This window comes from Phalacrocorax carbo, chromosome 24 (genome assembly GCF_963921805.1).
Source record: "Phalacrocorax carbo chromosome 24, bPhaCar2.1, whole genome shotgun sequence".
Taxonomy (NCBI): domain Eukaryota; kingdom Metazoa; phylum Chordata; class Aves; order Suliformes; family Phalacrocoracidae; genus Phalacrocorax; species Phalacrocorax carbo.
Genome location: NC_087536.1, coordinates 7,233,964 through 7,301,049, shown reverse-complemented (window position 1 = coordinate 7,301,049; position 67,086 = coordinate 7,233,964). Strand labels below are relative to the sequence as shown.

Below are 67,086 nucleotides of genomic sequence, written 5' to 3'. Positions count from 1 at the left end.
GGCGAAACCGATCCTGGTGCTGCCAGTGCCACCGAGGGTGCGCAGGGAGCCTTGCTCTCGCAGCCGCCACGCAAGCAGTGCTTTCCCAGCGTTTTGCACAAGGTGTTTTTTTCCCCCAGAAATTTCCTGTCGGACCCCGACAGGGCTGTTCGCCCCATCTAGCCTCACTGAAAGCACAGCATTCAGCGCCATTAAACAAATGCACCGTCCAGCTTTGCAGTCACAGCTGCTCTCTCTGACCACGGCCACGTGTCGGAGGAGCAGCTTCTCTCCCCGCTCTCATCCCTCCATGGTTTCCCCACTGGGGGACAGTCCGGCCACGTGCCCTGCCAGAAGCTGCAGCCCAAAATGCATCGTTCAATAATTACATCAGGAGAAAAGAAGCGATGACCTCCCTCTGCATCTCCTCCTGCCAACGCTCCCGGGGAGTCCCGACGGGACCGTGTATAATTGCAAGCCAATACACCCAGGGTGACTCTTTCCCGGATGCCCATTTTGCTGTGCATGACAGAGCAGGACGTTGGCACTGTTCCTCACGTGCCTTTTAAGGGAAGGAAGGATCACCCCTCAATGCTGCTGGTGTGCTGTTCCTTGTGCTCCCCATCTCTCCAGGCACACAGGCGGCCACAGACCCTAAAGCCCATCCTTGCCCTGCTGCAAACACTGATGGAGCCAGAGCCTGAAAGTGCCAAGCACTTGCTGTAGAGCTTTTGGAGGTGCTATAAGGGAACCAAAACCCGAAGCATTAAAAACCACCAGCTATGGAAATGCAGGCCACAGCAACTGGGTTATACTTAGAATAAATTAAAAAAAAAAAAAAAAAGCAAACAAACAAAGAGAAAACAAGGAGGTTGGAAAAGCAACTTTCCTGCCTCAAAGCAGGGCTGGCCGCTCCACCGGGTAGGGAGAGGGCCGTGTCCAGGCAAGCTCTGGAAGCCTGGGTGGCAGACACCCGCCAGCCTGCTGCAGCGCTTGCCCGCTTAAAGCCCTGTCTGCGCCTGTGCTGGCCAGGCTCAGTGTTACCACACGCACACCGAGGTGTGCGGGGGCAAGATGCAGAGCTTCAGCGCCGGGATCTCAGCACAGCCTCCCTGCGCCCGCCCGCAGCCCTCGCCCATCCCCTGCGTGTGCTTTGCAAAGACTAAACTGTTCCACGGAGCATTTTCATTCTGGGGCATCTCTTGCAGACCTTGTGACTCGCACCAGAGCCTGGATCTGAAGCAGCTCTGTTTTCTATGGGCACAGTCACATGGCAGCTAGTCACACTGCTGCTCTTCCTTTATTCAGAGAGCCTTTCAGTTCTCCTCCTACATTTTTTTTTTCCAATATATTTTGCGGCTGTAGCCTATCCAGGGGTGCGAGCAGCCCCCTGAACTCACAGAGACACCCCCATTAGCAGACGCAGGGGCATGAGGCGATTCCCAGGGCAGAGCATGTCTCTGCTCCAGGCTCTTTGGAGGTTCCAGCAGCACCCAGGGTCCCCAAAACAACCTTCGTGTACCCAGGGGAAGGAGCAGGGCCCACAGCAGGCACAGAATAATCTGCTTTCCAGACGTCTCCCCTCTAGTGGCAGCAGCCAAGCATCCCTCCTGGCTGGCATTAACCCTCACAAGCCTTGATATTTATGTTCTCCAGGACTTTTGACCCTCTCATCCTCCAGCTCTCACAGAGGTCTCTGTTTCAGTAGCATCCTGCAACGGGGGGTTCCACGGCTGGATCCAAGCATACTGAATTTATTTTTTTTTTCTTCTGTTTGAACTCACTCTTCTCAGTTTCGGTACCTGTTGCCTTTTTTCTTGTGTTATGACTAAGGGAAACTCCCAGCAGATTGCTTTGCTGGAGGAGCAGCAGCTGGGCTTTCAGTCAGCAGTTTGCTGGCTTGCCCTGCATTACATTTCTTGCAGTCAAATTCCTACTCTCCTCTCCACGCTCCCGGCCATCCTTCTCTTGACTCCCTCCATCATTCCCTTTTCTTTCCTCCTCATCCTCTTCACTCACTTTTACCGTTCTCCCTTACAAAACTAAGCAGCACCGAGCGCTCCTGGGGGGATATTTCTAGCAGAGCTTTAAGCTGCGTGAACAGCAGCCGCCCCCGACCACAGAGCAAGCCCCACGTCAGTGCTCCCCTCTGCAAACCACGGGCCTGGCAGGATTCACCAGGACCTGGCTGCCCCGAGGAGCCCCGCGCACAGGGCGGCCCCAGACCGCTGCCGGCTGGCGAGTGCCGAGCTGCGCGGGGGCAGCGGGGCCTCCCCGCACCCGGCCGATCGCTCCTTGGTGCTCTCGGTCACCGCAGCAAGCAGAGCGCTGGCGCTGGCTCCGCTCCGCGCCAACGCTTTCGCGTGCGTGAGCATCGTATATTGAAAATAACCAGGAAAGCTGTTTGCCTGCCTGCTGCCTGGCTCTCGGTCCCGCAGTGCCACCAGAGCACTGCCTGCTCTCCGCAAGCCTCGGGAGCTTTGCTCTTATCCCAACATACAGCTGAGCTTCCCACCCAGCAGCTCTGCCAGAGTCCCCCATGTCCTGCATCCTCCCCAGCCACCCCACCCATTTCAGCTCCTCCTTACCTCAACCAGGCACTGCTTTTCTTCTCCTTAGGCTGCAACACCTCCTGGGCCAGGCCCCTACATCAGACCAGCCCCAGGGGGGCTCTGGGGGCAGGAGAACTATGTAAAATCACACTTCAGCAGGTAGTAACAACGGGCACCTGCAGGACACACCCCATCATTAGGGGTTCAAAGGGAAAACCTGGTGGAAAGAGGAAAAGCAAGATCTCCCAGAGGTGCTGGTGACAGCCAGGGGATGAATTATTCACCAGAAATTTTGATCTCTCTGCAACTGCAGACAGGCAGCGCCGCTCGTCTGGGGACAACCCCCCCCATGCAGCGTGTCTGGGGCTCGCTGCAGCGGCCAGGGGGTCCCGATGGATGGTTTCCTCCTGCCAAGGAGCTCAAAGAGCTGCACTGAACAGGCTCAGCCAATATTTCACACCAAATACATTTATAGTCTGTCCAGGCCCATATCTTTACAGCCACAGGAAGAAAGAAACCGCTCCCTGCAGCTGTGAATCTCAAGTTATGACAAAGCAGCCCAAAAGCACCTCTGTCGGGGCAGCGTGCTGGGAGTGGGGCTCGGCCCCAGCCCCCCCCCCCCCCCCATGAGCTCTGCCTGGGAAAGCCTCCCAGGGGAGCTGCGCTCGGGTGAGCTCCCATTCCCACAGGGAGCCCCGGTGGAGGGCAAATCACTCTGTTTCGGGCTGTTCTCTCGTGAGGTTACGGTTTTCCTGTGAAGGAGAAGCAGTGGCTGGACACACGGTTTTCACCTGCAGCGTTTATTTGACTGATGGCGGCTTGGCCTCTCCCGCGCTTTGAGCGAGAGCAAACCCGACGGCTGCCGACCCGCGCGCGTCCCTAGGCTATTGCAGCAAGCAGCTATGCCGGGCCGGCCGCCCCCCGCCCGGGACCCTCACAGCCAGCTCAGCAGCAGCTTCCCGGCCAGCGCGGCGGCCAGCAGGCTGGGGAGGTGCAGCGGCGTGGCCCCCCCGCCGTTCCTGGAGCCCCGCGGCGGCCCGTTGCAGTCGTCGCTGAAGCAGCATTGCAAGGTGGCCCCGCTGGAGCCGCCGCGTCGTGCCTGGTCGCAGAAGGACTTGTAGGAGCAAGATTTAATGACGCTGTCTGCAAGGCAAGGCACACGCAATATGGGGGGTCAGGCACCCCCAGGCACTGGGGCTTCAGTCCTCCCCTGATAAGCTGGGGAAGGAAAGGGGGGAAGCAGAGCCACGTCCCAGCACATTGTTTACAGATGTGGAATAAAAGGGTCTCCCTCCTGCACGTGGGACTGCCCGGGGGGTCGAGCAGCGGTCCGGTGGCCAAGGGATGTCCCCACGGTCACACCAAGTCACCGCAGAGCACGTCGCACAGCCCCGCCGTGAAATGGTGATGACGTATTTATAGCCATGTGTGAAAATACGCCGTGGAGCGAACCCGAGTGGGGGGGAGGTTGGTTTTGGGCGCCATCGCTGTCCGTCTCGCTGGCCACGCTGCTGCCCTGCAGCCGCATGGTTGTGCTGAGGGTGATGAAGCATTTCTGGAGGATGGGAGCAGCATGCCATGGAGAAGGACTTTCCTTATGCCAGGAAAGGGCTGTGAGTTATCTCAGACCAAAAGCCTTTTTCTGAGGACTAAAAACTTGGAAAAAACCAGGTGGCTCATCCCTGCTTTTTGGGGACAAGGGGAAGCCAGCTCCTGGTCTGCCTCACCAGGTCCTCTGCCTCTTCTCGCCCTCTGGTGCCCCCAGCACCTCTGATCCCCCCCAGTCCCTGCAGTCCCCCCCCCCAGCACCCCTGAGCCCCCCAGCCAAGGGACTTACTCGGCGCAGTGATCGTGGCGCAGGCGTCGGCGTACTGGGGGCAGCTGTGGGAGCCCTGCTTGTTGCAGTCGTTCTCGTTGGACGCAACACATTTGTGGCATTTCAGCGCTTTATCTGTGCGAAGATGGGGAGGAGGAGAGCGGCAGCGATGAGCCCCGAGTGCCGTTTGCGCTCTGTGGGTCTCCACGGCCACTGGTGACCCCCCAGCACAGGGAGGCACGGGCGAGGGTTAGCACCGGTCAGAGCCGAGCAGCTCTGCTGGCCAGGAATTGGCAAGGCGAGGGCACGCAGCAGGCTTTGGGATGGGGGTCTCTCCTGTCCACAAAATGCATGCAAAACTTCCAAGTATGACTGAAAATGGTGAGAGCTAAATTGGGCAGATATCTCTTCTGAGTCCTCGCCCTGCAAAAACCTCCTGCAACTGAGATTCCAGTAATTTCCTTTACAGTAAAAATAGGTAGAAATAATATTTTAAAAATACCATCCTAGATCTTTGCCTCCTTGTGGCAAATTTCATTTTAATGAGCATTTTGGGGGGAGAAGGGCAGATTCATCTAACTTTTGGAAGCAGGTTTTGTGCACTTGTGTGCCTTTAAGCTGCAGCGGCTCCCCCCACGCAACATTTTGCACAGAAAGCGGGCGCCAAAGGCGCGTCCCAAGGGAGGTGCCGTGCCAGGCAGCAAAGTGCCAGGCAGGCGTGTGTGTCAGGAAGGACGAGTCCTCTCCAAATTGTCCTCGAAGGAGGCCACGGGCACGTCAGGTAATAACCAGCCCCTCGCCTCCGCCGGCACTCTGTGCGTCAGAGCTGGTAATAGGCATGAGAGCTGTTTGACCCTTTAGGAGAGGAAAGTGCACAACCGCCAGCGGTCCCAGCTCAGTTTAGGAACCAGCTGAGCAAATGTGAAAGCGTTCTCATCATTTTATGACAGTAAGAGACTTTAAATAACAGCACCGATTTAAATATCTGCCAAAAAAGTTCACCTCCCCCAACCCCAAAGATCCCGCTCCCACCTAAAATTATGAATACTTGATTTTGATGGTGATGGTTCAATTACCACTGATGCTGGGAGCAAAATTTGTATCTGCTTTGCTGGCTGAGCAGAGCCCTCTTGTGGCAAGCAGGGCCCAGCTCCAGCTCAGCAGGGTGGATCTTGCAGGAGGCCGGAGCTCCCACCTTCATCTCCTGGGAAAGGAAAAAAACCGATGCCTCGGGGAAACTGGGATTTCATGGGGCCAAATGCCAATAAATGTCTGACGCCAGTTTCGAGGGTGGGATTGCTTGTCTCATGCTTCTCCTCTGCAGCACGGTACAACATCTACCCTCAGCTAAAAACACAGTTGTGGTTCCTCTTCTCCTGGTGCAAAGCTTCTGAAACCATCCCAATGTGACCACACTTCATGGCATTGCCCTGAGCAGCATGACCACCTTCCCACCTTTTAAGATGGGTTTTTGTAATTCTGCCTTTGAGGAACCAAGTTTTAGCTGGGAAACACCACTCTAGCAACGAGAAGCTGCTTTTTCTTGGCTCAGGTACCTCCTTGGCTCCACCAGAGATGAAGACCGGGAGGCTCCACGGTCCGTGCTGGGCACCACACGCCTGTGCTTTGTGCAAGTAGCAGAGGAACGGGCAAGGGGCAGGGTGCTCCTCTGGGTGCTCCTAGGAGGAGAAAGCCACCATCCCCGTCCCCCCCAAAACACCATTTTCCGGCAGGGATGGAGCAGCGTCAGGGGTACGTGCAAGCTCGCGGGCAGGCGGCAGGGACAGGGGCAGCTGGCGAGCGGAAGAGCAGCTACAGTGATTTACCCCGCCTAGAACCGCCTTGAGCTACGGGACACTTACTTTCTCCGGCCAGGGACGTGATGATGGCCAGGGCCAGGAGGGTCTTCAGGGCGGACATTTTCAGCAGTGTGCAGCACGCGGTGCGTAGCCTCTGTTTTGTCTTAAGGTCTTACAGCTAATCTGCTTGGGTGATTGGATCACTGGGCTGAGGATAACACACTTACTGCAGCCCCTGGCTAATGCCATCTTAGCCGGGTAGGACGGGATGCGGGTCCTCAAGGGCATGGGCCAGTCGGGGCATGGGAGCGGGGCAGAGCACCAGCCCAGTGCCGGTGTCGGTGGCTGGACCTGCCCACGCTTGCTGGCCTGGGCTCTGCTCCATGTCCCACCGGCGCCTGCTTTGGGAACCCTCTCCATCTCCAGACACCGTACCTTGGTGGGCTTTCAAAGATCTTGTCCAAGCCCATCTGCTCAATCCAGAGAATAACCATTTTCTTGCTGTTTGCAGAGCTAAGTTGGGGAAAAAGCTTCTAAAGTTTCCAAACCACCCAGAAGAGAAGCGCAAGAGAATGACTGAAAACCCTTATGGGGCTGGGAGCCCAGCAGAGCCATCCCTGCGCTCCCCGAGTCCCCAGCCCTGAGCGGGGCAGGGCGGTCTCCATCCTTCCAGAGGGATTTACCCAAGGACATGAAAGGTATTGGGGTCAGCGTGGGGATTACGCCAAGTCCCACTGCCCAACGTCCCCCTGCTGCCTCGGGCTCTTCCTCCTGGCTGAGCTCACCGGCGGCTGCACCGCGGCTCAGCAGAACCTGCCGGCTCCGTCGCTGCAGCGTGGTCGGAGTCAACGGGGCAGCAAAGTTGTCTTGGGTCTGAATTTCATAGTTTATGAACACGGATTTCACGACCAGATGATAACCATGCTTATTTGAAACCAACTGCGCTATCAACCACATTAATATAACTGTGGCAGAACACGGCTCTTCCTAGAAGATGAAGCCAACTTCTCCAAAAACCCTTCCCTGACCTTACAAACACCAAGAAAGCTTTCAAGAGTGATAAACACAATTTTTATTCGGGCAATGAAACATGAAAAAAAAAATATATTAGTAATCATTATAATAATCTCATTTGTGTGAGTATAACTCTTACAAATATTTACCTGACATATAAAAGGGAAATTATCGTACATATAAAATCGATGGTGACGGCAGTTACGTACGTGGGACAAAGCGGTGGGGGTAGTAGTCAGTGCAGAGAAAGTTCCTGCCTCGGGGGGGGGGCACGCTGGAGGGACGGGTGAAGCGATGGGCGGTTACTCATTGGCACTTCGTTGTCGACAGAGATCTGCTGGCAAACGCACACTCGCAAACAGCAACACTGGGGGCTCGCGGGCAGGCGCCCGCCGCCGTCAGAAAGGGATATTTAAATTCTACTGCAAGAAAAAGACGACAAACACAACCAGGCTGCGATCCCGACGCGCGGCGCTCGGCGGTCTCCCTGCGCTGGGGACGTGTCTCGGGTGGCACAGCGGGGCGGCGTTCGAAGGCCCTTTGCTTTACGGGACGCACGAGGCAGGTGCCGCGCACCCCGCCTGCGGCCGGCTCCCGCTCTGCCCCCGTGCCGTCGGCCAGCGAGGGAGCGGCACCCACGGCGCTGCAGTCCCGCCCGTTCAGTTACAAACACATGCCTTCTATTATATATAACTATAACCATTATATACATATTTATATATGTGTAACTATAACCATATTATAGTTAATCAATCATTCCTTAGGAATCTTCTTTGCCCAGACTGGAAGTGCATGCGGACAGGCACGGGAACGCGGCAGCGCTGGGGTCGGAGAGGCAGCGAAAGTGGGTCCAGGAGACGCCAGGGAGCGGAGACGGGGAGGATGCTGCCAGAGCGGATTATTGCCGCAGGAGCCGCTCTCCGCAGCCAGCCCGGCCCTCCAGGCAGCGCCTCTGTGCCGGAGAGGGAGGGCTGCGGCACCGACCGTGCCGTATGCAGGCTGGGGTTCTGCGTCAGGGCTGAGAGCAGTGAAAAACACTTCTGCAAGGATCTGCCCCCTCTGGAGCCAGAACAACTCCCCTGAAGAGAGACCAAGCTCAAACACTCTCGGGTCAGGCTCCCAGTGAGCCCAACGTGCCAAACTGGTTGCAGTTCTCCTCGGAGCTGACCCCCCGAATGAGCAAACCTGACCGAGGCACGGGTTATCATCCCCCGCCCCGCCGCAGCGAACACAGAAAACTGATTTCGTCCCTTCAGGCAAAGCGGGAAGTAACACGTTCGCACAGGTGCCCTGGGGCATTTATTCCTGGTGTAAAGCCAGCAGGCTGGGCAGCGCGTCCCCCCCGCAGAGCACAGGGCTGCCCACGACCTGCGGACCCTACCCCGGAGCAGCCTCCTGCTGGGGCCTCGGGCGCTGCTACGAGCACGACAAACACCTGTGTGCCGAACCAGAAACTAGCCCCGCGTCGACGTCTACGAGCTCCAGCAACCTGTGCAGCGCTGCTCTGCTGACCGGCCCCCTTCGATTCCTGAACAGCCGCAGAGAAAAACCCAGTTCCCTAAGAAATCCCTGGGTCTCAAGGGTTCTAATTTAACCGCACACCCCCTCAGAAGGTCCAAAGGTGCAGCACCTTCCATGGGTCACTCCCTGCTGTCACCACCACCCTGCCAAAGCCCTGCTAACCACCGCCTAGAAAGGGCCGCTCGCATCCAGGCAGGTAAGCTGTTTTGGAACGGGACACACGTGAGAAGAGGAGGAGAGCGGTGCTAGTCTGCAAAACCCAAACGCTGACGGCATGGAGGGAAGGGGAGTCACGCTCCGGTGGGCTGGGGCTGGCATTTGGACCCCCCAAACAGAAACAGTCCTCGCAGATCATCTGACAGAGGCTCTTCTACCAGCCCGTTAGAGGGATGCAAAGAAAAAAAGAAAAAGGAAGAAAAAAGTTTTTCCTTTCTGCCCGCTGTGCGAAGGGGTGAATATGCAGCACACGGCCGCAGGCGTGCAGCCCAAGCAGAATCAGCCATCGGCTTCCCCACCGCGCAGCTACCAGACTGTTCACTGGCCTAACTGGGAGCACGGTGAACAGGCCCAGACTGCGCGCTAGGGCAGGCTCCTGGCATCTTTGTCTGCTTAAGTGTATAATAAATTCTCTCTATACATAATATAACTAATAAAATATATATCAGGTATATGGCTCTGATTTAAACAGATGTTTGCACTGCATGCTCAACACAGGGAGTTAGAAAATAGAAGGAAAACAGCAATATTCTTTTACAAAAAGATAGCAGCAAAAAGGTTTACGAAAGTCTTGGATAGGCTGGGTAGGAAACAGTCCAAAGAGCAAATATTTCCCTTACGTGATGCTTTACAACTATCTGTTAAAGGTGAGAGTAGAGACTCTTCCATCGCTACAGCTATTGCCCAGTTCCATCAATCTGCCTTCCATAGCACGGACGGTTCTGCGCTGACCCCGGGGGGAGCACCCACGGCACACCCCAGCCCGCGGCACGGGCACGCCACCGGTTACTGCTCGTGGACGCTGCGCGCTGCACCCAGGGCACTGCGGCCAGGGAAACGCGGCGCTGCACAGCAGCAAAACTCACCAGGCAAGGCTGGCTCGTGCAACGGCGGTGCCAGGAGGGCAAGCACGGGATCTACACATGGATTAAAACACACCGTTTGACACCAGAACACCCCGGTTCCCAGCACAGTGCAGAGGCAACCTCAGCAATTCTGCTGGAGCCTGGCGTGTCCAGAAAAGTAAACACCTCTGAAGCAGAGCAGACAGCCTGCCTGCATGGAAAGTCAGATTTTGGGCTGCATCCAGACAGATTTCAAAGTGTGTTTTACTGCTGTCTGGATCTGCCTTTGCTTGTAAAGGCTGGCTTTTATTTGGTTCTCTTAATATTCAAGTGCTGTAAGGGCATTTTTGACCGCAGCACAAGACCCAGAGCAGTACCGTGCTCCTCCTTGCCTTTCTGTACTGGCTGGGGAAAAGAGCCTTAGGTCAGCAGAACCACCAAGTAGTTCAGGATTTGTTTCCTTCCTCGTGCAACATCCAAAGTGGAGAACCAACGTCACTATGGCGTGGGGAGCCAACAGCAAGGGACTTGGCTTGTACATCTTAAAGCAGACTAGAAACCCCACGTTAACAAGCCTCAGGAGGTGCTAGGGCTGCGGGCAGGGCAGCCACGGGGAGGACGGACGGACGGACAAGTCCCAGCTGTCCAGAGCCAACATCTCCCCCGTTTCGCAAACACCTCTTGGTACAGAAGCTTCCTGCACTCCCCTTGGCTGGGCTCTCCTTTGAGAGGACTTAAGTTACTACTGGTTAAGTGGCCGTATCCGTGCTCGTGGGGGAATGAGATGTGTAGCAAGACCGTGCCCGATGGGGAGAAGTGAGTGGAGAGCTTGAGAGCTCATAAATGCTAATAAAGTGCACGAATGCAGAGGCGTCGGCTTCCTTCCTCTGAGGGCGGCACGACCAAGGATGAGGATGCCCTGTGCTGTGTATCACCCATGGACCAGAGACCGGGACCAGCCCCTTGAATACCAAAACCTCCCCCAAACCAATCAATCTACTGGGAGGCTGCTTCAGCCAGGGGCTCCACGCTGGTGGCCCCAAAGCATCTGCAGTGGGTGCCTGGGGTCCCCCAGCCCCTTTGCTGCCTGCCCACCCGTGCACCCACGTGCAAGGTCCCCTTCCCCAGTGCGATAACAGGCAGCTCCAACCCTGGCATCACCCACGTCCCAGGCAGGACCTGTGCAATGGAGCACATGAAGACGGTGACAGAGCACGTAGGGGCACGACTAGAGCCACCCTGGCCGAGGGCGACAGAGGCCGGGGTGTCACCTCCCAGCTGAGAGGTGGCATCCGTGCAGACGCATGGCGCAGCGGCCGCTCGCTGCCGACCCCAGGAAGGACACGCACGCCCAGCCTGATCGTGGGGAACCCGGCCTCAGAGCCCGTGGGAAACAGGGACGGTGCGGGGACCGGCTCTGCACGGGGGGCCTCGGGGTCCGGCAGCCAAGCGGAGCAGGCAGCTGGATGCGTGTGCTTCTCTGCGGGGGGGTTTCCTGGGTAATAAGGCAAGGTGCTTGACGTTACGAGAAAAGCGGCCAAGTGCAGAGTGCTGGACGAGGGGCGGTGAGACTCAGTCGGTTTTTCCCAGCTTCGCTATCAGCTCATCACAGATCTTGGTCAGCTCCTCAATCTCCTGGTTCTGGAAGAAAAGCAGACCTTGAGGACTCCTGCGGCGGCACAGATGGGGGATAACGCCTGGGCCCATCTGCCACCGAGCCCGTGCAGGAAGGGGCAGCCAGCTCCTACACTTGCCCCTGCAAAAGCTCCTCTCTGCATCATCCAGGTGCCGTGGGGACCCCCGGGCTCACCCATCCTCATCCCCAACAGATCCTGGTGCTGCCCTGCTACAGCCCACCACGCTCCGCTCAGCCCACGTGCCTGCTTGTGGGCACACGTGAGCAAGCTCCCCATGCCCCACGCCAGCCCTGAGCCGGCAGCCAAGCCTTCGCCTGGGCAGAGCCTGCATCTCCTTCCTCGTGAGAGGACGCAGCTGCACACAGGATGCTCAGGGCAGCAAAACGGTACCCGGGAAATCCAGAGCAAAGCCAGCTCACAGAGAGGAGGCAGGGCGGGCACGTTACCTTCTGCTGGAGGGCTCTCTCCAGGGACTCCACCTTCATCTGCTCCTTGCGCAGCCCGGCGTGCAGCGCCGCGCTCTCCGCTTTGGCCTTCATGCGCACCTGGGCGATCTCCTCGTTGGCTCTGCCGTGGGGTTTGGAGAGAGGGGGACGGTGGTCACCTCTTTGGGTACAGGCAGGAGCACCGCAGCACAACATTAGACCACGCGGTGTTGGCAGAGCCCAGCTCCTGCCTGCCTGGATGCATCAGAGGTGGTTTTCCCATATGGAAAACCTGCATGAAACGGGATTAATTCAGCTCCTCCAAACTCCTGTATGGAAACTCTCGATTCTCAGAGTGAAGCTAAACCCACTTCATTCAGGGCTACCATGTGTCGGTGAGCTACTGCTCATCAGCTGAGCCTCAGCAGCTGCACGACCCCTTTGCACACCACAAACATGAGCCCTCTGGAACATGGGAGCTTGTTAAGTGACTGTAAATAGACCATGAACCTCAGTTTCTCAATTAAAAAAAACTAAGCAGAGATCAGAGAATCCATTCAGGGATTTGTTCTGGCTTACTTACTGTCACTTAAGCCTGAGGTTGTAAAAGGCAGCTTTTCACATCAATAAGCTCCTGCCTTACAACCTCAGGAAAGCCAAATGGAGGCACTGCCCTACAAGGTCTTTAAGCACCCAGAAAGCTCCCCAGCACGCCGAGTCTCATGCATGACCTTACTTGTCTAATTTTTCCTCTGCATGGACTTTCAGGGCCTGATACCGCTGCTCTTCTTGCTTGACCCGGGTTAAATAATCTTGAGCACACTTCTTCAGAGCTTCTTCATTCTGGAAAGAAAAAAAAAGTGCATCCATCTGCATTGGGGCTGAGCACAGAGACGTTGCTCTGATGGGATGATAGAGCCTGTTCTGGGTGTAAAAGGAAAAGGCTTTAAATAGAATCAGCTTCTCCCTTACGCTGGAGCCCCTTATCCAGCTTGGCAGCATGGAAAAATGGCGTGTAAACTGAGGTGGGGTTTCTCGGGGCGCTTTGCCCTGGCACCTGCTCTTCCCTTGGCCGCAGCTCTGCGCCGGGCACGATGCTCCACTGCCGGCAGCTCAGCAGGAGCGTGCCGGGGAGGGGTGAGGAGAAGGGCCGGCTCCCCAGGGAGCCCAGCTCCCTGCACTGACTTCCCCTGGCATTTGAAAGTCTCTTTGCTCATGTATCAGCAAGCAGGCAGAGGAAAGCAAGCGAGCCTTCCCCCGAGCCAGGGCCGGGGTGTTTGGAGCAGCACCGCGCGGGACGGGAGAGCCGCGGTGCTGCGGCACGGGACAAGGTGGGGCCAACACTGCACGGGAACTCTGCGCCCAGGGAGCAGGGCTGCAGGGAGAAAGAGGAAAACAAAGGTAAGGACCTTCTTAAAGCCTTCTAGGACACCCTTCAGGTTTTCATATCTCCTGAAGAGATCAGACAGGGACCTCTCCACTGAGTTTAGGTCTGCAAGAGCCTGGTCCTTTTCCATTGTGAGCTGCTGCAGGTTCTTCTGAGACGTCATGTTTGTCCTCTGCTCATCCTCTGTGATGGAGAACAAACCGTGGGGACACAGTGACTGAGCGGGGACGGCTGCGGCAGCCAGCTCCCTGCCCCACGTGCCCAGCCAGGTGATGGCACCTTACCTATCATCTGGGCAATGGTCTTCTCATACTCAGCCACGATTTTCCTAGAAGGGAGGGAGGAAAAAAAGCAGGTAAGAGGCAGCAGGTCTTTTTTGCAAACACCTACAGCTCTGCTGCCAACAAACTGCCCCAGGGTAGCCCCTTCCCACGCCACAGAGGCAGCCCAAGCAGCAGCCTGTCTGCAGAGCCCCAGCGCCCATCACCGCTGCGCCTCGCAAGACCTCCCTCCAGCTCTGCCGCCCGGGCCAGCGCACCTAATGGGATTTCACTCCCGCAACAAAGAAAGGGGCAGGCTCAACACAGCACAAGCACAAAGAGTACACGGCTCCTAACGTGTCCCACCCTGACGATGCCGAGCGTATCATCCCATGAGGGCCCCGCTAACCCACCTCCCAACGGGGAGCACGCCCGGCACGGCGCTGCACCGTGCGGGGCAGCAGGCAGGCAAACGTGCGAGGAGAAGGCTTTTACCTCATCTCTAAGACTTCCTGGCGGCTCTCTTCATATTTCTTCTTCCACTCGTTTGCTTCAATCTCCTTTGTGATTATCTAGGTTGCAGCAGACACAGGACCCTTGGGACGCGCTCTGGGTGGTTTCCCTTGCTGCCCCACGCCTGCGGTGCACAGGGGACCAGACTCCCCCCGGGCAGAGCAGAGCGATGCCCCCACTCCATCCCGCAGCAGCAGCCATCGGGGGTCTGGTGAGGGGCAGCCCCGGGGTGGCTGCTGTGCTGGGGTGTGCCCGGGGAGGTTGGGGTCCCCGGCCGTTACCTCCTCCCTGATGAGCGTAAGCACAGCCGTCTTCTCGGATTCACTGAGGCAGATGCTGTCCAGGGGACTCTCGCTCCTGCTCATGCTGGTGAGACCCGTGGGTGACTTGTCCATGCAGCACAGACCGGGGTTGCCCTGGGGGGAATTACCCAGCTGGGATGCTGCGTGGGTTTTCTTTTCACCCTCCTCCTCGTTTATCAGCTGCTGTTCAGGCACTGAACCTCTCTACCGGCACACACTGACAGCTCAGAGGCCGGTATCAGAGACACCCAGCAGAGCCCATTTGGGGATTTTAGTGCACTTTCTGCCCAGTCCCTTGTCGGGAGCTGGGGCTGCGCTGTAGGACACCCACGGGCTGCCCCGGGGCTTGGCATCCCAAAGGGCCCGTTTTGGAAGGAGGGGACCCAGCTGTGAGCAGAGGTGTGCTCACACCTGACAACATCCCTTCACTTCCCCATGGTTGGTTTTAAACTGTCTCCAGCCTGGAAGATGTTTTCTGACTGAGCCACATGCAGAGGGTCTGTGAGGGTCCAGGTCGCCCCTCTCCATCACCTCCTGCACAGGTGCAGATGTCGCTGCAGTGGATGCACCTAACTTGCCGCCAGCAGCTGCAGGGCTATTTGCTGGGCCTTGCTGATCACCCCAAATACACAAGGGAGCTGGTGGGGGGAGCAGGCTTCACCTCCCTGCAGAGCAGGGTCTGGCTGACCCAGCTCTGAGGCTGCTCTTGACCCCCTCCCCGAGGGACAGCCCTACTCATCCCACAGTGCCCCAGCTGCCTGGGAGAGCACCGAAATCGGAGGTGCGCATGCAGGGCTCCCAGCACCCTCCTGTTTCCTTTATAGTGCTCCTACGAGGGACGAGGTGGTGGTACCCCCTCCTCTCATTGCTTTCTACCCCCAGAGCCCAGGGACCAAACTGGGGGGAAGCTCAGCCCCGTGACCCAGGTGCCGAGTCCTGCCTGGATGCCGGCCCCGTCCCTTCCCTCGGGGGTTCCTGCAGTCTGAAAGGCCTCCAGAAAAGCGTTCCTTCAAACTGAGGCTTACACCGCTGCCTGTTCCTCCTTTTATCATCCCAGCCGAAGTGACAGCCCCGTGCAGCCATCTCCTTGGGAACAGGCTGCCAGGCCATAAATAGAGAAGTGCTTCGGAGGAGGCAGCCTGCTTTTGCTGTGTTTTGGAAACGAGAGCACTAAAGCACTTCTCTCCCTGCCTCCTCCCCTGCGCTTTGACTGCTGCCCAGGTTCAAGCGTGACCGAGCCCTTCGCGGGCTCTCCCAGCTCTGCTGCCCGCAGCAGCGGGCGAGTGAGGGCCAGTGGCAGGAGCCACCCCCGGGTGCAGGTTTGGGTCCGGGCAGCCTAACACAGGGGAGGTTCAGCCCCATGTGGTTTTGGCAGCAGCTTCCCACAGCATCTCCCAAAAGCAAGAGCGCACCTGAACACCTGCAAGCACCTCTGCCCACTGCCTGCCCCACAGCAAATCCTCCCACACTGGTTTTGGGATGACCCCGGCTTGTCTCCCTGAGCAGAGCCTGCCCACACTCTCCCCAGCACCAAACAAAAGGTTCACTTTGCCTAATGTCCTTGTGGGGCTTAGCATAGTTAAATCTGTCTCAGAGAAGCTAATTTTGCTGAGGTCGCTAATCTCATTGTCATCTGCTTGCCACCTCGAGCAGCTTTGGCCAGGGGCAGCTGAGCCGGCACAGGGTCCGCCCTGCAGCGGAGGGGTCTCAGGGCCGCTCCAGTGGCTCCTCGGGGCACATCAGGGGTGCCCCTGTGCAGATGTACCACTGCTAGGGTGCCAGGGTCACTGGTGGGTGCAGAGCCGGGGCTGTTTTCGTTAATCCCCCTGCCTCTGCTGTCAGCTGCCTTCCTGAAAGCAGCATCTGAGGATCCCTTGTAGAAGGCACAGGCACCAACCAGCCATCAGAGCCAGCCCTGGACTCCTCCACGTGAGCCCCTGCCCTGCAGCTCATCCCTTCCCCACGATCTCCTCTGCCCTTTCGCTGTCATTCAGCCACTTCTAAACGCAGCATTTGCTCTCATTGCCCTCCCACAGCCTCAGCCCTGGCTCCTCACCAGCCCTGCTCCATCCCCAGCATCTCTCCCTCTCATCCACGAGCAGCAGCACCCACGCAGGAGGGAGCCATCCTCTGCCAGGCTCCTCCTGGCCTGCTGGGAAGTCACTGCTATTTTTATCAAGTCCCTGCGTGGGCTTTTCAAGAATTTTAGCTCCCAAAGAAACTCATTTCAGAGAGGTTTTGGTAGCACTTCTGGGATTAGCAGCAACATTTTCTGCAGCTTCCCCCCACCCCTCTGCACGGCGGGGCTGGCAGCAGCTGCGGCGCAGGAGGATCAGCTCTCCTGCAGCCCCACCGCGCTGCCCAGCCACCCTCAGCCTCCCCACGGCGAGGGAGGAGAAAGCAAGAGGCACTCACAGGGAAGATGCCAGGCCCATCCTTTTCCATCTGCTTGGAAATCTCCTTTTCAAAGCCTAAAGACAAGGAAACACAACCTTTTAGCTACCTGGAAACAAGACCCTGGTGGAACATGCAGATCTACTGGGATGCAGAAGGGTATCCCTGAGTGTCTACATCACCTGAGCTTCCCCTGCCAAAAGGCTTCTTTGCCCCACACCTCCTGCCCTCGGCAGGAGGACACGACCCGCATCCCTGCCCCAGCCCCTGCCCTCGCCGGGAGGACGCGACCCGCACCCCTGCCCCGGCCCCTGCCCTCGCCGGGAGGACGCGTCCCGCACCCCTGCCCCGGCCCCTGCCCTCGCCGGGAGGACGCGTCCCGCATCCCTGCCCCGGCCCCTGCCCTCGCCGGGAGGACGCATCCCGCATCCCTGCCCCGGCCCCTGCCCTCGCCGGGAGGACGCGACCCGCACCCCTGCCCCAGCCCCTGCCCTCGCCGGGAGGACGCATCCCGCATCCCTGCCCCAGCCCCTGCCCTCGCCGGGAGGACGCATCCCGCATCCCTGCCCCGGCCCCTGCCCTCGCCGGGAGGACGCGTCCCGCATCCCTGCCCCAGCCCCTGCCCTCGCCGGGAGGACGCGACCCGCACCCCTGCCCCGGCCCCTGCCCTCGCCGGGAGGACGCCTCCCGCACCCCTGCCAGCCTCCCCTCCTGCACGCCCTGGAGTGGAAACCAACACTCCCCTCTGGTGGCAGTTCAGCCCCGTGCCTGTGTCCCCGCAGCCGCCACCCGCACCAGCCATTCCCAGGGACCTCGGTGGGCCAAGGAGGAGGAATGAAGCCGCACGGGTCATTTTGCACTTTGCGGGCCGGCACGGGCAGGATGCAGCCCTGGGATGGAGCCCAGCTGCTCAGGCCACTCCAAATAGCACAAGCCTCAGCCCACGCCAACTGGGCCCAACGCCCTCCAAGGGAGCTCCCACATTGCCCCGGCTATTCTTAACAGCAGCAGAGAGAAGATAAAAGCCATCTCCTCCCATCTGCTGTGCGAGGGACACCCTGCCATCTCACATAGCATGGGAGATAATTTATAAACCTCACTCAAACAACTGCAGACATGACTGGCTATTCATGTGTTAACTGGGCAAAGAAAAAAAGTATTGCTAGAGCCCAGCTAGGAAAGGAAGGAGGCAACATAATGCTTGTGACTGCAGATTTCCTAATTTCCCCCCATTTATCCCTGTGGCCTGGTCAGCGGCTGCTTGCCACAGCTCACAGCACCATCCCCGCAGCCAGCACCGAGCCTCTGCACCCCCGCCTGGCCCTCTGAGACGAGCAGCAATAAATAAAACCTCCCAGCCTCTCTGCTGACTATCACATTGTTCCTCCCTCTAGAGACAAAGGACTGTTCTCCTCTCCCGAGAGCCTGCAGCTCTGCACAGCTCTCAGGAGAAATGATTAACGGGTACCCACAGAGGGGAGAGCTGCAAACCTCCCGCGAGGTGATCTCTCCTGCTCGCACCTATAACTTTGCTATTGATTAAGTGTCATGTTGCCTGGCTTTTAATTATTTCTTAATGGACGGGTCAGAGAGGGTAATTACATAGGAGACTGACAGCAAAACGCCACCAGGAGCACTAGCGGAGGTCTTCTGTAGCTACACGTAGATCTCCATCAACCACAGCCCTTGTGCTGGGACACCAAGTCCCGGCAGCTCTGCCCCTGGCACAGGCAGGGCACCCTGCAACCCGGGAGGCAGGACGCGAATCGGGAGCATCCCGGCTGCGATTGCTCGGCTCAGCCCTCGCCTCGGCTCGCTGGTGAAACCTGGCGTCAGGAGGGCACCCGCAGCACGGCTGCAGGGAGCCTCGCCAGCCTGAGCCACGTCCTACCGCAGCGCCACGGGGGCCGTGGGCAGAGTGCTCTGTACCGACAGGGTCTAAAGGCAGCCTGGACCACTTTCCATAACAGAAATAGTCCAGATAAGCACTTGGAGGTTTCATTATAATGCGCCTTTAGCCCTGGCAGCGTAAATAACTCTGGAGAAGCTGTGTTGCCTCAACAGCACAACTCATTGCCAGGGGCTGCAGAGATTGCCTGGTGCGGGCACAGGGCATTTCCAGAGCCAGAGGCAGCGGGGACGCGCCTTACCTGCCTCCATGCCATGCTTTGCTGCTGACACAGGAACGTTTGAGCACTCAAAGTACTCCAGGTCATCTTCTGGCTCGCCCTTCTTCTCCAGCCCGGCCGGTTTCTGCGCAGAGGTGGTGGAGGCCAGCTTCTCCTCATCAGTGGCACGTCCATCCCGATTTGCAATATCTGGGATTTCTGAGATCAACGGTCCTTCATCCTGCAGGATCAAGGCATGCGGTTAAGCAGGACTGAGCTAATCCGTGGCGATCAGGCAACCAGGCTGCCTGGACAGTCCGTGGAAAGCACGGGAGGCTTAGCATCCCCCAACAAGCTGCTCCCCACCAGCTCCTTGGCAGAAGGAAACACATGGTGCTGGGGACAGAAGTGATTAACAAGCAAAATCCATTAACCTGACCGCACAGCTCGGTGCTTTGCTCTGGCCCACGCTGGGGTCAGGGCCAACATACTGCACACTCATAGTCCCCAGTGAACCACGGGTAAAACAGAGAGCATTTACTGGCCAGGACACCCCGAGGGACAGGCTCACCCTGGGGATGAGCACCAAGCACAGCTCTCCTCCCTCCCTTCCCACCAGCAAGTGCCCAGGGGGAAGATGTTCTCCCCACAGCTGGGAGCTGCTGCCTTCAGGGAACCGGCACCCCTTTGGTCGGGCATTGCTGCAGGCACACGCCAGCCCAAAGCTCAGCCAGCCCAGCCCTCCCCACGCCGCCATCCGAGCACCCCACGCCCAGCCGGCAGCTCCCGGGGCCGGATCCCGCGTACCTGAGCGCAAACGTCCAGGGCCAGGGACTGCGTCTCGTATTGCTTCACCTTGCAGCCGCTCCTGCAGGGGAGAGAGAAGCGGGCGGCTGAGGCGCGGGCTCGCGGGGGCTGCGTGGGGAGGAGGCGGGGGCGCGTGCGAGACAGCCCAAGCAAGGGGAGGCAGCCCCAGCGCTAGCATTGCACCCCGCCGCGTGCCAGCAGCCCCACTCACCAGTGAAATATCGAGGCAGAGCAAGTTCTGGAACGAACAGAAGGAATAAGCAAACAAAACACACGACTACAGAGCAACTGGGTTTGTCTTTGAGGTGTTTATTCCTGTTGAAGGTTAGGATCAGAGAAAGGACCCCGAGGTGCCGATGGCGAGAGAGGCAATTGCCAAGGAGCTGGCCAAGAAAGATGCCCCTTGCTGTGCCCTCGCCCTGTGCATCCAGCGCAACAGCATCCCAAGGGCTGAGCGCACGCTGATTTTCTGCGGGAAAGAACCATTCGCAGGCCGTCTCACGCCCTGTCCCTGCAGCTGGGGGTTTGTCTGGGACATCTCCGCAGCATCCATGTGTCTCCCACGTGGGTCAGACCCGCACGGCCAGGCCAGAGGGCTGATGCTCAGAGAGCTCTGCTTGGCTTGCAGGCAAGCACCAGGGCAATCCGCTGTGCCTTGAACGCTCCCTCTGCTAGACGCGAATGCTGTCCCAAGGAGAAAGGCCTTGCAGATGGGAGAAGGTTAAGCTCAGGTTGCTCTTGCAGGTGGTCCCGTGGCTGGATGTCCTCCAGCGAGGCAGCTCTCCCTGGGACTTTGTCCTGTGTTCCTCAAAAGGCACCGTCCCGGAGCCTGGCTGCGCAGAGCTGCAGGCACAGCCGCGTCCTGACGCACCGGGCAGCAGCGGCTTGAACCAGCCCGAGGCACAGGAGGGACAGTTGCGGACCAGCCCCAGCAGCGCTGGGTCCCTGTCACCAAAGCCCAAGGGGGCTGCGGGAGCCGGCGATGAGATGATGTGCACCCTGGCACTTGCCTCTGGCATGTGAAGGAGAGCGCGAGCTCTCCTCCTGCACCTCACCACCCTCTCAGTCCATGTTCAGCAATCTCCCCCCAGCCTGAACCCCCCAGAGGACAGGTATTTGCTACGCTGGAGCGCGACAGCCCACTACGGATATGGGGGGAGGGATCTCCGCCTCCAGACTCGGTGCTCCCCGCCGCAGGGACGGGGCAGAGGCTCGAGCAGGATTGCTGTGAGCCGCACCAAGGTCTAAAGAATTATAGATTCATAGAATCATTAAGGTTGGAAAAGAGCTCTAGGATCATCAAGTCCAACCATCAACCCAGCACTACCAGGCTTCCTAAACTTCCCTGAAGTGCCGCATCTACACATCTTTCAAATACCCCTGGGGATGGTGACTCCCCCACCGCTCTGGGCAGCCTGTTCCAATGCCCGACCCCTCTGTCGGTGAAGACATTTTTCCTAACATCCAGTCTAAACCCCCGCTGAGGTTGCCACCACGCACTTCGCTCCAGCCTCCCAGCCCCGGCGCGCGCACGCGCCAGTGGAGCACAGCATGGCACTGGACAGGGGACGTGTATTTGCACGCTAACACGCACACCTGACTCAGACTGAAAAAATTGCTCCTGGCTGCTTTTCTGCCCTAATGCGAGCAGCTAAAGCGCAGCTCACTGTAGAATCATAGAATCGTTAAGGTTGGAAAAGACCCTTAAGATCATCGAGTCCAACCGCTAACCTGTCACTGCCAAGCCCGCCACTAAACCATATCCTCAAGCACCACATCTACCCTTCTTTTAAATACCTCCAGGGATGGAGACTCCACCACCTCTCTGGGCAGCCTGTGCCAGGGCCTGACAACCCTTTTGGTGAAGAAGTTTTTCCTAATGTCCAGCCTAAACTTCCCCTGGCACAACTTGAGGCCGTGTCCTTACACACCTCCCTGCTCTGCGCCGTCTCCTGGGGCCGGTGTTATCGCACCATCTGGTAGCTGATTTGGTCTCCCACACCAACCCCAAGACAACAGCACCGTAATTCAAGGGGATGGGGAAGCGGGGAGAAGACAGCCAAGGCACACGGCCCCGGCTCTGCCCCACGGCCCCGAGGCCTCGCAGAGCCGCCCGTGCCGGCGCCACCCGCGTTTACGGCTGGACAACCCAAACGCGGGCGGTGCCTGCCTGACGCGCGGGCAGACCCGCCAGGCCGCAGGCCCCGCGTTAAGAGACAGACATCCACTGTTGAACATCGCGCTGTAAAAAGGCAGATCAGTTCTCGGCCGAGACACAGATGTCAGTGCTTGAGCCCAGCTCTAATTTTGCTCGTGCATATGGCAGGCGGCGCTAAGCGGACAAGGGCATTGGGACGGATGACACAAGATCAGGAACTAAGCCCAACACGCTCCTTCCTCCAGCTCCCCTCGCACGAGAGCAGAGCCCAGATGAGCCCAGAGGGTCCAGGGGGCTGACAAGCTGCAAGAGACACCGAGCATCGCCGGGACATTAAATGGGGGTGAGCCCGGTCCCTCCTGCGTGCCCTGCCCGCGGGATGGAAGCGCAGGGCAGCAGCAAGCCCTGGGGGTGCACAGCACGGGGCACTCGATATTTCACTGGTGTCCCACCGCGGGGCTGCTCATGCCGGGGCTACAGCAGGGCCCTGCTGCAGCAGCGCAGGTCGCAGGGGAGCGAACGAAGGGTGCTTTACTCAAGCCGTGCTTTCTAACCCATCCAGGATCTCGCAGACCAGCTCCATCGCCCCAGCTCTGGGCACAGGAGGGATGCTTCAGGGTAAAGCCACAAGCAAATCAGCTCTGGCAGCCACCAGAGATCTAAAGAGAGCCCTGTTTGGAGCCATCTGTGATGGCAAAGCTCCCGAGACTGACACATCCCAGAGCCACAGGAGATGCCCCTGACTCCCTCGCCTCCCAGCTGATGTTTTCCACCCCTCTACAGCAGCTGCCTCCCCGGTGGTTTTGCATGGGGGGGGTAAGAGACACATATTCAGGGCTAAAATCTAGCCATCTTTGCAGAGACCTGGACTGCACAGAAACCTGCTTGCCCTCCGTTAGCCGACGCACTGGTTTCGAGGACTTGTACGTCATTAAAAGGCGCTGTGAGTCGGCATGCTGCGAGAGCAAGCACAGGCGCACCCCTGGGGTGCAGCTCTCCTCTCCTCCCTCGCCCCAGGCACTCGCCAGGCTAAGCTGCCCCGGGGATCCGGCCCGAGAGGTGCGGGACACAAATCAGACAGCAGAGAGCACGAGTCAAAGGGCAAGAAGGAGCCTGCATGCCATGGAGACGAGTGGGGCCAGCACACACCCAGAGAGAGAGGACAAAAACCAGCAAAGGAAAAGAAGAAAGATACAGAAGAGAGTACTTACAACAGAAAACAGAGAAATTTCACTTGTTCAGTAGTCCTGATGCACCAAAGCATGGACAGGGAGACAGACAGACAGATGGAGAGAAGAAGAGCATGTGAAAAGACCTGGATATTAACTCTCATCTGGAGAAGCACAGCGAGTTGCCCAGCTCCGCCTTTTTGGAAGGAACACACAGATAAAAGACGCTCTGATTCTGCATTTGCTATTTGCAGAGGCAGGGTGAGATTCAACCACAAATCCCGCTGCCGGGGGAGGCGAGTGCCCGGGGCAGCCCATGCTGCTCCGAGGTGACCCAGAGGGAGCCTGAAAATTCCCCGCTGCTCCCCCTCACCGCCACCTCCTGCTCGCCCGCGGTCACACACGGGAACGCCGACTCTTAAAAAGTCTGTACCAACACTCTGCAAATATTTCCAAAAGAAAAACATCCAGCATACCCTTACTTTTGCCTGCTAGGTTTTATCTGCTCTCTCTGTAAATCCCCACTCTCTAGTTTCGCCACCAGAGAATTTGTACCAGAGCGACGGCTTGTTCTGGTTTTTACCGTCAAATCAGGGACAAAGCCTTGTGCTCCTAAAATTTCCCCTTTTAAGCTGATTTCCTGCTTAACCCTGCAAAGGGTTCCAATTACCCGTGTTAAGTGCAATCACAAATTATAGTGGAAGGACCCAAAATCGGCTGGGTAATTTTCCCCTCGTGCCATACCCCCTCTGCTTCCCTGGCCCGCTCAGAGACCCTGCGGAGGGAGGGCAGGGACAGCCAAGCCCAGCTCAGCAGAGGCTATCTTAAAGGTCAGGCTGAGACTTCAGCACTGCCCAGACACAGGTTTGAGGACATTTGGGATACAACAGGTGAAATACCAAGAAAATAGCAAGGTTTAGCCATTAAACCTGTTCCCAGAGGAGGAGGGTAATGCTGTCTGCGTTCCCAGGAGGCACTGTGAAACGTGACCATTTACATGAGGGTTTTAAATAGCACAGTTCAGGAACTAAATATGCACTTAAATAGTTCAGCAAGGGACAAGCAGCTCCCTCCCGCCTGCACAGATGTGATAAAAGCAACAAACAATCTGCCTGTTCAACCTCTATTCTCTTCCCCTTACAAAGAGGGAAATTCAGTGGCAGCTCACAAAATGTCCCAGCAGCATCTGATTAACCAGGCCTGCCCTCGCAAGCTCCAGAAGACCCGCAACCCCTCGCGTGCGCTTGGCAAGCCCTGCGAGCTCAAGCCTCCGTTACAGGTTTGCTCTGACTCCACAGCCCTGCAGCGCCTGCACCTCGACCCCACGAGCCGGAGCCCCGAGGGGGTTTCTGAAGAAGGTGATCCTGAGAAGTGGGTCCCGATCCAGCCCACCCCACTCTGTCTGGGACCTGGGACAGCGGGACCACTCTGGGACACCCGCCCCTCTCCTCCCATCCGCTCCTGAGCGACCAGGGAGAGGGGAGATGTCGGGACAAGGGGCGATAAAACCGGGGCGGCAGCAGAACCCGAGGTGCAGGCTGGTATTTGGGGCTCGCTCAGAAGGCACAGGGGAAGGAGCACCGCCACCGCCGCTGCTCTGCCCACGCACGGGGGAACGGAGGGGGCTACGAGCCCCCAGCCGGCTGCCCGCGCCGCACGCACCAGCACTCACGTTATCAGGCGCGACTTGGGCTTCTGTGGGGAGTCTCTGCCTTTCATGAGATCGTCCTGCACTTCCAGCGTCTGGGACTCGAGGATTTCATTGAGGCTGTTATCGGCAGTGGGGCAGGAGTTGGCGGTGGTGTTGGCGAGGGTCTTGGTGGGCTTAAACGGATCCAAGGAGTCAAAGTTATTGGGATCAAACTGGTAAGAGCCCTTGGGGAGGGTCGGCGAGTTTTGCAGTGCTGAGCTGCCACCAAAGGGGTTGAGACCTGGGCTGTCCCAGAGCGCGGGACCCCGCCTGGGGGAGCCCTGGGGAGGCAGCGGCTCCGTGGGACCCCTCTCTGCATCCTCGGCTGCTTTCTTGGGCGGGTCTCGGTGTCTCTTCGGCATCAGCTTGCTGGCTGGGATCCTGCTGCCCTTCCTGGGAGCAGCCCTCCTGGCCTCCGCGCTCTCTCCCCCTTCCGCACAATCGACCTCGGGTTTCAGGACTTGCTCTTTGGGCTCCGGGGCTGGGTCCCCCTGCAGCTCGGCGGGGCTGCCGCCGGGATGGGGGAGGCAGTGCGGGGCTGTCGGCGGGGAGCTCTGCAGCCGGCAGCCCCCTGCCGCAAAGGGGTTTACGCTCTCATCATACTGCTCCGGGTCGAACTGGTAGGATGCTTGGGGGACCGGGGTCTCCTCTGTGGTTTCTCCTGTTTTCCTCCCCAGCGAAGGTGTTTTCCCGTTCCCGAGCTGGCCCCAGCTGGGCGAGCACTCCTGGGCCACGGCATCGGCCTTCGGCTCCGCCAGCCCCATGCCAGCATCTGCCAGGTCCTCTCCTGACATGACCCGCTCCCGGGCGGCTCTGCTCGCATCGGGCACCGGGGCCAGCTCTGCAGCGGGCACGGCGGCGCAGCCAGCGTCAGCCCCGCTTCCCAGCGCAGCTGGGGGCTGCGTGTCAGCCGGCGGCTGTGTCAGGGGCGAGTCTTCGGGGGTGGATTCCCCTTTAGGATCCGAGGCGGCTTTGGTGGCTCCGATCTCCGGCTGAGCCTCATCTTTGGGGTGCTTCCCAGGCGAGCTGTCCCGGCGGGCTTCCCCTACCAGCAGGTCACCATGGCCACTAGGCTCTGAAAAGATAAAAGGAGCTGGTTAAACCCCTGCCTCCCGTGCGCCCCTTCCAGAGGGTTTTCTCTCCCCTCCTCACAGCTGCTCCAGGGTCAGAGGGGACCCACTGACCCAAAGCTCAGCCAGAATGACTGCGTAACCCCTGCTTCAAGCACGTTCTGTAAAATTTGAAGCCGTGAACATAGCGGAGAAAACGAACATAAATCGCACGCCGAGGGCGAGCGGGGAGGCGTTGTCCGCACCGCGCCAGCAGACCTACCAACATCTCTGCTTGTGCCTTTCTGCTCCCCACCGCTCGCTCCCACCCAGGGTGGCGGCAGCACCAGAGGGGCTTTGCAAAGCCCAGCGAGGCTCCTGAGGGCCAGACACCAGCCAGACCGACCACAGGGCAGAAACACTCACATCCGAGTGGGAATGGCAGCGACAGGGAGCCACTGCTCACCTGGGTGAAGAGTTAAAAACCACCAAGAGGAATTCAGGGAAGCATGACGTGAGAAAACACCATGAAATGTGACTAAGCAGGCCCCAGGGCAAATGGGAACGGGATGCTGTGCTAATGAATAAGCACGTAACAGGCTGCAGAGGGGATTTGGGGGGGTCAGCTGCCCGCTGGTGGTCTGTTCCAGGGCATCAGAGGTGGATGTGCACCAGGCAGAGGGAAGCTGCTCGATGCAAGCTGCTCCCCAGAGCTCAGCCGCCGCACCCCAAGGTGCGGGCGCGGGTTTGATAGCACTTCTGCTCTCCCCCAGCACCCTGGCCCTTGCTGTCCTGCAGAGCCTCAGCAGCACGACAGGCACCCAACGCAGGCTGCTGCGCGGCACGGACAGTCCTTGCCCGCACCAGGGCACCGCTCCGCCACCGCCGGAGACACGCGGCCGTCGGGAGGGTCCCCTGTAAACCGTGAGCTCCAGACACAGCAGCCGCACGTGGCCGATGCTCACAATCGCCGCGATGGACAAATGGAAGGAGCCAAAGCACCGAGAGAGCAAAAACCCTGCGTGCATTTGGCAATGGGGCAGGAAGGGGGGCAGAGCAGAGCAGTGAGACCCCCCAAAGAGCGTCGAGCCTGGAGGGAAGGGCCTGCCGGGAGCGGGGCGCAGGCCCTGGGAGCCGCTGGGCTCAGCGCCGTGCCTGCCTGCCGGACGCCGCCTGCGCCTCTGCCTGCAGAAATCCTGCCTGTGCATTTATACCAGGCTCACCACACTGCTGTCAGAGTTTCTTAATCACAAATCCTGATCCATGACTTAATCACTATTACTCCAATCCCTTCCCCTAAATCCTTTTACTGTTTAATCTTTTCTTTGCTGTCGGGATGGGGAAGCTCCTTATCTACCGAGGCACGCTGAAAGCTACACCCACCAAGCACCTAGAGCCAGGACCTCGGCACAGGCGTGCGGAGGCCCAAGAGGCAAACACACGGTGTCACCTCCGCTCTGCTCATCTGCACCTCTTCTCCCACATCTCAGCCAGGAGTGACTGCACAGCCTCCCGGGATAAGGCAGAACGGGGTGCTGGGGTGCTCAGCATCCATCAGGGAGCGTGCAGGACCTGCAGCTCTTTTCGGCACCTTTCTGGGGAGACGCAGCCCAGCCAGATCCTCCAAGGGCAGAACAAAACCAGTGCTTGCCCAAGGACCAAACTGGTTTGGAAACCTGGCTGGGGACAGTGGCATGGGCGACGCAGAGCTTGTGCCGTGAAACCTGCCGGTCCCCTCCGCTGCCGCAACCCTGCCCTGGCACACAGGTGGCAGCCGCAGAGGGGAGCCCTTCATTTTGCAGGGAGGAGGTTTGGCCAGGGGATGCCGAGGCCAGGCTCCCGCAGACCCACACACACCCGCAGCCCTGAGCGCGTCTCCCTGGAACCGCTGCTCCTATCGCGGGGCGTTTGCAACCAGCTCACGTTTGCTGGTGACCGAGCGAGTCACAGGCTGGCAGGGGAAGAAAAGTGAATCAGGCAAATATCTGGTCCCCAGGCTAAGCCAGGACATCGAGCCAACAACCCTGACTCAGCTGACGGCTCATGTTTTGCATAATTGATCTCCAGGATGCTAAAAGCCATGAAAATGAATCATGAGGGGCTGTGTGCTCCCTGAGACTGCAAAAAAAGCTCCCTCCAACTGCAGAAAAGCTCCCTCCAACTAGACGTTGCCTTGCTGCCCCAGAAAATGCATCAGTAAACACAAATCCAGTGGAAACGTACTTGGAGTGCAGCCAGGAAACACTCCGAGGCAGCGCCTGGCAGGCCTTTCCATCACTAGGAACCAGGAAAACCTCCTTAACAGACCCCAAAGAAAACTTTATTACACTTGCTGTGTTGCTCAGATGTTTTAAACCTCACTGAGACAGCCCTGAACCAAAGAACAGACTTCAAAGTCAGGGCAAAAGGCACCTTTTAAATGCATTTCACATTCCCACCGGAAGGTTTTGCAGCCGCCGTTCTCACAGACACGAGCCCATCCTGGTTTCTAACCCAAGCAATGAGTAATTACTTCTTGAATACAAAGTAGTCGGCACACAAACCACCTCTCCTCCTTGCTGTGGATGTCTGCAGGGTAGGGAGAGAAGGAGGGATGGTGCATGTGGCCATCACTCAGAACAACCATTTTTTCACAAAAATCGCAAGAACCACCCGCCTAGGTCTTCCAATTTTGTGATTCACTCATTTTTTTGCACCCGAGAGAGCTCAGCTGCTCCGCTCCCCCCTGCCCGCCGCGCAGCCGGCCCGAGAGGCTGAGGAACTGAAATACACTGGGAGGCAGAAGGTGTGGGTGAAGAACAGCTCGGGAGCTCGCCAGCAATTCTGGCAATCTTCTGAAGTAGGATCGTCCTTCCTGCAAGCTCTGGGGTTTTTTTTTCCCCCCTTTCTCTGGCTGCGAGACAGGTATGAATCACTTGTGCGGCTTAACAGCCATGCTCAGCACTGCGCCTGAGCAACAGCCCAAGGGAACCGAGAGGAAGGAATGAGAGCTGAAGGGGTGGCAAGGAGCCGGCCCGCCTCTGCTGCAAGAAGCCCGTCCCTGCCCTTCTCGAACACTCACACAACGCCCCAGAGACCCAATTTTCAAGCCCTACTTAGGCTCAGCTATTCACCTCCCCGGGGGACCACAGCTTCGGGGGCTGAGGCCACCCTGGGACGGGCTCGCGTTGGCACTGAGATCACTCCATACAGAGGACAAAAGCAGGCAAAGCTACGAGGTCAATTAATTCTCTGGAGAGTACTGCCAGGATGAAGAGCACGATGGTTGGTGGGGCAGAGCCCTCACCACAGGCACCTGCCGGGACCACGGGTGCTCCCAGGGCACGATCCAGCGCATCGCCTGCTTCTCGCAGGGGTGGAGAGCAGCCCCTGCCCCTCCTGCGGGCTGATGAGAGCAGGACAAAAACCCCTCTGGTAAAGCCGTCCCAAAGGTGATGGCATCCCAGGCAAACCCACCCCACGTGGGTCCTCCTGCCCAGCAGCCCCAAGCCCCAAGCCCCCCCAGCCCAGCCAGGCGGCTGCAGTTCCTCCCGCTGTGCATTTCCTCTGCCTCCAACGCAGCCTCCCGTCGGCTGCCGAACGACCAGAGTGCGCGTTTCTGTGGGAACGATTACACAGGATGCAGAAACCAGTGACCCGAAGGACCTTGGGGTGCTTGGGAAGAGCCAAGGTCTGCGCTCCAGCCCTGTCGGCTGCCTGGCTCTGCTGGGTACAAGCATCGTGATAACCTCGGTGCAGCACTGCCTACTGCCCAGGGAGCCCTTCCCACCCCTGGCAAGCTGCACGCAGCTCTCCCTGTTCCTCCACAGCCTCTGCATGCATTTACATCCCGAAGCCAGCGCAGCTCCCCGCCACCCCCGTGCAGTCACGTTGGAGAGCCGCCGCGCCGGCTCAGCACGCACACCCTCCGCTCACGTCTCCTGCCAGGGAAACCAGCCTGCAGAAACAGCCAGTGCCTCCCCCAGCCGCCTCACTGCCCTAACCCTCCTTTTGGGCCGAAACTGTGCTGAACGCCCCACGGGAGCCCAGGGGAAGGCAGTCTGGGAGCCAGGCTGCCGTGCACGCTGACCCACTGCACGCGGCTATCCCCCTTGGACCAGCTGTCCTCGCAGCCATCCCAGCAGATGCCTTTCAGCAGCATCCCAAAAAGGTGACCCCGAGCTCTCCCGTGTCACCTCTGGCGCTGTGCCTTGCAAGTGGGGACATTTTAGTCCCAGCATGAAAACGGACACTGCCAGCAGCAAGGCATGCCCAGTGACTCCAGTATCCATCCCAAATAAAGATCCGATAGAAGGCACCCTGGATCCCTGAAAACAGCAGTTGTACCAGCTGTGCGTGGGGAGCAAACCTGCTTCTGGTCCGGCCAGTGTACGTGGAGGGGATGTTGCTAAGCGAAAATGCAGAGTCTGTACTCTCTATAAAGAAAAATGTACAGACAGGACAGTCTGGCACCACGGTAATAGGCACTTTGTGCGCGTGCATTATAATCATTACGCTCGTCCTCCTTAGGCTGAAATTAAACACAAACACCGACTAACTAAACAGCTTTCCTACATGCCATCATCCCTCGCTCCCTTAAATGAATCAGAAAAAACTTGGCAGCAGCAGCGCTGCGACGCAAAGGCTCCGAGCCCTTTTCATCCCACACACAGCAACCAAGTGAAGCAGCAATGATCCTCTGCGCAGCCCTGAATGCCAAACGCCGCCGAGAACAACCCCGCCACTATCTGCAGCCTTTGATTCGGGTCACGCTTTGTGCACAGCGTGAGTCACGCATTTCTCCCTTTCCTGGCTCGCTCGCACACACGCGGCCCGAGCACAGGATATCTGGCCGGTACATTCAGCTGAGGATAACGTAGCTAACGACTTCTTTCCTCTTTTGGCTTTCCGCTTTTGTTTAACAGACGTTGATCTATTTTTAAATCTATTCTGTTAAGAATTAGCATACCGGCAAAGGATGCTGCCGCTAACGCACCGGAAAACACGTGCCCTGCATCAGGGTAACAGAAGTAAAAGCCGACGAGCCTGCTCCCATCACCGACGGTTCCATATTTGTTGCTTCTGCTCAGTGCCTTGCACAGAATATCTCCTTCTGGCAGGTGACTGAAGGTAACTTTAGCAAGAATGGGACAGAATTACAGCCTCCATCATCCGAGACAGCAATAGGAAAACCATTTGAGTGATCCTGAATGGACATAAAGCCCAACCGCAGCCCCCTCCCCAGGGCGTTGGGACCGGCTGAATTTTTGTCCCTGAGAGCAGGGTTTAATGCGTCCAGGCCACCTCTCGGCTGCACGCAGAGTGGCCAGCCCCCGGCATCACAGCTTCTGTCTCACAAGTTTCCTAACGCTATTTATTCCCAAGTAAGGGTGAGACTGCGGCTATAAGACAGCCGAGTGTCTGCTCCTGCTGGTCCCCCCGAGCCTGGGAGAGGCTGTGCCTGCCCGCAGGTCCGGGCTTGCGCAGCTGCCCCCTCGGCGCCCACCCAGGTGCACGCAGCATTGGCAGCAGCTGCTCCCCAACGAGCGCAGGGCAGCAGCTCTCCCCGTACGCGGCAGCTCGGCTGTTTCAGCACTGACAAGCAGCCATTACGCTGGATCGCCTCCTGATCGCAGCATTTATTAACGTGGCTGCTCCCGAGCTGCAGGCAGACGAAAGGGCACACGCAGCTGCAAAGCAGCGTTGTGAAGAGGAGGGCTTAACGTACGGATCACCTAAGGTACAGCGATTCAACGCCCCAGGATGCTTTCTGCACACCACAAACACACAACCGCACCCAGGTCATCCCTTCCCTCCACCATTTCAGAGACATGAAGAGATGCACCTGAAGCCCTGGGCAGGGAAGGGAGGGAGCTGGGCGCACACAGCCGGTTCGGCCCTGCTGTCTCCAACGTCCCGCTCTCCAACAGCCAGCACGGAAAAACAGCCTTTGCCGGAGATCATCCCCTCGGCCCCGCAACGCCGCGACCTTTGTGCGCGGGGCGCCGGGAGCAGCCAGCTCCCTCCTGCTGCGCCGCGCTGGCCCCGAGGAACCGCTCGTCCCAGGGCACGGGCGCGCTTTGGGGACGGTGACGCCCTGGAGTCTGAGGCAACGCGCTTCCCTGAGCAGAAGCTTTGGCAGAGCAGATCCTCATACCTGCTAGGAGAGCCTTTATCTCCCCTCGCCTCCCCCCTAGACATTATCCCCCAAAGTAAAGATGCCTCTATCATCCTTTCTTAAAAGGGGAGGATTATTCCAAGAGCTGCGATTATCAGAAGCATGGAACAAGCACTCTCTCCATCAAGGCAAACAAACCTGTGTTTTCCACGGGGATGGTTGGGCACCCAGATCTATCCCAACTGCAGGAGATGGAGAGCCACAGCACCCTCTTACTGCCAAGGTCACGCAGGACTTGGGCTCCTGCACAGGGAAGACTGAGGGCCTGGTTTGAGCTAAGCATGCTCTGCAGCCCAGCAGAGCCATAAGCCACCAGCCTAGGGCTGCGAGCGTTCAGGAAAAGCACAACATTGCAAGTCCCATTCCAGGGGCCCTGCAGCAGCGAGAGGCGGTTGGGCACGGAAGGGCAGAGGATGCTGAGCAAGGCCTCTCTGAGACCTCCTGGCCCCCCACGCGCTGCCCCGCGCCCCAGAGAGGCGGCCTTCCTGCAGACAGCCCCAGGGGCTCACGGGCATCCTGACATTGCCCAGTCACCCTGCTCTGCTGAGAGAGCAGATGAAAGGGGAGGTCTCCTCCCTGCCCCTGCCGCGATAACCTCCAGCCGTTGTTGCAGAGGTGCTGGAGCTTCAAAGCCTCCTCCTAGCAACAAAAAAACAGACATAAACACCAAGCTCTGCCACAGAGACCAACTGCAATTCCCCTGGAGAGAAGGGTACAACGACAGGGGGTAGCTGGTCCCCCAAAGGCGAAGGGTTAATGGGGAGCTCAGAGGAGCGAGGACAAACCAGCAACAGCACAGGACCCTGCTGGCAAAGGAACCCCCTGCGTTTTCAGCAGATCCCTCACAATTTCTCCAAAAACAGAGTTTAGCAGCATCGAGCTTTTACATCTTTAACAACAGCTACACAGCAAAGACACCTGGCCGCTACCTCCAGAGAAAAGAGGCCCACGCAGTGAAACCTCCACCACCGACGGGCTGGGGGAGGACACAAACCCAGCGCCACCCCAGCTCCTGTGCAGGAGCCGAGGGCGAGCGGCATGCGGGCACTGGCCGGGCAGCTCCCACCAGCCCACCGCAGCGGGCAGCCCCGAGCGCCCTGCAGTCTGCAGGGGAAGTGGCAGAGGGCAGCTTAACTGACAAAGTGATTCAACAACACCCTCAGTTCCTCTCGATCAGCCCATTGCAGCCACCCTGGCCGCAGCGTCCGCATCCCTGGGCGCAGCCTCAGCCCGGCCCGGCAGCTCCCAAAACCCGACGTGCAGAGCTCTGCCTCCCGCGGTCTCTCGCTCTCTCCCCGGCTCTGGGACAGCAGGAGGGTGCGACCAGTGGTTGCAAAACAGCGCAATGATAATTTTGCTCTGTGTAGGCATGAGCCAAGGGTGGCAAATTGACTCTTCTGAGCTTGCAGTGCAGCCCCCTCCCTCCAAAGCGATTCAATAAAAAAATCAACGTTTCACTCAAGCGAAGGAATAGCCCTTTGCAGAGCACACAGCCCTGAGCACTGGCATTTGAACCATCCAGGCCATTAACCACAAAAAATGTGGCAGGCGTTATTCAAAACAAGCGATTTCTCCTCCTTGACCCCACCCTGCCTTTCCGCATCCGGAGCGCAGAGCCAAAAAGCAGAAGGTGCACACTGGTCTTTACCTTGCGCCTCGGCCTCGGGCTCCGGCGGTCCCGGCGGCGGCTCGCAGAACTCCTTTAGCGGCGAGCGGGTCGGTGTTTCTGCTTCAGGGGTCTCAAAATTACCTTCGGAGTCCGAGCTGCCGAGGAGGGGGAAAAGAGTGAGGAATTACCACTTTCAAGGCTAGCTCTGAAATCCTCCGCACTGCCTACACATCCAGCCAGGCCGGCTGCCGGGCTGGGCCGGCCGTGGGCATCCTGCAGCGGCCGCTCTCTCCTGTCCAGCGGGACACGCTAGCAAACGGAAAAGGGAGAGCAGGTGAAACAACATCACGGGCATCCCCCTGCGCGCCCCCAACCCTCATCTCGGCCGAGCCTTCGGGATTGCTTCCGTCAGGTCCTTCACAAGCAGTCCGAGCATCCACCGCGGGCCTCCGAGGACGCGCCAGCCCCCGGCATCTTCCCCCGCCGCTCCGGGGGGCTGCGGCGGAGCGAGGCTGGGGAGCGACCCTCGGTGCTGCTGCCCTGCGCCCACCGGCGCCCTGCCGGGAGGGCAGCGCCTGGCCCCGCCGGGCAGCTCCCGCAGCGGGGCGGCTCGGCCGGGCTCCCCGCGCCCCCCGCGCCGGCTGCGGGACCCCCGGGCAGCCGAGCTGATGGCGGGCAGCGAGCGGGCAGCGCGGGGTGGCGGGGGGGGGGGACACACAGGGCACGCGCTCGCAGCCCCGCGTGGGTGCCCGCGCCTGTGGGGCGGCGGACGCGGGGCAGGGGACGCGGGTCACTTGCCTGAAGCCAAGGGCCGTGCCCTCCGCCGGTAAGTCCTCTTCTTCCTCCTCCTCCTCCTCCTCCGCCGCCCCACCGTCCTCCCCCTCGGGGCTGCCACCGCCCCGCACCGCCGACCAGGTCCACCGGGCCCATTGCACCGGCGAGAGGATCTGCCAGGCGCTGAACGCCATCGGCCCGCCGCTCCCCGCTCCGCGCCCCGCCGGGCTCACTGCGGCCGCGCCGCCCCCGCCGCTCCAAGGGCCTCCCCCGGACCGTACTACTCGCCGGCAGGGAGAGCGCCCGCCCCCGCCGCCCCCCGGCGCCGCCCGGCCGGGAGAGACGGGCCCCGGCAGCCCCCCCCGGCCCCGCCGCCCGGCCGCTCCCTCCGCCGGCGGTGGGCGGGGGGAGATGCGGGGAGGGATGCGGAGCGGGATGCGGGGCAGCGCCCCCGAGCCCCCACCCCGCCCGCTCGGGTGCTCAGTGGCCGCCGCCCCTCCCTCCCTCCCTCCCTCGCTCCCTCCCTCCTCCCTTCCCACGCAAACTCTCAAATCCACCTATTTCTGCCCCAAAGCGGGGCCGGGACACCGCTCGCAGCGCCCTGCCAGGCACCAGCCCCGGAGCCGCTGTCACCCCCCGGGATGCTGCGCTGTGCCCTGCCGCGCCCCCCCGCCACCTGCGCCGAAGGAACCCCCCACGCAAGAGGGCAGGGGCTGTGAAACCAGATCCCCCGCCCCGATTTATCCCACGTTTATGGGGGCTGCACCTGTGCTGTAACGCAGCCGGCGGGGCGGCGGATTCCTTCCACTCTGGACGTGCCAGCAAACGCCCCACGGCCGCCCGGAGCTGCCCCGCGGGGTGAGCGGCCCCCAGGGGGGCCCGGGCCCCATGGGAGCCTTGCTCCCAGGGCAGGGGGCTGCCCAGAGCCAGGCAGAGCGGAGTGCTCCGAGGCATTGGATGCAGAGGGATGGGGCAGAGGGCAGGGAAACACCTGCCCCTTCCACTTTCCAAGGAAGTACCGACTTCAGCAGCCCTGGCTGATGCTATATCCTTCCGTGGCAGCAAGTTTATTTATTTATTAAGCTATTGTTGTTTAAAAATAACAGCCAGCGCTCCCTGCAGAAACAAACACTGCCATGCTGGCCTCCCTCAGGAATCTTCCCCTAACGAGGGCTCCCACTCCCAAACTCATTACTTCCCAGGTGCTTGCTAGGGAGGGGAGCGTAACATTACTGATGCCGTGCAGTGTCTGGAGCACTGCAGGGAATGCCCGGGGCTTGGGCAGCAGGCCTGTTACAGGCAGCGGCAGCCACTGCCACAGAGCCCACAGCTCCCCGGAGCCCCGGACCAGCTCACCCCGCTGCTGGCAGCAGGTCCCAGGGACGACCTGGGAAAGGGCAGGCAACTGTCCTGCTGCAGAACCAGCCCGGCCCATTGCATAGAAGTGCTGTTGGCCCTCAGTAACCACACAAAGTGCTCACGTGGCAGGCCGAGACCAGAGCCCAATGCTTTCCTGTGAATCATCAGCCAGCTCTGAGCGCAAGGAATGCCTTCGCATGGGCAGAGAGGCTTCTGGGTCAGACCAGACCCGTCCATCTGGTCTGGCTACCTCTAACACCAGCCTCTATCCGATGCTTCAAAGGGCTCATTCCTCTCTGCAGAGCATCTCAAATAACCTCTCTACAGGGATCCTTTCTTCCAAGCTTCCATCTGTTGGTGTCCTTATTAAATATATGTGTCATTGCTGCACGCTTTTATTGCCTGGCCTCTCTCAAAGACAACCTCTTACCCCCTTACACAAGGCTTCCAAACTTCCCCAAAGATACCTCTGGTCCAGCCAAAGCTGCCAGTTCCCTCTGCAGGTCAGGGGCAGGAACAACTCTCCTGTCTGGACCCCGGGATAGCACCCTGGCGGCAGCACAGCGCTGCCCTCCACACCACCAGGGGCTGGGGGACAAGAAGCCCTGCAAACCTCCCTGCTGCTGTCCAGAGGGCACCGAGCAAGAGGGGAAGTGACATTTATCAAAGCCGAAAACCAAGAGGCTGAAGTAAAAGCAGAACCTCAACATCCTGTCGCCTACATCTGCTGTGAAACGAGCAGCCTACTTCCCACCGCGTGAAGTGGCAGAGCTGATTTCTGCAGATCATTTTTACATAAGGAGACCTTCAAGCGTGTGCCGCGGCATGAGCATCTCTGCAGCACTGCTTGCTGCAGCCTGAACTCCTCCTCCCTCTCCCCCCTCCTGCCAGTCGCTGCCCGAATCCCCGCCGACCCAGAAGACCAGCCGGAGCAACGGCATCGTTGCGTTTCAGAACAGCTGACGGTTCTGCCGGGGACCGCACAGAGCAAACAGAAATGCGAATGATGCAGGAACACCTGCCTCTGCTGCAGAGGGGAAGGAGCTGCACCAGGCGAAGAACAACATATAGACTGACTTCTACAGCCCCCCCACTTGTTGGATGAGGGAACTGGGGTGCACGAGTGGAGGAAATCAGCAGCATCCTTTCATTGTGAAGGCTGCACAGCCAACCAGTGTGCCAGCGAGGACCCCCCTCCCACCCACCCGTGGCCCAGAGGAAGGAGAGCAGCAGGCAGGAGCAGCATCAGCTGGACTGAACCGTGCCGGCACCAGCGCAGGCTGTGAAGCTCCTGACCTGCAGGGCCCTGGGGCAGGAAGGTACCGGAGCAGTGGAAGAGCAGAGCCCGCTTCCATTTGCTGTTTACGATGAGCAATTAAGAAAATGCCTCGAGTGGCATTTTCCAGCTTGGCACCCAACCCAGCTTGGCAGCAACTCTGGCTGCAAATCAAACGCTGAGGAGATAACCTGGCTTTGTCAGTCACACCGGTGGCTCTGGCTGCCAAATACTGCTTGGCATAGTCAGCAGACACATTCTGCAGAGCAGAGAGGACGCTGACCTGTTCAAAAAAAGACCTGCCAGCAGCTTCCATCCACGCGGTGAGATGCAGCCTGCACACGCAGAGCTGGATGGGCTGTCCTTTGCACGGCTGTCACGCCGGCCCCAGCCCAGGGCTTCGCTGTGTGAAGCACCGCAGGAACGCAGCGGCTCAGGGACAGGCAGCGAGGTACAGCCTGCGTGTCGATGTACAGCCTATGGATGTACAGCCCAGCACCACGCTGCCCAAGCGCCCAGCCTCACCTGGTTCGGGTCTGTAAAAGGGCCCATCGTGGGCACTGAGGAGAGGTTGATGTGGCAGCACGGCAGCCCCCAGCCCCAGGGCGCTGCGATCATCAGCACCCGGCCTCGCTTAGTAGCTATTTTTCCTGGCTTTGCCTCCTTTCAAACACTGTGAGTTACATAAATAACATCCTCCATCACCTCAGCAAGCACACGGGCGGCAGACACCCCGAGAAGGGATCCTTCGGGCTCTTGCAGCCCTTTCCCTGCGGATCACAGGTCTGGGTGGCTCTGGCCAAGGGCCGTCCCAGTTGCTCCAGGAAGGAGAGCTGGGAGCAGGCAGGCAGGCAGCACCGCACTGAATGACCCAGAAACTACCCACAGCTCGCCCGCTGCTTTGGCTTTCCAGGGAAGGGGATGAGCAGCAGCACTCTGCTTCAGAGCAGACAGGTGGAGCCCCAAAGATTTTGGAGCTGGAAGATCCCCAGCATCACAGAGGCTGCAGAAAGATGCAAAACCTTGCTCGCACTTCTTGTGCTGATCCCCGGAGGAAGCCAGCTGCATCCAGGGATAACAGCTCTGCATCTAGATGGACTTTCCCTTTTTCTATACTGGAACGGACTCCCTCCTGTCTGTCTGGCAGCAGTGCCTCTGCCTGGCCTCATGTCCCAGAAACACCCTGTGCCCGAGTCTTTTCGCTGTTACCACGCCAGGCCCTGGGAAGGGTGCGGGAAATACACGCCGAGGAACAGGTATCACACAGCCACGCGTGTCGTGTGGAAGCTGCAGTGCCCTGGGTTAGAGGCAGGCATGCACCTGGAGTTTCCATTCTTGGCCCTTTCATTAGGCAGGAGAACATCTATTTCTGGCTGCCAAGCTTTTCCGGGCACGGCACACGAAACCAGCCCTTCCATTTCTAGCTCAGAAATGAATCTCTGTGAGTTTTCATTTTTCCTCCCCACTCCCGCTCTGCTCCCCGGCAGGGACCAGGGCTCGGCACCCTGCAGCCAGCCCCGGGCCGGGGTGCAGGGATGGCACCGCCAGCCGTGCCCTGGTGAAAGGGGACTTTCTGCAGGGGATCACAGGGACAGCCTGGAGAGATCAGCACACCCATAACACATGAATCCATATTTCACTGCTCGCTAAGTCTCCTTAAGAGCTTGTAATAAGCACTTTATCCACACACCATTTATCTCCTCCAGAAAAGGTGTGAGGTGTTTCATGAGAACATTTTTCTGTCGTTGTCTTTTCTGCCACCCTATTATATTTATCATATTTTCCTCAGTTTAAAGTGGGCCCAGGCATCAGTAAGAAGGTAAATGATTCTCTGCCACTGCACTGTGAAAAATTTAAACCTTGGGAGTTACGGGAACTATTCACACAAAGGTTTATGTGTGCCTGTGACGACATGTGGCAGACGCTGGGGAGAGAGATGGCTTCATCATATGTTTCCTGACCTTTGCTCTGACACTGAAAAGATTAATGCTGATAACTCCCACCTGTGGCCCACCTGCTCAGGCCGCAGAGCACATCTGAGGAGAGCCTTAACCTCTCTCTTCCCTGACAGCCCAAGTTAGAAACAGAACCAGGCCCTAGGGACGGGCAAGCAGAAAACCAAGGCCATGGGAAAAGCGGCAGTGCTTGCCAAAGGCCTCGGGGTCTGTCCCTGCTAGGGGTATTGGTGGTGAGCACCCGGCGCAGCAGCATCCCAGAGCACCCCATAACATCCCCCAGGCACAGCAGCATCCTGCAGCATCCCCCAGGTGCAGCAGCATCCCACAGCACCCCACAGCATCCCCCAGGCACGCCAGCATCCCAGAGCATCCCGGAGCATCCCCGGGGCACGCCGCATCCCAGAGCATCCCGGAGCATCCCCGGGGCACACCGCATCCCAGAGCATCCCGGAGCATCCCAGAGCATCCCCCGGGAGCTCGGCGGGGCAGGGCGGGAGGGGACGGGGACGGGGACGAGCGGGCGGTGCTCTCGCTAGAGGGCACTCCAGGATGGGATTTCCAAGGACTGCAGCACATCCCCGGCCCTTCGGGCGGCGGAGGGCTGGGGCTCCGGGGGCATGGGACGCAGCTGAGCAGAGCCCTGAGCTGAGCCTGGGGCCGATGCCCTCAGGGCAGCCTGGAGCATCCTCTGGCATCATCTCACCAGGTGCATGGCAAGGCCCCGAGCTCCTTTCCGAGCCCTCTCCAGCCTCATAGCTCCTCACCCCACCTCCTCCAGCAGCACTCGCTTGCAAACGGGCCCGTGGCCCAGCACAGCCTCACGCGTGGGTTTTGCAGCAACCGCAGCCACGTAACGCTCTGCAGTCGCTGCGGCCGTGGGGTGCAAGCGTGAGCCCTCCCCGCTGGTGTTTCGGGGCACTGCCCCACATCATGAGCGGGACCCTGCCAAGGGATGAGGCAGGAGCTCGGGAGGGCAGATCCACTGCAGCAAAGCTCCCATGTTCCTTTTGCTCCTCCTGACTTTGGTGGAGCTGCAGCCTAGATACAGGTCATGGGACCGAGAAGCACAATACTGAAGCACACTACTGGAATTCAAGGCAGACAAAACACGATTTCCCCCCAGCTCGGGCTCTGCTCGCCAGGGCGCAGCAGGAACCTGGGCGTCCCAGGCTGCAGCAGTGCCCTGGAGCACCAGAGCAACGCCAGTGTGAGAACGTGATGCTGAGCAGCTCAGCTCCCCCAGCACTCTTCACAGCCCTGGGATGTGACAGTTCCCGTTGCTGCACATTCCATCAAAATAGCTCTATAAAAATAGAAGTAAAGGACACAACTGTCACGAGCGAGCCCCAGACACCACCAACCAGCCCCCGGGCTCCAGCTGTCTTTCCCCACCACACTGCCACCAAATTAATAAATACAAACATTTGTGACTGCATTAAAAAGGACCGATGTGAAAATGAATGCTTTGCTATTCCTGCACTTTAAAAATGACAAGCACAGCTTAATCTCACTGATGCTACCCACATGGACGCGAGCTCATGCCAAGCAGTTCAATAGAAATGGGCTCAAGATACGCGAGTTCCAGCCTGATTTTCATGTTGGTGGTTTATGAACACAAGCATCTCCCTTCATCTTGCTGCTTCTTTACTCCCCTATCGTCTCCTTTGCCTTGTTTGCTAAACATATCAGTGCTATGTGGCAGGAATGCTCTTATCAGGTGTTTGTCAGGCCTTGGCTCCCTGATTTTGGTTAGGACTGGGTGATATTGGGAAATGCAGGCAGCACCTCAGCCCCATAACCTGGGGCGCTGGCACGGCTAGGGGTGTAGCTGAGGGGTGAGGAGAGCAGCCGGCACAAGGAGCAGGGCAAGGGAAATGATAAAGGGCGGGGGGGAACAGAACAAAGTTTGCTCAAGGTGGAGCAAACAGGTGGGAAGGAAAAGCAGCCAAGTCCGATGGGGCAGAAAGGAGCGGCTGCAATGCACACAGTGAACAGGATGGTTTTTCCGCCTGGGAACCCCTCTAGTTTATATTTAGGAGACCACTGCAGGGAAATACAGGCAGGGCTGAGCAGTTACAAGGCAGAGAAAACACTTGTTTTCCCTCTCTAAACTCAGCGTTTGCAAACAGAGCGATGTTCACAGACGTTTGGCAGAGCAGCAGCCTGGCTCCGGGTCACCCGCTCGGTCAAACCTGGCAAAGGCTCCGGGACAAACGGCGCTCGGCTGGGCACCGAGTCCCGCCGCGGGGCCAGCGGCCCGGAGCACGGCGCAGCCCTGGCCGGCCCGCGGTGGTGTAGCAAAGCAGCAGCAAAGCTCCCGAGTACGGCTATCTCTGCATCGCTTCAAGAAAATATTTCCCTGTTCCAGAAAGCATTCTGGTTGATTTACAGATGTCTCCAGTTTTCCTTTTGATCACAGCTGGCGTGCTCTCCCTTTTGTTTACAGCGTCCAAGCCGGCTGGTGGGAAGCAGCTCCCCAGCCCTGGCTCTGGCTTTCAGCAGCCGCCCTCGGTGGCTTTGGTGGCCCCCGGCCAGCTCCCACCTCCCCACCTGCTTCTCCAACATCGAGAATCGACCCCCCGGGCCCTCGCACTGAGTCTTGCGCCGAGCAACGCGGGGGTGGCGGAGCTGCCCCAACTTCCCACGGCGGCCAACGCCGGCGGGGGCTGAGCTGCCGCCTGGGGCCCCCAGCCCGCCGGGGACGGGGGTGGCACGTTCCGACAGCGGCTGCAAAGCGAAGCGTGGCCGAAGGAGGAAAGCAACTTTTCTCCCCAATTTAACCACTGAACGCCCTGGTTCCCCACCGCCCCACCCCCCCGCGAGCCCCGGCCAGCCCCGCCGCGGCGGAAGGAGCCGGAGCCGGGGGCTGCGGGGCGGCCTGAGCCCCCCCCCCGCCCGCACTCACCGGCGCTGCGGGGGCCGGGGGTCCCGCGGCTTCTGGCTCTGGGCCGCCCCCATGGCCGGGCCGGGCCGCGCCGCCGCCGCGCTCTGCCGGCCCCGGCGGCGTCCCCGCCTCCGCGGGAGGGACGGGGGTGCGCGGGTGGGCGGCCGGCACGGCCCGGGCAGCTGCTGCCCCCCGCGCGGGGTGCCCACCCACTGCCCCGCCGTGCGGGGACCCCCTGCTGCAGGGCTGGACCCCCTTACATCAGGGCAGGGTCCCCTTACATCAGGGCAGGGTCCCCTTACAGCGGGGCAGGAACCCCTCGCAGCAGGGCAGGACCCCTCACAGCAGGACAGGACCCCCTCGCAGTGGGGCAGGAACCCTCACAGCAGGACAGGACCCCCTCGCAGCAGGGCAGGACCCCTCACAGCAGGACAGGACCCCCTCGCAGTGGGGCAGGACCCCTCACAGCAGGACAGGACCCCCTTGCAGCAGGGCAGGACCCCTCACAGCAGGACAGGACCCCCTTGCAGCGGGGCAGGACCCCTCGCAGCAGGGCAGGACCCCCTTACAGCGGTACAGGACCCTCTTGCAACGGGGCACGACCCTCTTAGCAGCAGGACAGGACCCCCTTGCAGCGGGGCAGGACCCCTCACAGCAGGACAGGACCCCCTCGCAGCAGGACAGGACCCCTCACAGCAGGACAGGACCCCCTCGCAGCGGGGCAGGACCCCTCACAGCAGGACAGGACCCCTCGCAGCAGGGCAGGACCCCCTCGCAGCAGGGCAGGACCCCTCACAGCAGGACAGGACCCCCTCGCAGCGGGGCAGGACCCCTCACAGCAGGACAGGACCCCTCGCAGCAGGGCAGGACCCCCTCGCAGCAGGGCAGGACCCCTCACAGCAGGACAGGACCCCCTCGCAGTGGGGCAGGAACCCTCACAGCAGGACAGGACCCCCTTGCAGCGGGGCAGGACCCCTCACAGCAGGACAGGACCCCCTTGCAGCGGGGCAGGACCCCTCGCAGCAGGGCAGGACCCCCTCGCAGCAGGGCAGGACCATGCTTAGCACGCCCAGGCAGGATGCGGGCAGCTGCCCCTCACACAGCCCAGCAATGCCACCAGCAGAGCAGGGCAGCTTGGAGCTGGGGGGGCCCCAGGTGGGGGCTGGCACAGGGCAGGTGTCTGATAACGGCACCACAGGGAAACAGACCCTCATAGCCTCTTGTTTGCTCCAGGGATGCGTGGCTTGCTCGTCTCAGCATGCACTGCTGGGCAGCGATCCACCACACCCCAGCGCTGCCCTCTTCCCTGTGATAAATGACAATCTGGTCGTGCCTTTGAGGTTAAAATAGCCGTCACACATGCACGTAGCGATAGCTGTCTCCTAGTTCATGGACCCCATCTCCACTACGCAAAGCTAAACGCTACAGGCACACTGTTTTACTTGTGGTTTTGTGGTCGCCACCCGCACACTGCTTTTGTGATCTGTCCTCAGCCCTCAGTGGCTTCTGCCACCCTGGGCCATGCTCTGGGCTGGCAAAAATTGGTTGTGACCTCAGGGCCAAACTCTCCAGCTCTCAGCACAGCTCCTCTGGGTGACCCCAGATGCCCACCACCATGGCATCTGACCATCTATTCACCAGGCCTCCCAGTTACTCCCCGAATGCAATGCTGAGGCTGTGGCTTTGGCAGCAGGGATGCCGGAGCCGCATCCCGATGCAGGGACAGAGCTGCCAGGAAGGACGTGACTTGCTGCCGGGTTATTAACTACAGGTCAGCGCACAGCCTGGTGTCAAGGAACCAGCATCCCACGCATGCTCACAGCAGTTCTGATAGACTTACTCTGAATGTCTCTTTCCCTCCTTTCTTTCACTCAATGAATTTGATGTTATGCAGATTTTAAGGATCCAATTTTGCTCTAGCCCTGAGCCCAGAGTGCTTCATGCTGCACCCCAGCACTGCTTGCAGGGGCTGAACTTCCTCACCTACCAGGGCTCCCACCAGACCCCAGCCTCCAGCACACCCTCTCGTACAGCATGTTCAACGAGAAAACGGGGTCTGAGCCCCTTACCTGGGGCGCTCAACCTTGGTCGAGAAGCCCTGATAAAGCCCCAGTGCTGTTGCTCCCCTTAAAACAGCCTCTCCTCAAAACACCCCCTGAAGGGGAAGCCAGACGAGCAGCAAGCCCCACGCCAGACAGCAGCCAGACCCCTTTGCGGGGGAAAGATTTAATACAGCAGTTTAAAAGCACAGAGGTGACCCTGCTAAGGAAACATCGAGGTTGGATTTATTTTAATTAAAGTGCCTGAGAGCACATCCATTTCTGACACCAGCTGGGGCTTTTTACTTCTGAGAAACTGAAAACTCAAATAGTAATCTTTTTTTTTTTGTTGGTCAGGGTGTTCTGGCTTGGCTTGCTTTATCTTTTGGCAAGAAAAGCATTGACACCCTCAAAAGCTTTCACCTCCCTAAAAAACCAACAACAACCAAAACTACAAAAAAACCCAATCAGAAACAACCAAACTTGCCTTGGATGAAAATAAAATGTCCTGACTGACTCGACTGCCCTCCTGTCTGTGCAAGAGCCCAGCATGCCCACAGCCACGCACACCCGCGCGGGTCCCGAGGGGGAGCCCCCCGCTCCGCTTGCCGGGGGGCTCCCGTGGTGGCCGCAGTCATTCCAACAGCCCCAACCACCCCGCGCTCCCCGGAGCCCACAAAACCCATCTGACTGGTAGAAGGGAGCGTTACCTCTGCTGCTGGCGTGCCGGGAGAGCGGCTGGTGGCTGCGGTCGGGCACCGCGGCCGAGTCAGGTGATAACCATGTGGGACGTGGCGTGGGGCCCCTGCCTGCTGCATGTGGCTGCATAATCCCTGGCAGCGGTGCAGGCAGGAGGCAGGCAGCACCCGCGCACCGCCTGGGCACTCCTGAGCCCTCCAGGAGGTGCTGGCAGCTGCCTGCACTGCTGGCCATACCTCCCGTGGGAGGTGCAGCCTCCCAGCACTGCACCATGACCCCATGGGCGAAGGAAAACCCAGCAGTGAATGGCTCTGAGCGTGGCCTGGGAAGAAATCTGCTCCAAAAGCTTCCCCCTGCAGCTTGGCAGCTCCACAGGGGAGCGTGGGTCCGATGCCAGCCCCTCTGCTTTCCCCTGCCGACCGCTGCTGGGGGAACCTGGCCGTGCCGGGAGGGGAGCGGATGGGGCTCTCAGCCTGGGGCACAGAAGCCCAGAGCCCTGACTTAGCTTGTGACAGGTAGGTGAAGGAGACAAAGAGATGATTTTTTGCATTCCCAGGCCCAAAACGCGGAGCTCAGGGCAGTCTTTTGGCTGCTCTGATGTTCTGCCTGTGTTTAAAAGACCGAACACCGCATACGTGATGCGCTGTGCCTTGCGCCGCTGCCCTTCCTCTCCACCTTGCAGCAGGGGACAAGCCCGGCTCCTGCGCAGCCCTGCCTGGCAAGTGGGGCAGCCGCGACCTCCGTGCAAAGCTGTGCGGCACCCGAGCACCTGCGCAGCGCCCGTGTGCGGAGGCGGCATGCCCAAGGGCCGGGCTTTGGCATCGGCAGCCTTCCCTAGGGCTCGGCCCTTTCGCTTCTGTGCCTTTGGTTTCAAAAGAATTTCCTGCAGCCATTTTCAAGTGATGCATTTAGAAAAACTGCCCTTCCCAGCCTAGGCGAAAATCCCAGTGTGCCTGCAGATGCTGAAACGCTGTGGTTTATAGATGCACTTCAACTCAGACCTCCCGAAGCAGACTGGGAGGCTGCCTGGCACCTGCACACACTGCAAAGCTGGGATGCTGCATCCAGCCTTCAGTGGTTTATCTCGGAAATACACTTTCATGAGGCCTCGCTGAGGCAAGGACCTCTGCCAAGCAGCAGGAATGTAGTATTTCCTAAGAAGTCCGTCCTATCGGAGGAGGGATCTGAACTGAAGGGGTGAACCCCAACGTAACACACCCCCGGGTCAGCAGCTCTCTCCTCACCAGCACTGGGCGAGGGAGCCATGGGTCCAGCAACGTGCACACGTCAGCAAACAGGTATCACAAATGCCAGGCAGGACAGATGGACGCTGAGCAAGCCGGGGGATGCGCAGCAGGTACCACACCAGTGCTGCTGCTCTGTGCTCGGCTCTGGAGCTCGGCTATTTCGGCTGCATCTGCAGCCCCAGTGCTCCTTGGCAAGGGGCCCCCTCCCTGCGAGCAATAAACACATACAGACCTCTGGGAAACTGCGGGCTTTCCGGTCAGATGCTGCAAGGGAAAATCAGGAGGGGAAAGCACCAAAATTAAACGAGGATTACATAGCACCGTAAGAAAGAAAACTGGTTGCCAAACACCAAGAAGCACAGAGTGCCACCCCACCCCACCCGCCCTAGAGCTCCCTCACCCTGACAAATACTGGCAAAAACCTAATTAAGCTGTCCCAGCCCCTCAGGATAACAGTGAGCATCGGTGTCTCCATCTGCAAGCCACAACCTCAGCCTCAGAGCAGTGACAGGTCTTGTTCGAGACCCCCAGGAGCCCCAGTCCAGCTCCCAGCCACAGCACGACCCCGCTCTGAGGGGCCAGAGGAGAGCACAGCTGCCTGAGACGGCTTCACTTCCCAGCTGTGCGAAGCGTCACAAGACCTTTCACAGTCACACTCAGCCACGAAACTCTGCCCGGAAAGCTGTTCCCCTGAGGGCAGGGGCTGGCAATGCCCACGGAGCCTGTGGGACAGACCACAGCAGGCACGCTGCGGAGGGAGGCAGGCAGAGATCAGGCAGGGCTGCAGAGCAGCCAGATGTGCCCCAGCTGTGGGGTCCTACTCACTGGAAGGGCAGCAACAGGGGCTCTGGGGCTGTCCCTCTGCTTCGCTGGCAGAGCTTGGCTCAGGTGGGTGTCCCACACCCCCTGCCCGTCCAGCACCTCAAGGAGTGCCAGAGCCAGCCGGCGGGGTGACTGCTGTCTGCAAGGAGGCAGATGGTAATAATTACCCATTCGCTAATTCCATGGAAATTTCCATGTGCCTGGGAAAGAGGCACACCAAGCCCTTGCTGCTGCCTGGGGCAGAGGCTCACTGTTGTTTCCCGGGACTGTGACTAAGAGATGGATCTGTCACATGGCTGGTGTTTAAATGCCTCCTTGGAGCCTCCCATATAAACACCACCAGCTCCAAACCTGCCCAGAGGCAGCACCGCTGGGCTGCGAGGTGGTGTTGGGGGGTGCCAGGAGCACCTCGGCTCTGCGGTGGGCTCCCTGGCACCCCAACCTGCTCCCACCTGCACCGGCAGAGCAGCAGCAAACCACCTCGGAGGGAGGACGCCATGCCCGAGCCCTTCCCCACCTGCGGCTTGCTCACATCACCGACTGCAGCCCCCCTTTTGGTTTCCCGGGAGGGTCCCGAGGGAGGGCAGCCCCTGGCCCGGCTGGGCAGGCAAGAGTGGAGCTGCGTGCCAGCACACAGCATCGCGTCACGCTCTGGCAGCTCCTCCTTAGCAACACAAACAGAGCCACAACACGGACCTCGGAGGCAGATAGCATCGCAGCCCGGCGCGAAGGCTCTGGCGGGGAGCCCAGCGTGCCCACGCAGGCCCGGACAGCTGGCAGGTGCCCTGCTCTGCCTTGGGAAAGCCGCGAGATCGAGCTCAAAGCGGGGAGGAGGTTCTGCTATTCAAAGGTGTCTTCCAAGGTCTACCTGCCATCACTGGGGGGCTGGTGGGAGCTGGAGACCAGCTCTGCACCCTAGGGTGGCTCGGGGAGCCCTTGCTCCCTGCTCCCCTCCTCCCTCCAGCCATATGCAGGCAAGTGCTCGGTGAGCATCCCAGCCCTCAGCTCCCTTCTCCTTCCTACCTTTCCAGCTGCAGACTGGTCCCAGGCTCCGTCACTCTCTGCTACCTGTCCCGGGACTCCTTCGAAAGCCGCTTGTGAGAGCAGCTGCCTGGAAAAGGAGCAGGGAGGAAGGAAGGGGATGGACAGCGTGGGGAGGGCCAGGCGGCGGCGGGGTGTCTCAGTGCACCCTGCAGCCTGGGGGAAAGGAAAGAGGATGTTTTGTAATATTTGGCGAGCGCTTCCACGGGCAGGGAAAGGAAACTGGTGGGGCAGATGGCGCTGGGTGAGCTGTCCACGCACGCCGCTGCCACGCCGGTACCGGAGCCTCTCGGGCGAACGCCTGGATCTCATGCCGTCTCCTGCCGGGGCCCCACTGGTGTCATGCCGTAAAAATGTGCTCTTGGCTGGAATTTGGCAGCCTGGCCTCTGGCGGGGAAGGAACCTCTCTCCTTACAGATGCAGCGGGAGCTGCGGCCTCGGGGCTGCGGGGAGAGGAGAAGGGGAGCTGTCAGGCATCCTGAGCTTCAGATTGATGCCCAGGGAGGCTGCTTTCCCCCAGCTGCTCCACGCGAGGGCAAGACACGAAGACAGGGACGGATGGAGCCACCGAGCGCCCCAGAGGGGCCGAAAAGGAGGTGTCATCGCCCAGGGCACCAGACCCGGGCACTGGTGGGACAGCCAGGAGTGTTACCTGAATAGCAGGGGAAGTGTTTTTGAACAGAGGTTTTTTCCTCTGAGGTTTTAAAGGCTTTGGTTGGGGCTCCATCCCAGCGAAGGGGTTTCACAGCTGGGGTGCAGAGGTGGCTGCTCTGGCAAGCAACCCTGCATCCCGCAGCCTCCCCACTCCAGCCAGCTCCTGCCCTCCCCTCTGGGGCAGACCCCGCCTCTGCCCCATTTCCCAGAGCCCTGAGGGTGTTGCAGCCCCCAGTTTGCCCAAGCCCAAACTCCAGTCCGGTCCCTGAACGTCGCACTGGACAGGACTCACTCCAGCACACGCATACGGAAATTATCTCAAGCCTATTCAATTAACCAACCCCCCGGCCTCACCCCGAAGGGTTCCTGCGAGAAGTGCCCGCCTGACTCTGGCCGCAGACCCGCTGGGGGCTGGATGCGGCCCCTGCCCCCCGGCCCCGCAGGCCAGCAGCCCGCTCCTGCAGAGGGAGCGCAAGGAGCGGGAATGAGCGACGGGCTGCGCTGCAGCCATTTCATCCTCGGGAAAGCGCCAGGCAGGCGTCTTGCTTCCCGAGGGAGGGGAGAACTCTGCTCGGGCAGGGAACTTCCCCCGTCAACAAATTCTGCAGTCTGCTCCCAAAGCCCCGGGCCAGTGCCTGTCCTCTGCCCTGGCCAGAATTACCTTCCCAAACACCCCAGGACCAGCAGCAGCCGTGCAGAGGGAAGAAAACCAGCTCTGTGCATTATCACCTCCCACAAAAATCAGGAGGACAGTGAGTGGGAGGGACACCGCTGGACCACGCGTGGAGGGGGACACGTCTGGGAAGAGCAGGGCGGCGGGTGACAGCCCGGGAGCCCCCATCCCTTCTCCGAGGAGCTCCGTGTCTGTGCGCCCTCTGACGCCCGAGCACCTCCCCAGCCGCCCATCGCGCCCTCCAGCCCGAAGGGCAGAGCGCGGGTACCTCGGCCGCGGAGCAGAGGTCTCACCCCTTCGCCTTGCTTGGGTGGCCGCAGCATCCTACCTGTACCAGGACCCGTGCTCGGCCAGGCTCGGCTCTGTGAGCCGCCAGCCCCCCGCCCGCAGCCCCTGCCGGCCCCCAGGCCACGCCAGCCCCACGGACCCGCCGTCTGCCCCGGCTTTGGGGCTGGGAAGCGCTCCCGGCTGCGGGAGCATCCCGGACCTCCCTTCGGCAGAGGGCAGCGGCGCTCGCCTGCTTGTCTCCTCGCTGGCCCGAGTCCAGCCTCAAACTCCCATCTCTCAACTTACTCTTTCTTTTCAGCTGCAACTTCCTATTAGTTATCATTTTCATTCTTTGCCTCTTCAGCAGTGCAGAAAATTGGCACTTAATTCGCCCTGCGAGGCTGCGTGGCGGCAGCTTAATTGACCCTCGTTGCATCACCCTGGCCACATCTCGGTCACTGAGCTCAGCCCTGGGCCACATTAATTTCCCATCCACTCTTTGTTTATCTGCCCTTTTCAGGGACACTGCTTGTGTTCAGCTGCAGGTGAGAGGCTTGGAGGAAAACCTGCTGCCACGAAGCAGGGGTGGCCCACGCTGCCCAGCAAGCTGCACGGGTCCCTCCAGCTCTGCATTCAGAGTAATCTGCGTTTCTGCAGCTCTCTGCCTTCCTCAGCTGTTCAGAAGGTTGCTCCAAACCTAGGACATTTCAGCATCCCACCTTTGACATGGTGGGTTGCAGAATGATGTTGCAACTCTGGGAGCTTCCCCAAGCCTTGAAAATCGGTCAGAAACCTGAGCCTCCAGTTGCAGCCCTGACTTTCCCAGTTGTTTTCCAAGAGCTGGTCCCAAGCTTTTGGCCCTGCATGAGCTGGAAGGATCACAGAGCGTGTCAGTCAAAACCAGAGCAGTGAGGATCGAGTGGCACACTGACCAGAAAGCTTATAATAAAAACAGATTTATAGCAATCGCCCAACCATCACCTCAGCTTAGCTCCAATTCCCTTATTGCATCATTTGGGGCAGAGATTGCTGCGTGAGTACCTGAAATAATTGGTATTCAGAGCATAATAAAACTCCACGTGTGGTTCACAATCCAGGCAGGACTGCATTATGGCAGATGCCTAGCAAGTGAATAAGATTTTCCAGGTGAATGAAGGAAATGCATATAACTCTTGTTTTGGGGTATTTCTGAACACTGCCGAAGGGAAGCGAGCCGCTCATCGCCTCCTCCATGGCACAGCAGCAGCGAGAGCAGGAGACCGCTGCCGCCAAGGCTGCGCCCAGCTGTCTGCTCTGGCACGGAGCCGGCCGAGCACCCGCGGGGCGGCAGGATTCCCCTCACCCTGCCGGGCTCTGAGGGACGTCAGGATCACACCAGCAGCAGCAGGTCCCAGCGGATCTCCTGGGAGCACGGAGGGATGGGCTTGCATGCAGGTTCCCAGGGCAGGGCGAGAGGCAGCGCCTTCAGCACCGTGCATCCTGGATGCACTATTAAGGAGGAGGGCTTTCCTTCTATTTAATATATCACCACTCAATTTGCGTTGGACCATGGAGTCCTTCCAACACTCAGAATACAATGAGTTAGTATCTGCTGCTCTGGGGTTTGTATCCAGGCTGAAAACCCGGCCAGCTGGGAGCACGCTGGGACCAGGCTCAAGTACAAAGAACAATGGAAAGGCATGGTGAGGGGTGCCTGGAGAGGCAGGATCCAGCCCTCGGTGACAGCGCTGCATCTGGGGCTGCTCAAAGCCCTCTGATTCTCCACCTAGAGAGGATCACAGCTTCCAGACCCTCCTTTTAACTCTGCGTCTTGTCCCCTCGCTCCCCTTCACTGCATTTTCAGGCGGTGGGTTCTGCGTGCCAGATGGGATGCCGGAGAAGGCGCTGCTGCCTGGATGGGCTCCAGATGCAATGCAGCTAATCCATTTTTATAGCCGGGAGCAGGTGTCTCGTGCATCACAAGCAGCTAGTTTCAAGATCCCTCTTTTCATTTGACCACAAGCACTGGAGAAGTCCGAAGGCATCGGCCACAATTCGATGCCCACCAACTCCAGAAACGCCCTTTGGGTGCCCCGCGGGGCCCTGCTCCAGCACCTCGTGCCTCTGCATGGCTGCATCGCCCGATTCTCACCTGTGCAGCAGGGTGGGCTCCGGGTGCAGCCGCAGCACCGGCTGGCACCCCCCGGCCAGGGAGATGGGCCGTAGGTGTGCCCACACCTCGCTTGTGCGCTTCAGAGCTGCTGGCTTCAGCACCGGAGCAACCAATTCTGCAGGGTGTGCAGCCTCCCGTGGGATTTATGGCCTGACCTGCACGTGCATAAAAGGAAGAATATCGCACCGCAGCTGTGGAGAAACTCCTTTTTGCCTCTACTTTCCTGCAATTCCTGTGCCCACGGTCACCTTCGCTGCACAAGGATGCGCATGAGCAGAGAGCGCCCACGTGTTCCCAGAGAGTCGGTACCTGCGGGGAGGAAAAGAAAAACATCTGCTGTTAGAGCCGGAGGTGGGAAAGGCCAGAGGGTTTGTTTCACACTCCCAGACCTCAGCGGTGTGGTGAGCGGAACCTGGTCAGGAAACCCCATCCAAACCTGGGCAAACAGCGCCTCGGAAGGGACCTCTGTCCCTGCCTGCCCTGGCACGGAGGGGGGACCCATCGCCAGGCTTCGGCGCTGCCTCCCCCTGCCCGGGGAGCCCCGGCTATGCCAGGCAGCAGCACCCGGCTGTGGCAGGACCGACGGGCATCCACGGTGCTGGCTGCGGGTGACAGCAACCCCCTCCCCAAAGCGGCCAGAAGCACCTGGCTCTCCTAAGGGGCTGAAGCCACAAGTCCTCCAGCTTTGCTGAAGGCAGCAGGTCCTGGGGGGCTCGGGGAGACCCCAGGAAAGGGCCCACGGCTGCACGGGGCCACGGCCGTGGGGAGCAGCCCCGGCCAAGGAGCTTCGCTGCATCCAGCTACTGGCACGCCTGGACGCAATAGCCCTGGTGAGACAAAGAGCCATTGCTGGATTCAGCTGCCCTGGGAATTTTTTTCCCTCTTCGATGAATCACCTGCTAAAAATATTATAAATTGAGTTGCTGGCCGGCCAGACCTTTCACTTCTCTGGAAGCAAAAATATTTATTTTACTCAGGCCGTGCCTGTGTTTTAACAGAACTTTATGATCAATTTCTGAGGAATGTGCCATGCTGTATATTCAAATTACAACTTTTTTTGGCTCGCAGTGTAAATTTAAAATGTCTTGTTTAAGACCCAACTGTTGTGCTGCCAGAAAAATGTGGTTTCAGCTATTTTTTTTCCCCCAAAGCACCATCTTTGCCCAGTAGATGGTTATTCTCACCCCAGGTGTGTGCCTGTCCCCTAGGCCTGTCCCAGGGGTTGGTGGCACAAGCAGCTATCGATGTGCGTAGGCTGGGCTTACTTAGACTGGGAGCTTTCTCTTCCACGGGAACAGCACCACTTAATAGCATCACCACTGAGACGGGGTGTGGGGGCCCCGGCGCTGGGTGGCTGGTCGGGATAACTGCTCCCCCCATTGCACAGGGCTGCATTTTTGGGAGCTAAAGTGGGGCCTCTCCCTGCACAGGCTCCAGCCTGGTGCCAACGTAATGTGAATCTTTAGACAGGCGCCAGTGCGATGAGATCCTTGAGCTGTCCGTGCAGGTAGGGTACAACCACAAAACGCCTGGAGACAAAGGAGTTTGTCCTGGTAACACCTTCCTCCTCCCAAGGTGCACAGACAAGTCACATCATGGTGCCGGGGCGCTGGAGCTGGGGTCTGTGCTGCCAGCCTGCCTGAGATCCCCCCCCGGGCTTGTGCATCACCGGCTCCTGGCAGCTGCTGTTGCCCTTGCTCCCACGCCAGGCACGCCTTCTCTATAAATCTCTCCTGCACTCATTTGAATTTAGGAAGGAAATGAGAGAAATTTCTTTTTCTTGCTTCAGGGCAGAGAGAATAATGGGATCTTTATTCCCCAATAATTAAGTTGATTTTTACATGGGTTTAATTTACACTCCCTCTTCCAGCCTTCCCTGCAAAGCAACGCCTCCTGCGGGACCGTGGCCTTTGGGTGGGTGGGCAGGGAACTGGAGCAGAGCTGGGCACTGGGGGACCAGGCACTCGCCAGGGAGGGCACAGGGGACTGGCAGGACTGTCCCCCACGCAAGGGCTGTAGGAAGGCTTCCACATGCAAAGCCTGGCCACGACTTCTGCAGCAGCAGAAAGGCAAGTCAGGTTCACTGCAGCCAAAGAAGAAGAGAGCAGGAGCCCACAGCTGGCCCCAGCAAGCACCAGGGCTGCCAGGCAAGGTCAGCCCAGCTGCTGAACACCCCTTGCTGCTTCAGCCCCTCCACGTCACCTCGGAGCAGCCCTCCCGGCAGGTCACACCGGCATGCCCGGGCCGTGCAGTGCTCCAGGGAGCAGTGCTGGCATCTGCCTCGTGCCAAGCGTGCTGCCTGGCCCCTCTCCATCCTTCCCAAGAGGCACCAGGGAGTCAAACGTGCCATTGCAGTTGGACGTGCTACTGGTGGTTTCTGCAGAGAGGCCAAATAGGTCCCTAAAGCTGGTGTTTAGGAAGGGGTGGAGACATGGTGCAGCGCAGGACTGCATTACCCACAGGAGCCCTCTGCAGAGGGCTGGAGATGAAGCTGGACATGGCCAGGAGGGTGTCTTGGCCCACATATCTCCTCTTCCCAAAGAAAAGGCAGCTGGCATGTGTGTGTGGAGCTCCAAAAAGCAGCCTGGTGCAGAAGCATCCCCATTTCCCAAGGGGGGGGGTTGGCCCTCGAGGTCTGGGCAGCCTTGTCGTGATGGCAGAGCTGAGCTGTTTTTCCCATCGTAGCCAAACAGCTGGAGATGCTTCACCAGAGCGTGAATTAGCAGGGACCACATGCCAGGGAAGAGGGGCTGCCATGCTCGCTGTCTTCCCAGCAGGGAGCCGAGCAGAGGCGCTGGGGGCCTCATTGCCAGCAGCTAGGATGCTCTTCATGCCAGTATCCCGATCCTGGGGGGGGAGCTCTCCCCACCGCTGCTCTGAGATCCAACAGCCTCCGCTGGGTGCCTGTCCTGTGCCGCTGCCTTCGGTGCTGCTGCTGCAGCCTCAGCCCCACGGCCAAGGCCAGGGAAATGCGCCCCGGCTCTTCCCTGCAGCTGCCGGGCACTTGCCCTGGCAGAGGCATTTCGAGGCTCTGCAGCCCCCAGCACAGAGCTCCGGGTGCGGGATTTGGCTCATCCCTTCGGCTGCCACGTGTGAAGGGCAGCCCACAGCTGGCTCCCCCAGGAGCAGGACGGGGAGATGAAGCGAAGCCCCAGGAGCAGCATCTGGTCTCACGGCGGTTTTGCCTGCGCCGGATATCACAGGGCGAATGCAGCACATCTGGGACAGCGCTCCAGCCTACCTGGCAAGTCCTCGCTGAATCAGCTGGGCTGAACTCAAGCGGCACCGGTTGCACCGAGGCTCAAGGGATCAGCTGCTGATGCGACGTGGCGGCTCCTGCCTCCAAGGTGGGGAAGAGGATGGGGGTACAGGAGCATCCTGCAGCCCCGACGCCAGCGGAGCCAGGACATCCGCGCTGTCAGCCTGCCTGCAAAAGCAAGAAGCACGTACAGACTTACGCATCCACATGAAATTCCCAGCAAGCAGAGAAAGAGGGAAAACAGTGTTTTGATCACAGATTTTAACAACATAAATACATGCAGCCAAAAGCTGACGCTGCTGCGGAAGGCAGCCCGTAGCGGGTGTTGGGAGACACGAGGGGTGTGGGCACGATCTCCCCGGCCCTTCCCTCGCTGCAGGGCAGACGGCAGAGGAAAGCAACGTGCACACAAATGAGAAACTGCTGTGTTTGCGCAGTGCTCTCGTGGGTCACAGAGGGGGAGCGACGCCCGCTCTACCCAGAGTCCCAGCCCTGTCATTAGAGAGAAAAACCCACAACGGCACCCTCTGAATTCCCCAGCCAGGGCTGCTCCACGTCCCCGCACAAGTGTTCATCGGATGCAGCATGAAGAGCCGTGTCCCCGCCGCGCTGCAGAACAGGCTCAGGAAGTTTCTGTCCTCAGCTGAAACCCCTTTGGTGTGGGAGAGCCTGGAACTTATTACAAATCGCTTAAGTAACTTTGGCTCACTTGAGCTAATTAAATTGGTTTCCCTGGCTATTCTAGAGGCTTGAAACCACCAGTCAGCTCCCAGGCTCGCTGTGCGAAATTAATTAAAGCAAATGATATCTTGGCAAGGACAAAAAAAGAAAGTCTCTGTAGCAAGGAACAAGCCCAGCACAGGAGGTGTTTGCTGAAGCGCGTGTCTGTGCGCTATAAGGTGTTTCAGATACACCCTCACGCAGGGATGGACTTCAGCCCACACGTAATGCTGTGTTCGGGCTTAAACGCTTTGCCAAATCTGGGCATAAAAATAAACTTGGAAGGTCAGTGCAGAAACACATAGTAAAGGCAGGGACCTCTCGGTTTCCGTAGGAAGCAGAATTAATAGCTTGGCACAAGGGGTGTGTTTCCATTTTTGTACAAGAATTTCCTCCTCCTGCAGAAAAAAGGGCTTGTAAGAAACACGAATTCGGACAGTTCTCCAGAACCTGGCAGTGGGCTCTGAAGCATCCCACGAGGCACATGCAGGCCAGCAGGACTTCCAGGTTACTGAAAAAAAAAAAATAATTTAAAAAAAAAAAAAAATCAAGTGGACCGACACCCACCCCTCCATCCCTCGAAAGCGCCGGTGAGGGGAGCACGGGGAGCCGGCACCGGCAGGGACAGCGAGCGCCAGGGATGCTCAGCGCTTCCCGCTCCGCAGGCACGGCCCTTTCACACCGCCTCCCAGCGGGCGAGCACCCTCCTCCCGGACCAGAGCCGCAAGGTGCAGAAGGGGAGACGGGCTTCAGGTTGTCTTCCCGTCCCCGCCGAGCCCCCGCTCTGCGGAGCTGCTTGGCCGGTGGAGTTCCCTTAGAGCCCCCCGCAAGACGAGAGGGCTCAGCCGTGCGTGTGCCTTGCATTAAGCAACAGCCCTGGCAGCAAAGCCGCGCTGGTGGGGCAGAGACAGAGCCTGACCTTTTCCCCCTTCCCCAGCACTATCCAAAACCATAACCTTGACTGGCTGCAGTTTTCATCCATCTGCAAAAGCACATTAAGGAGGGAGAGAAAGGTTGGCAGCTGACCACAAACCTACTCCCCGGAGAGGTCCTTACCTGACTCCAACCAGATGCTGTTTATCAGCCTGAGCATATACTACATGCCCGATGTGACAGAGACAGAAAAAAATACAAGAAATGCTTGTTATGCTTGGGGCTTTCGGGGGTTTTCATCCTCGGGCCGGATATACAAGTTCCAGGAGAGGAATATGCGTCCCTGGAGTCCCGGGCTGAATCTGGAATTCATATACTCTGTAAATGTACTTTATTTAATACAGGAATCAAGAAAGGTTTTGGAATTATTGCACTGGAGAGCTTGATTGTGTAGTTACAGCTTGGAATTAAGGAATAACTGCAGATCTGTAAGGCGACGTGTCAGCCCAACGGGAAAGGGCAGGACGGTGCCTTTCGGCCGCACAGTTTTGTCCCTGGGACAGCAGTCGCAGGACAAAGAGCGCTGAAGCCCAGATAAGACTCCAGCAGAGTTTGGCCCAGCCCTGCCTGTATCCTGAAGCACATTTCCCTTCAGATGAAGCCAACAAAACCCAGCGGGCCAGGGAAGAGGCACCAAGAGGTCAGTCCCTGCCAGCAGTGCGGTGGGGCCAGGGGAACGCCAAGTTCAACACAAGCTGGCACAGTCAATTCATGGGGGACAGGATGACCCACGAACGTCCCCGTTAGGCTCACTACTGGAGCCATGAAGTCAGAAAACCAGGAGCCAAGCTTTTGCCCACGCCACTACATGAATATGAAGGAGGAACTGCCCGGGCAGGGACGCAGCATGTCCCCGGCATGTCACGCTGCGGGCACAGAGGCCGATTGCCAGGCCCGAGCACTCACAAAGCTCAGGGAAGCTGCTCAGAGCAGCGCAAGAGCCAGGGCTGGGCTGGGAGGTGGGAGAGGACGTGCTGTGAAAATCAGGGCAGGAGCAATGTGGAACATGGTAGTGATCCAGCCCAAGCGAAGACAGATGTCTTCCCTGCGAAAAAGATGATAGGATTCTCTTTAACAGATATGTACGTGTGTGTATATATATTCAAGGACATATCTGTATCTTTGTATAAACGCACATGTGCCTTTTGTGCATTCCTACTTGTTTTTTAAAGATCTAGCTAACACGCTTTCGCTATGCCAACACGCTTTAGCTGGAACCTGCAAGGTCGTGGCGGAGCATCTCTCCCGCGTGCAGCTCAGGGCTCCCCCGAAAGCGGCCGCGTCCCCGTCTGCGCTGCCCTGACGGCTCCGTGACAGCAGCGCTGGCAGCTGCCTGCGGGCAGCCCAGGCGAGCAGCGGCCGCAACGCCACCCGTGAACCTGCCGTGGGGAGACCCACGGCACCGGACCCGGGGCATGGGGGGTGGGATGCAAAGCATTTCTTGCCTCTCCAAGCCAACGTTCCCTGCTGCTGCACCGAGCAGCTCAGGCTTGCTCCTCACACGTTGGCTGGCCCCCAGCCACCGAAAGGGGCCCTGTGCACACCTGGGCAGAGGGTCACCGCTCCGCCGGCTGCTCCCCACGGTGGACCCCACCTCCAGGAACCCACCCGCCCCTGGGAAGAAAGTGCAGTCCACGTGTTGAGTGGTTTCCCACCATGGGAGAGACTTTCCATGCTGCCACCCCAGCTCCCCTGTCTCCTCCCGGGTTCATTTTCCACTCCTACTTGCTCCCTCTGTCACCCACGTCTGGCCAAGTCATCACAAGAAGGAAAACAAGTGCAAGACCAAAGGGAGCAGCTGGCCCACGCTGCCAGCAGCCACAGGGGCTCGCTGGTGCCCACACAGCATTAGAGATGCCCCACGGCCCATGCCTGCTCCTCTCTTACCTGGGCAGAGCCAACATCAGAGGCAGCGCATGGGACACGGGGGGCTGCTCCTTTTGGGGTGCGTTCATGGCTACCGGGTATTTCATTCTGGTCTCCTCCGGCCGTGTCCTGGGACTGGTCCCACCACACTCCCCTGCAGCTGGGCAGGGCTGCAGAGCGCGCAGCAGGAGTCACAGGGCCTCCGGGCACGGTGTGGTGCTCTGCCTGTAGAAAGCTTGGTTGCTTTGGAAAGCATCCCAGTTCCTTTGGCTGAAGATATTTAGGCAAAGGCCACTGGAAAAAGTGATGTGCTCCCCACACATATGTGCCACCGGCAGCCGTGGTCCAGCAGCATTAATCACCGTGTCAGGGTGCCAACGATTACACAAAACCAAAGGAAACATCTTGCTGTAGCTCCCTGACTTGCTAGGGGAGCACCCTACCCCTGCCAGCCAGCAGGGTTCCTGCCACCCAGCACAAGCACATGCATTTTTCTTGACTACCTGCTAAGAAATCATCTTAAACAACCCACAGATTGTCCTTTGCTGGCACAAGGCACGGAGAAAGCCACGTGCTGCTTCTGTCAATGCCTTGGAAGATGCACGTGCATACACACACATTTGCGTGCCTTACAGATGCCCATACCAACACCCCCATTACACCCATAGGTGCAACGATGCCTCAGACACCGGCGTGTTTCAGAGCACCAGCAGCACTGGCTCGCAGTGCCCCAGTCCCTCCGTTTCACCGCAGTCACACCTCGCTCCAGGTCACAGGGCTCCTCTGCTCCCAGGCGTGTTACACAGAAGGCCGAGCTGGGAGCAGACAACCTTTCCTCCACAGCTACTGGAGCCACCACAGATCACTCATGTCTCTATTTCTCCTCCTGGGGCTGCTTCTTGCTAACTCCACCACTGGGAGCTGGCTCTCCAGGAGCAATATTCTGTCTTGCCTGCAGCCAGCATCCCTAAATACACTGTGGCCGCATTTCTCTTTGCTACTCGTCTGATTGCAGCTAGAATTGCACTAAGTCCTTATAGCCCCTCCTCACCTTCCCACTCCCCCACCCAAGCAGAAAGGTAGACAAAGCAGAGTAGAAGGAGGGGGGGAAAAAAATGCATAAAACACCATCCTCAACCCCCAGAACCTTCTATCTGGGTTTTCACATTCACTGAGGGCTTTTATAGCCTAGGTAACTGATTGCTAATTAACTCAGAGTAATTAGCACCATTGCAAAAGCTATTCTGGTCACTCCCTAAACATGTGTTCCTAACTCTGAGGTTGATCTTACCCTGTGCCAGGGTCTAGAGAAGAACTTCCAATGTTCACATACTCAGATGTTGCTGCAGCAGCCCTGGCTGCCTGGAGCTGGAGCACGTGTCCCGGCGGCTCTTCCCTCCCCTCCTTCCCCACATGTTAGATTTTCACTGGGTGCTTGTGCAGAGCTGTAGGTATTGAGGGGAGGGAGGGCACCCTGGGCACCCCCCACCACCTCTGCTCCCCCCTCCCTCCATCGCTTCTCCGAGCAGATCCACAGGGAAGGACCATCTGCATAGTCAGCCCCAGACCCTGCCTGAGCACCTCGGGGGTTATGAGTGAAAGGCATTCCTTGGAAGGGCTGTGAAATCGCCTGTGCCATGCAATTTGGTACAGGGATAGCATCATGTCCCAGAAAATGCCCTAGCCAGCCGATCCCGGCCGACGGGCAGGGCTAACCCATCGGAAAGGTGCTGAGGAAGTGGGTGAAAAATGCTTTGCTGCGTGTTGGTGCTTCCCCGCCCCGCCAGCCGCTGTGTAAATTACGTTGGCTTTAAAGCCTGCTGGCAAAACTCAGCAGTCTCTACGCTCCAGCCACCCCAAGGGTATTAATCAGGCTGAAAATATAAAAACAACGTGAAAAACACCATCTATGGGGTGTGCGGCATCGGACACTCGCTCTGGGAGCTAGGCCAAGTGCTCGTACCTTGACTCTCTCATAAATACACCGCCAGGAAAATGCATTATCTCTGGAGTGCTTTAAGACCATTTAGATTTCAGGGCAAAACAGTCTAAGGCACCTGCTGCATTTTAATGATTCTTCTCCATCAGCTACAGGGATGCTGAGATTTAAATAACTGCCCTGCAGCCACCCTGACCTTCCCACCGCGGCTCTGGGAAAGCCGGCATCGGCGGTGCCAGCTCCAGCCGGGCGCGCCCCATGAGTTTGCACAAACCCTCCCATTTTGGAGCGTGAGAAGAGGAGCACGGTGGCAAGGGGTGGTGTACCTCGCTCTGCGTGGTGTCCTGCATCCCTGCACGAGGGAAAGCGCTGCTTCCCCCAGCACGGCCACAGCTGCCAGGGCAGGAGCTGTCGGATGTTGCAGTCGTGCCCCCCAGATATTTTCCCTTCTGTGGGCTGGGCTGTTTGCACAGAGCTTCCCAAGCAGGTGGGGACAAAAAGTCTTTTAATTGGGGGCCATCGTCACCGACAAAGCACCGGGGTTGTGCAAAGGGTGAAATCTTGGCTCCCCGGGCGCTTCTGCTCCGTCGCGCCTGGCTGCAGGCTGCACGGGCAGCGCTGGCGGCGAGCACCAGTCGCGGGGCTCCTGCCGTGGAGGACATGGAAGCATGGGCTGACCCGGCGTGAACAGATGCACCCTGGTAAAAGGTACAAAGACTCAGTCGTGCTGGAGCCCGAAGAGAAGACTTGATGAAGAAAACATGCCCTTTGCATTGCTATTCCCTCCCCATAAAGCTATAAACTTCTTTCAAAAGCTTCATCTCCCTAACTTTTGGATGTCATTAAACTCTTTATTAATTTACTCCAAATGTCTTCGCTCGTATTCCAACACAGCTAACCCCATCAAAAGGATAAGAGCACAGTGCTTAGGCAGCACTTCTTCTCTTCAAAGCTTGTTACTGAGATTAATTGCTTCTCTCTAGTCCTCTGTGAAGGAGATACATGGGGACAATTGTTATTAGTGCTGGGTGCGAGGTAAGAAGCAGGGTCCAAGGTAAAAGCGGGGACCAGAGCTGTCACAGCGCTGGCGGGAGAGGGTGGGCTTGTGCGGCTGCAGGCGCAGGAGGATGAGGGAGCTGCAGGGGAGGCTCCCTGTGGCTGGACTCCATCTCTAATGGATATTCCTGCAGCTCCTCGCGGGGAGGCAAAGCCCAGGCGGGCAGCGTGGTGCCAAGGCAGAGCCTCAGCCCCGGGGTGCCTGGCACCCCCTGCTCCGAACATCTTCCCTTGGACGAGTGCTGAGCTTGTCCTTGGGCTCCCCGCTGCTCTTCCCTAATTGCTGCTGCCTGCCAAGAGCCTCGTGTGTATGCAGAGGTCCCTCCTCCTTCCTGATTTATCCCATGATGTCACCAATCCCAGTCCTTCCTGACATCACCAGTGATGTCATGAGTCCTTCCCCCCGTCCCTGGTGCAGCAGCAGGGCTGGGCAGGGGAGGACACTGCGATACGGGCCATACCCTGTCCTGCTGAGCAGCTCGAGGTCCTGCTCTCCGTGCTGTTAAGGAGTGGTTGGCAAACCCAGGGCACCAGCTCACAGGCTGCTCAGCCCCCCAGAACGCTCCCAGTCAGCCCTGGGGGCTGAGCAAGCTGGTACCCGCAGGATGGAGGATCCCGTGGGAGTGCCAAGAGCCCGGCGTGGCCGCACCGGACACCGACGCCGTCAGCGCAGAAGCAATACCAGCCGTTAGCTCCGGCGGTGCCCGCGCATTGGGGCCAGATGTGCACGTTACTGAGGCTGACACGGTACATCTGGTCCGGGTTTTGGTTTCCATCGCGAAGTTTACCACATCCACCCCAGCCGGCTGGAGGCGAGGAGGCGCACATCTGGAAGCGATTGCAGCTGTCACGCTTCAAGGAGATACTGCACCGCAGAGAGGAGAACCCGATACCTCGCCCCAGCAGCCTCCTCCCGCCCTCCAGCTCCAACAGATGAGGAGAGCACCAGCATCCCCCGCCGCACGCCGGATCCTGCCGGGTGCTGAGCCCCTCCCAGGAAGGGCAGCGCACGACACCGGCACCTCGTCGGGAAGAGGGATGGCGCTGAGCCCTGTGGTGGGGAGTTAGCTCAGGCCGGAGCAGGAGCGACGCTGGATGGGGCGTCCCCAGGGGGACCCGGCCGTCTCCCCGCTGCGGCCGGGCGTCTCCGGAGCCCAGCACAGCCACACACCTCACAGTGTTTGTTTTAAAACACTCTGCCAGCCCAGCGTGCCGTGCTGCCGTGGGCTCCACCGCACCGCTCCCTCCGGGAACGGGATGCCTTTCCGTTTAATTAACTGTCACGTGCTTTCTGTAGCTCACCAGGTCTCGGGGGTGCCGTCACCACGGAGCGTTTCTGGCAGGGAAGGAGCACTTGTTTCTTTATGATATGGAATAGTTTCAGCATTAGTTATTTCTAAATCATTCTGGTTTATGAGCAACCTGACAATTTGGCAAAGGCAACAGGCCTGGGTCTGTACCAGGCACTAATAAAACCTCGAGAAGAGCTGTAAACCCGTGCTGGCAGCAGGTTGCTGTGGGGAGGGGGATAACTAGCAGGCACCTCTGCTCCTGCCTCCTCCGGAGCAGCAGGCAGCCGCAGAGGGCAGCCCCGTGCCTCTCTGCAAAGGGGATAAGCATCCCAGCCCGCTCTCCTGGCAGCAGCAAGCTCTTTCTCCTCATCCCACTCTCACCTCTTCCATCGCCCAGAGCATCTCTGGGTACCACCCTGGGCAGCCCGAGGTCAGGCAGGGGCTGGCTCCTCACCTCGCAGGGAGCCGGGAGACTGCAGAGAAGGGGAGACAAGAGGCACTTGTTCTCTGCCCTGCGCTTTCAGCTGTTCAGGCTTATTGGAGTGGGGGGTGGGGGGGGGAAATCTGAAATGGGGAAGAAAACCCCACCAGATCTGACAGGAAATAAAAAGTGCCATTGCTGGGCAGCTGACAAGGTGCTCTCAGCGCTGGGGCACGTCACCAGCCAGCACCGGTCTGTGCCTGGGGGCAGAGGGGCTTCGTGTGCCTCCGCAAACACATGCATGCCTTTGCTTTAGGGCACAGGGAAAAGTATTTGGAGAGGGTGGGCTGACATCAGGCCTCGCTGCATTTGTCCAGGAGTCAGCTGCTCTTCTGCCAGACGATTAGCCTTGAGGCATTACTTTGACCCCGAGAGCTGCAAGCCCCTGGTCAGCCAAGAGGATGTGCACTCTGGAGCCTACAGATGATGCTCCGGACTTGGCTGCTAATGTAGGAGGAGGAAAAGTAGGCAGAAGCCTCACCAAAATGCCCATATGGGGCAGAATAGCCTCTGGCCGCAGAACAGCATCTGGCTGCATTGCCCAGGCACTCTGAACAGGCTCTGGACCAGTGCAGGGCCCAACGTGTGGTCCCAGCCCAGCTCTCAGGAGCTCCCGCAGCAGCATCTGCGGCTGAGATGGAACATCCTGCTGCTTTGGGCTGTTGGTCTGGCAGTGGGAGTGTTTGGAAGGGGAAGATAAATGGACATAGTACATCAATACGTACAAGTGCTTTGTGGAAACCATGAAGAAATAAACCGATTAAAATAGAGGATCTATTTTTGGAAGGCTTGGCACAGGATCTGACCCAGAAAGCCACCTGCAAACCCAGCCAGCATCGCTTCCCCGTGCTTAGACCCGGCCAGCCCTGCTCCAAGGACTGGGGCATCCCTGCCCCACTGCAGGCCAGGTGCTTGGAGGGGCCAGGAAACACCTCTCCATGCTGCCCCTGCCCCAGGCAGCAGCCAGGGGATTTGCCTTGCTGGAGGACCCCAAAGGGCTCCTGGGGGGAGCAAGGGCAGCTTGGAAAGGCTCAAGGGGTATGAGAGGCTGCAGGAACAGGCCCTTTACTGTTTGCATGCTGATCCAGTTACAGGCCAGTTCAATAAAGAACTGGTTTTAGACTTTTATGGCTGAAATAATTTCCATTTGCATGCCAAGGGCTCATTAGCAGGGGCAGCAGGCGACGCTGCGGCTGGGGCTCCTGCAGCCCCCCTTGGGCTGGGCATCGCTTGCTGCTCTTTCACTCCCTCCAAAATTTTGCTGGCCCAGAGAGAGGGGTACTGGGAGTCAATGGCACAAGTGTGGGTGATCTGATCAAACCACAGTCACCAGTCCCTTGCCCGTGCAGCAGCCAGCCTTCCTCCAGCTTCTCCTCCTCTCCTCCCTGCTTTTATCCTGAAAACCCTTCTTTGTCATGGAAAGTTCTGCAGCTGGAAGACGCAGGGGCCAGGCGCGGGGGCAGCCAGGTCCCTTCGCGCCGCCTTGGCTGCCCAGTGCCAGCGGCTCGGCGTGTCGGGGAGCAGCGTGCCCCGCGCTCGCAGGCAGCAGCCCGCCTTCGCTTAGCACCTCGCGACAGCACGGCTGCCTGTGCCAGACCCACCCCTGCCCCAGTCACCGTGCACATTTTCGGCTGGTCACATATGGAACACGTTATGTTTTTATAATCATCTTTATGCAATCCTTTCCTTTTTTTATTCCATCCCAATATTATCCCATATAATTCCTCCACTCTCCCCCACAAAGGTCTTTCAAGCCTATGTCTACAGGAGCCTGCGCAAAACCTTTCAAATGCTGTTATTGCCCATCCCTTTCTAGAAGGGAGGCCCGTATCTGATCCTTCCACCTCTTGCAAGGCCCCTCCCTTCTCTCACTGACTGCTGCAAATCACTTCCACAAAGTCTATTTCCAGCAGGAAACCGAAGCAGGAGGAAGGGGCAGGAGGGCGGGAGCAGCTCTGCTCCTACAGGCAGGTCCCCAATTTCTGGTGCTCCTCCCCTCTGCTGCAGCTCCTGGTGCAGGGATGCACCCCGAGGTCCAGGCCCCCGTCAGAGGAGCACGGCCAAAGCCTCCTGCTCCCTGCCGCCAGCCCAGACACACCACGCGTGCCCTGGGCACAGGCGTTTCCCTCCCCGCACTTGCTCTTTGCCTCCTCACACGGGGTTTTGCCGGGCAGGGAGAGCCCCCCCGAGCACCTCGTGCGTGGGCAGCGCGGCCGCGGGGAGCTGGGACCCGACCGCAGCACACGTCGCGGTGTAGAAAAGGCTCACATCCCCCCAGCACACCCGCCTGTGCCAGAAGCACCGGCTCAAAGCCAGCGGGCCAGAACAGAAAGTCACGGCAGTGGATGAGAAGCCCGGGCTCTGGGCTCAGCCAGCTGAACTTGTGTTCCTCTTTCCTAAGGAAAAAAAAAAAAGGAGACAAGACTTTTCCCACACAATCACTGCTCTGACACAGCTGAACCCACCCACGGCCCCACTATTAAATCTCTGCGATGAGAGAACAATTTACTACAGGATTTTACTTTTTTTTTTTTATTCTACAGAAACTGCTGGTGCTACCTGCAGGAGCCAGCCCTGGACTTCAGGGAGCCTGGATCTGTTTGGATGCATCTTCAGGATATTTTACTGGCAAATGCAGCCCTCTATCTCCTTCCCTGCAAGGCTCCAGCTCAGTTCTACACTTCTTTGCCCAGGCAGAGCGAGCACGTACCGGCCCTCAACACTACATTGATGTCTCCCTGCGGAGCGGCAGCAGGGACGCGCGCAGGAGCCCGATGCCGCGGGAGATGCGTCAGCACGTCGGGTAGTCCAGAGAGGCATCAGCAGGGTCCAGGGAGCGTGCCGATCCTGGAGATGAGAAGGGCAGGGGCAAGTGAACTTTATCAGGCTCTGGGCAAGTATTTGCTGCTTCAGAGAGTGCCTAACGCTTGGGAGGGAGCTAAAAAGGTGTCACGGAGACGTCTGTCTTTGCCAAATGGAGGTAACAGCAGTCCATGTGCCAGCAGCCTTTAATCCTGCTTGTGACTTCTCCAGCCACAATACACCATCCTTTTTCTGCACAGGGCAGTAAAATCGAGGAGAAAAGAGGGAGAGCCCTGATCTCCTGCCCCGACACAGCAAACTGGGCAGGAGAACAACTGGTTGGGGGTCCCACATCAGCAACGCCTGGGTCGAGCCAAGCTGCCGAACCACCAGTCACCCCGAGCCCCAGCAGCGCCACGGGCTCCCCTCCTGCTGGGAGCTGGAGCAGCGCCATGCGCTCACATCACACTGGCCATAAAAGCAGACAGGGCTTGTGATGCACGCAGGGCAAAGGCAGAGTGCGTGTTCTCACTGTAAATAAAATGAGATGATTAATTAAAGTGCAAGTCTGCTGCCAAAAGGAAGAATGGGGCTCAGGTGGCTAATTAAACTCAGGCTGCAAATCCAGCCAGAGAGTTCCTGCCTTATGGTCGAGCACGCAACATCTGCTCCGTTAAGATTTCAAGAGATAAAGGCAGGAGAGGTGCAAGAATGTAGGAATTCCAGGAGAGTTGCCACAGCAGACCCTTTGCCGCAGGGACCTGCTGCCGCCTGACATCCGTCAGCCTGGGGATGCACAAGGCAGAGCCCGAACCTCCGCAGGGACACGGACATCCCTGGAAACTCCTCCTCCCCGATGGGGACCCAGCGATGCACCCCGATAACCACCACCTCGCCCAGCAAAGCCTGCACGCTGCTAAGGGGGGGCTCCGCTCCCCCCCATGCATCACGGTCATGTTAAAACACCCCAAGTGCAGGGCAGAGCCCCCCTTCACCCGAAGCTGATGGGCCGGTGCGCGGCCGCCGGCAGCACGCCCGCACCTCTGCTGCGCCTCCTGCCCGGCTCTCGGTGGGTCCGGCGCTCCCCGGCACCCCGCGGCCAAGCGAGCATCACCGGGACCGCGAGGGGTGGAGCGGCACCAGCGAGGTCGCTTCGGGGCCGGATTCCCCCGCTCCTCTCCCTCCCCAAACATCTGTGCAGATGTTAACAGGCGTGGCAGGGCTCAATTTTCGATAGGAAAGGCAAAGGGTTAGAGTTGAGCTCTTGGGTAAGCGACACCAAGAAAGTCAAAGTTTAATTGGCATTCCTGCCCGGGATGAAAGCCCGTGGCTGCCAGCGCCGGCGAACGCTAAGAGGGGCCATTGGTCACGGGCCGTAAAGGCCACACAGGCGGCACCGGGGCAGGTCTCCCCTGCTGGAGGAAGCTTCATCACCGGGCTCAGCTCCAGCGCTTCCTCCTTGGCCTCTCCCCTCCCCGCATCCCTT

At 59.0% G+C, this 67,086-nt stretch overlaps 1 protein-coding gene across 5 annotated transcripts; it reads right to left on the bottom strand.

Moving 5' to 3' along the window:
• Positions 1 to 7,194: 7,194 nt before the first annotated feature.
• On the bottom strand, positions 7,195 to 41,786 carry TACC1 (transforming acidic coiled-coil containing protein 1). 5 transcript variants are annotated; one of them, XM_064472817.1, is made up of 14 exons: positions 34,206 to 34,436; positions 33,447 to 33,562; positions 24,575 to 25,667; positions 22,945 to 22,980; positions 19,576 to 19,636; positions 18,811 to 19,009; positions 16,682 to 16,737; positions 14,246 to 14,380; positions 13,947 to 14,023; positions 13,476 to 13,519; positions 13,214 to 13,374; positions 12,541 to 12,647; positions 11,826 to 11,946; positions 7,195 to 11,383 (listed from the first exon to the last, which is right to left on the bottom strand). In XM_064472817.1, exons 1-14 carry the CDS (start codon positions 34,373 to 34,375, stop codon positions 11,315 to 11,317), a joined length of 2,445 nt encoding a protein of 814 aa, XP_064328887.1. In that variant the 5' UTR covers positions 34,376 to 34,436; the 3' UTR covers positions 7,195 to 11,314. The 5 variants fall into 5 exon arrangements, with proteins under 5 accessions (XP_064328887.1, XP_064328884.1, XP_064328883.1 ...); XM_064472814.1 differs by lacking the exons at positions 22,945 to 22,980; positions 34,206 to 34,436 and adding an exon at positions 41,680 to 41,786; XM_064472813.1 differs by lacking the exons at positions 22,945 to 22,980; positions 34,206 to 34,436 and adding an exon at positions 34,948 to 35,150.
• Positions 41,787 to 67,086: the final 25,300 nt, after the last annotated feature.

Excerpts from the sequence above, each read along its gene's own strand:
- TACC1 (XM_064472817.1), bottom strand. The coding sequence starts at position 34,375 with ATGGCGTTCAGCGCCTGGCAGATCCTCTCGCCGGTGCAATGGGCCCGG. Across the intron at positions 14,024-14,245 it reads TTACGCTCATCAGGGAGGAG|ATAATCACAAAGGAGATTGA; the intron begins GTAACGGCCGGG and ends GCTGCAACCTAG. Across the intron at positions 13,375-13,475 it reads GACCATTGCCCAGATGATAG|AGGATGAGCAGAGGACAAAC; the intron begins GTAAGGTGCCAT and ends TCTCCATCACAG.